This window comes from Vicia villosa, unplaced genomic scaffold (genome assembly GCF_029867415.1).
Source record: "Vicia villosa cultivar HV-30 ecotype Madison, WI unplaced genomic scaffold, Vvil1.0 ctg.000352F_1_1_1, whole genome shotgun sequence".
In the NCBI taxonomy this organism is placed as follows: Eukaryota; Viridiplantae; Streptophyta; class Magnoliopsida; order Fabales; family Fabaceae; genus Vicia; species Vicia villosa.
The window spans coordinates 120,775-192,863 of record NW_026705158.1 but is presented as its reverse complement, the minus strand read 5'-3'; the positions used below and the strand labels follow the sequence as shown (position 1 = coordinate 192,863).

General features: G+C 35.0%; 4 protein-coding genes and 1 long non-coding RNA gene across 8 annotated transcripts; 2 read left to right on the top strand and 3 right to left on the bottom strand.

The window, feature by feature from the left end:
- Positions 1 to 18,024: 18,024 nt before the first annotated feature.
- Positions 18,025 to 20,488, bottom strand: LOC131627203 (subtilisin-like protease SBT4.3). The gene is made up of 2 exons (XM_058898042.1): positions 20,125 to 20,488; positions 18,025 to 19,718 (listed from the first exon to the last, which is right to left on the bottom strand). Exons 1-2 carry the CDS (start codon positions 20,474 to 20,476, stop codon positions 18,025 to 18,027), a joined length of 2,046 nt encoding a protein of 681 aa, XP_058754025.1. The 5' UTR covers positions 20,477 to 20,488.
- Positions 20,489 to 31,641: 11,153 nt separating this feature from the next.
- LOC131627236 (DCD domain-containing protein NRP-A-like) lies at positions 31,642 to 34,450 on the bottom strand. Its single transcript, XM_058898077.1, has 5 exons — positions 33,647 to 34,450; positions 32,616 to 32,716; positions 32,401 to 32,484; positions 32,091 to 32,201; positions 31,642 to 31,989 (listed from the first exon to the last, which is right to left on the bottom strand). The coding sequence occupies exons 1-5, from the start codon at positions 34,299 to 34,301 to the stop codon at positions 31,918 to 31,920; spliced, it is 1,023 nt and encodes a 340-aa protein (XP_058754060.1). The 5' UTR covers positions 34,302 to 34,450; the 3' UTR covers positions 31,642 to 31,917.
- A 22,782-nt stretch (positions 34,451 to 57,232) lies between these two features.
- LOC131627202 (uncharacterized) lies at positions 57,233 to 60,404 on the bottom strand. 4 transcript variants are annotated; one of them, XR_009291406.1, is made up of 4 exons: positions 60,008 to 60,404; positions 59,573 to 59,763; positions 58,115 to 59,348; positions 57,234 to 58,044 (listed from the first exon to the last, which is right to left on the bottom strand). It is a non-coding gene; the product is annotated as an uncharacterized LOC131627202 (long non-coding RNA). The 4 variants fall into 4 exon arrangements; XR_009291405.1 differs by having other exon boundaries at positions 57,234 to 58,776; positions 58,858 to 59,348; positions 60,008 to 60,403; XR_009291407.1 differs by having other exon boundaries at positions 57,234 to 58,776; positions 58,867 to 59,348; positions 60,008 to 60,403.
- A 254-nt stretch (positions 60,405 to 60,658) lies between these two features.
- On the top strand, positions 60,659 to 62,863 carry LOC131627201 (triacylglycerol lipase 2-like). Its single transcript, XM_058898041.1, has 9 exons — positions 60,659 to 60,918; positions 61,004 to 61,111; positions 61,205 to 61,345; positions 61,431 to 61,541; positions 61,618 to 61,761; positions 61,890 to 61,930; positions 62,032 to 62,111; positions 62,232 to 62,318; positions 62,411 to 62,863. The coding sequence occupies exons 1-9, from the start codon at positions 60,736 to 60,738 to the stop codon at positions 62,728 to 62,730; spliced, it is 1,215 nt and encodes a 404-aa protein (XP_058754024.1). The 5' UTR covers positions 60,659 to 60,735; the 3' UTR covers positions 62,731 to 62,863.
- A 3,848-nt stretch (positions 62,864 to 66,711) lies between these two features.
- Positions 66,712 to 68,780, top strand: LOC131627200 (triacylglycerol lipase 2-like). Its single transcript, XM_058898040.1, has 7 exons — positions 66,712 to 66,993; positions 67,089 to 67,229; positions 67,330 to 67,440; positions 67,538 to 67,731; positions 67,916 to 67,995; positions 68,121 to 68,216; positions 68,467 to 68,780. The coding sequence occupies exons 1-7, from the start codon at positions 66,712 to 66,714 to the stop codon at positions 68,778 to 68,780; spliced, it is 1,218 nt and encodes a 405-aa protein (XP_058754023.1).
- The last annotated feature ends 3,309 nt before the right edge of the window (positions 68,781 to 72,089 follow it).

Sequence of the window (72,089 nt, the reverse complement as noted above, 5' to 3'; positions counted from 1 at the left end):
GAAATTATATTGATCAATGATGTATGGTATGTTCCTGGCATGAATAGAAATCTGATGAGTGTAAGTCAGTTACTTGAAAAAGGGTTTTCAGTATCTATGAAAGACAATCTCTTGAAGTTGTATGTCAGTGGCAAGAAGTTAATTATGCAGTATGAACTACGAAGAAACAGGACATTCAAGGTAAATGTTGAAACAACAGACACTCAATGCCTTAGTGCAACATGTGTTAAAGGGAGAGTAAGTTGTGGTACAAGAGATTGGGACATCTGAAATTCAAAAGTTTAGGGAATCTGAGTTCAAATAATATGGTACATGGAATTCCAAAGATTTTGGAACCAAAGAAATCATGTGATGGGTGTAGTGCATTATGATGTATGTGGGCCATTTAAAGTACCTTTACCGGGGGGAAACAAGTGTTTTGTGTCATTTGTGGATGAGTTCACAAGAATGGCATGGGTAACACTAATAAAGTTCCAATATGAGGTGTTTGATGAGTTCAAGAAGTTTAAAGTGAAGGTTGAAAATCAAAGTGGACAAAGGTTGAAGATCTTTAGAACTGCTGGTGGAGGTGAGTTCAATTCAACAAATTTCAAGAAGTTTTGTGAGGAGCTTGGAATTGAGCATGAGGTGACTGCTCCATATACTCCACAAAATAATGGTCTTGTTGAAAGAAGAAATAGAACTCTGCTTGACATGACAAGGATCTTGTTGAAGGAAAAGGATCCACGTCACACATTGTGGGGTGAATCCATTGCCACATCAGCATATGTGCTCAACAAATGTCCGACAAAGAAGTTATAGGAAGTAGCTCCTATGAGAAGTGGACTGAAAAAAAAGCAAAGTGTGAGCCATTTCAAGGTGTTTGGTTCTGTTTTGTTACAAACATGTACCCGATGCTACTAGAAGGTGCTTATAAGCTTTATTGCCCAATCACCAACATAATAGCTATCAGTAGAGATGTCATAGTGAAAGAATCAGAAGCATGAGATTATAACAAGTCTGAATACAACTCTAGTGCAAGAATGCTTATGGGTTTCCCTAGTAAGTAACTTCTCCGCATAATCTTTTTGAAAGTTTTCCCCAGCAAGCTTGCTTCCCAGTAAGTCCTTTATAGAATCTCCCCCAGTAGATGGTCATCTTAAATGATCTATACTGACTCGTGAGTAGGCGTTGACCTCTCATATCCCCAGAGAATCTCCTAACCTTGATCTAAGCATCGACCTTTAGTTGGCGACGATCTTGTTTGTTGATCTAAGAACCAACCTTTGAAGGCGACAATCTCTTTATGTTTCAATCTAAGCACCGACCCTCGAGAAGGCGATGATCTCTTTATATTTTGAACCAAGTATCATCCCTCGGGAAGGCGAAAATATCTATATGTTCAATCTAAGCACCGACCTTTAGTTGGCGATGATCTCTTTATGTTCGATCTAAGCACCGACCCTCGGAAATGCGATAATATCTTAATATTCGACCTAAACACTGACTCTCGGGAAGGAGACGATCTCTTAATGTTCGATCTAAGCACCGACCCTCAGGAAGGTGGAAATATCTTTATTTTTTTATATAAGCACCGACCATCAGGAAGGAGACAATCTCTTTATGTTCGATCTAAGCACCGACCATCAAGTTGACGACGATCTTTTTATCCAATTCTATCTAGATGTTTGCTTTCATACTTGTTTATCTCTTCGACGAGCAAAATTAGGGTCCTTCTATATTTAATTATATTCTATCATGAGAATATGGAGACTAACAGTCGCCATCTTCTCTGATTAAAGATATTTAAATAAGGGAATTTGTCGTACTCTAAATTTTGTCCACCATTTTTATCTGATCATCCTATGTCATTAAGTCAGTTATCTTGTCTGAGTCATTGTATTTTGTCCACCTTTTTGATTTTTGTCCATTATTCCCTTTTTATTTTTTATTTTTATTTATTATTATTTACATTGGTTACTTAATATTATTATTATTATTATTATTACTATTATTATTGTTATTATTATGTATATTATTATCATTATTATTATAACATTATTATTATTATCATGATTATTTAGTATTATTATTACTTATATTATTATTATTATATACATTATTAATATTATTATTAGTTACTTATTCTTATTTTTATTAGTTACTTGTTATTATTATTATTTTACTATTAATTTTGTTTATGTGTATGTGTCTCCAAAAATATCAAAAAACACCAAATCACATCCAAAATCAAATCAAAGCTAAAATCAAATCAAATCGCAAGAAATCAAATCTTTCATTCATTGATAGTTAATGACAAAGAAGATCAGAATTATAGATTCAAAGCCCAACAATCATTCCTAATTCGTACCAAGTTGTTCCCTAAGTTACAATCATTCCCAATCATTCCTAATTGATGTTAATCAAACTAATTCTAAACCTAATTCTTAACCTATGCAAACCCTAAGAAATTCAGAGGAAAAGGAGAAAAAATTTACAAAAAAAAGAAAGAGACACTTCCAAACCCTAATCCAAGAGCTTGTCTTCATATCGAAGATAACTTTGATGACCAAAAAAACCTCCAGCAATCAAGCAATCCAGAGCAAAACCTTGCAACCATAAATAAATAAAATAGGTTAGAAGGAGAATAAAGCCAAACAAATAAAAAGAAAAGGAAAAAAATAAAGAAGAGAGGGAAACAACTTACGTGGTCACGACATCTCAAGTAGGAGCCCTCCTTTCAAACTCTTGATGTGACTCTAAGCATGTGTTGTTCTTTGTCATTGATGTTGAATATGTTTAGGTTGTTCTGTTTGATTCAAATGATATACCTAGGTTACTTAGGGTTTTGATTTGATGTTGTTTGTTGGTTTATCTTTGCTGAAGCTATGATCGAAATAAGTTTGGTTTGGGTACGACCAGAATTTGGTTTAGTTTAGACAGAGGGGAATTCAATTTTATTGGGTTTGAATTTTTGTTGGTGTTTTGTTGATCGAAGGTTGGATTGTTGTTCAAAAGCCTATGATTTGTGGAGTAAGGTTAGTTTGGTAGGATTTGTGTGAGTTTAAGTGGGTTTCTGGAAAAATTAGGGTTAGGGTTGAAGGTTAGGGATGAACACGTTGAGTGTTCATTGTTTTTTTGGGTTTGGACATGGTATTTGAGGGTGGACTATGGTGGTTTTAGGTCTAGACCTCTCAGGGTTCTTAGGTCTTAGGGTTAGGGTTCTTAGGGGGTTGAAGGTGGTGGCCGACATGTTGCCTAGCCCTACGGTCGTAGGGATGACTAAGGTTATGGGTGGTGGTCTGAAGTAGAGAGGGGGCAGAGAAGAAGAGAAAAGAGAAAGGTTTTGAGAGAGAAGGTAGCGAAGAGAGAGAAAGACAAGTGAAAATGAGAGAAGAAAGAGGGGATTAAGGATTTAAATATTCCCTTGATCAACGCTCTGATGGGAGGCACATAGCTCCATCATGTGCATTTAAATCAACCTGGGAAATCCAATGCCAACACCTCCATTGTAACCTTTTGATTTGGACCCTTTCTTATATAACCAATGGCTGAGCATTTTTCCCTAGATCAAATTGAGACCATCAGATCAATCTGATTGCCACATGTTCCCCTTTTTATTTTTTTTATTTATTTATTTGTTTTTCCGAGTGGGCTTTATAAGTATAGGATCTTGATTTCTTTTCCTTTCAACACCATATAATTCCTTGATGCACCCCTGGTCTCATTTTAATTGATCTTATTCATTTAGTTTATTTCATTTAGTTTATTTATTTATTTAATTTAGTTTATTCATTTATTTAATTTATTTTATTCTATTTACTTAGTTTAATTTTTTAATTAATTTTATTGAATTATTTAGTTTTATTAGTTAATTTAATTATGTTTAGTTAATTAGAAATAATAAAAAAAAAAACAAAATGAGTTAATTAATTTAATTAGGAAAAAACAAAAAAACAAAAAAAATAAAGCTTACTTTTTTCACAATTTAAAACTAACATCCACTCATCAAATCATCTTTTTGTCCCCGTGCAACCAAAATTCTTTTTCATACAAAAAATAGTTTTATTCATTTCAACGCAAAATACAAACAAACGTGTCAGCCTCCATCGTGCGAGCATACAAGCAAATGTTTAAATGCTCAAATGCAATATAATGATATTCTATAAAAACAACCAACAAACAAGTATTTTCTACTATGAATTACGAGACTCTAATTTTCTCTTTGCACTTGGGAACAAGTAGGAGTAGGTTTTTGAAATCTTTTCGAGCGCAATAAATAAAAAACTAAAACCTCACTTTATCTCATGAATTTTCCTTAACAATCAGAAAACCTCGAACAACCTTTAAAACTCCCTTTACCCTAAAACTAGTTAGAAGGTTCCCGTTGAGTATAACAGATGTGAGGGGTGCTAATACCTTCCTCTTGCATAATCGACTCCCGAACTCGATTTGGTTGCGATGATCATTTCTTCCTTAAGGGTCTGTTTGGTTCAAATGAGAGGGAGGGGAGGGGAGAAATTTTAATGGACGGAAGGGGAGGGGAGGGGAGGGGAGAGATTTTTTGTAATTATATATATGTTTGGTTCAAACGAGGGGAGGGGAGGGGAGGGAAGAGATTTCGTTTAAAAATATGTTTGGTTCACGAGAGGAGGGGAGGGATTTTAATAATAATTTACAATTTTATCCTTGTAATTTTATATAAGTGATATGATATTCAATTGTAATAATTTCATAAATATTTTCTTGGAAATAATATTTGTATAACTGAGTGATTAAAAAGTCATAACTTATCGCATAATATTAAAAAAATTGAGTACACTTGATTCGTATTATAACTCTCAACACAAAATAAACTATGCGTTGATACTTTTGAATACATAAAATAAATTATAATAAAAAAAAATTACAGTAGTTATAATTTTTATTAAATAAAAAAATAAAAAAAATTTGAAGGTGAAGAATAATAAATTGATGGAAGCAATAGAGAAAAAATCACAAAAAGAAAAGTAGGAACATAAAAGAAAATAACATTTTTAAAATAATAGAATAAAATTGAGGATATTTTAGTAAATATATTAATTTAATTAATATTAAAACTCAGATCCTCTCCCCTCCGATTCGGGGGAACGCAAAAAGTGTCATTTGGAGGGATTTTGCTCCTCTCCCCTCCTCTCTCCTCCTAAAAATTGAACCAAACACATTTCATTTTAAAGATTTCCTCCCCTCCCCTCCCCTCCCCTCGCTCTACCTCGAACCAAACACACCCTAAAAGGATTTTATCGATGTTTCCCTTTAAAAATAAAACTTCGGTGGCGACTTTGTAGTTTTTTCGGGCGCTAGTAGGCTCAAGAAGTTTTTGCGCCGTGACAGGAAATCTTAAGACTAGGTTATCTTGTTGTATATGGTTGCAGTTTCTTTCTTCATAATTACATTTGTGAGGGAGGTAGGTGCTCTCCTTTGTTCAAAAAGGTTGACTTCCTCCCTGATTTCCTAGGTATTTTCTTCTCTCGGCAAGGGGTGCGTTTTAAAGGAATGCCTCCTTCAGTCTGTAGGTGAGTCAAAAGAGTGTTCCACGCATTTTCGAGTGGGTGTAGTCTAGTATGTCCAAAGGACATGTGAAAGCTCATATGCTCAATTTTCCTTAGTAACCTCTAGTCTTCCTTTCAATCTTGATAACAAAACTCAATTTGCTGCTTTGGTCAGCCAATTCGTTTGAGGATGCTCCACTGAAATGAAGTGTTGAATGGTCTTCAAGTCCTCCACTGAAATGGATTGGAGAGGCTATGGCGTCCAGTGTTGTTAGGAATCATCTTTCAAAAATTATGTTTTAGACGCTTTCACGGGAAATTGTGAAGAAAACAACGTTTAGAGTCCTCCTATCCTTCCCTCTATCGAAAGAGACTGGTAGATTTGTTGTTTCACATGGTTGAGTTGAGGATTCGTTGAATACTAGTAGCCTATTGCCTTCATATGACTTTGAAGGTGAGAAACTTCAAATCTTGTATATGTAACCCCAACTTCCTAAATATTTTGAGATACATGAGATCACAATTTTTTTTGTCATCAATGGGGATCCCCGCCACCGAATGATGGGCTATAGAAGTCGTTACAACCATCATTAGAAGTGTTATGTTAGGAGTTCTGTCCGCCTTCTCTTGGTCTCTAAACCCTAACAATGGCCTATCTTTTTATCGTTTCTCGGAATGTTTCGGATATACACTTCCGAAAGAATTCAATAATTATTAAAAAATTAAAATCAAGGTGAATCAATACAATTAATAGGTATAAAATCAAGGTGAATCAATAAAATGAAGGTGAATCAATAAAATCAAGGTGAATCAAAATTTCCTAAACAATTTTAAAGTTAAAAATTATTTTACTAACTTATATAAATCAAAAATATTTTAATTTCATAAGTAAATTTTGAATTATATATAATTAAATATAAAATTTATTCCTTAAATAAAATTAAAACAAAATCTTTTTTTAATTTTTTAAACTAAATAAAAAATTATAACTCATTTTTAATTATGAATCAAAATATAAATATATAATAATAATTATTAATTTTGTAAGTGAAATATATAAATATATAATATATAAATATATAATAATTATTATATAAATATATAAATATATAATAATAATTATAAATTAAAACACTCATTTTTTTAATTTTTATAATTATTATATAAATATATAAATATATTTATAATTAATATATAATAATTATTATATAAATATATAAATATATAATAATTTTAATAAATATATAATAATTATTATAATTATTATATAAATATATAAATATATAAATATATAAATTAAAACACTCATTTTTTTAAATTTTTTTGTAAATATATAAATATATAAATAAAAAAATTATAACTCATTTTGTAGGTGAGATTATTTTAATTATTTTAATTAAAATTATTTTAAATTTTAAAATATGAATCAGAATAGAAATATATAATAATTATTATTCATAACTCATAAATTATGTCAAAATATATAATTATTATTATTCATTACTCATAAATTATATCAAATTTATGATATCTGAATTAATTAATATCCTAAAATTTTTAATTTTTGGGATTTTTAAATTTCTTTTTTGTTTTTTCGGAGATGCATCTCTGAATTAATCAAAATCCTAATTTTTGGGATTTTTTCGGAACTGCACTTCCGAAATCTGGAAAAATTTAGAAAAAAAAATATTTAGGAAATACATTTCCGAAGCAGGGGTAAAGTGGGGTTTTCGCGGAGGTGACCCCTATAAGGAGGTGGGTAAAGAAAAAACCATAAAAAAAACCGGCAAAATTTAACACTCCAACGTCCAAGTCAGTAAAAATTTAAATCATACCTTGCACTGGATTTGGTTGGAGAAAAGGACTACCACGAGTATTAGGAGATAAAAACCAATGTAAGGTTTTATCTCCTAATATTAGGAGATAAAACCTTACATTGGTTTTTATCTCACATTCCTTTTTATATGTATTCTCTACTGTATTGTACAATAAGTGATTAGTATAGTACAATAGGTAGTTAGTTATACTTCCAGTTTACAAAGTGTACTATATAAAGGTAGCTATAGGTCTTTGTAACAGAATAATGAGAATATACACAAAGTGTATTTTGAAATGAATGCAAAGCATTTTTTCTAACTCAAACATGGTATCAATCGCCTGCGATCTTTTTCTCTTCCGCTAACCTTCGTTTTCACCATCTCCATCGTTTCTTGAACTCTGAGCTTCAGAGAAGCTCCTTCTCTTGATTTCGCATCTTCTTCCTTCTTTCATCCATGGTGACTCCACCTGAACCAAGCTCTGCTCTTGGCTCGTTTTCCAATTCCACCAATCATAGCGTCTTTGGACCGAAACTATCCATCAAACTTCAAGAAAACAACTTTCTGCTGTGGAATCAACAAGTTGAAGGTATTATCCTCTCCCACAAACTCCACAAATTCGTTGCAAATCCACAGATTCCGCCGATCTACAAAACCGATGAAGATCGTCTTGCAAACAAAGTTTCAGACGAATATGAGACTTGGATCGTGCAAGATCAAGCTCTCTTTTCTTGGCTTCTTTCCACAATTTCCGAATCGGTGTTACCACGAGTGCTTTCTTGCAAACACTCGTATCAAATCTGGGACCAGATCCACAAGCATTTCAATGCAGTAATGAAAGCTAGGGTTCACCAACTCAGGGCTGAACTGAAGACAACGAAGAAAGCCAATCGATCAATCTCTGAGTATGTGCTACGCATTCGTGCGATTGCTGATGCGCTTCTTGCAATTGGCGATCCTATCTCAGATCGAGATCAAATTGATGCGATTCTCCAAGGTCTTCCTGAAGAATACAATCCCTTTGTGATGATGACCTATGGCAAAGGTGAACTCTCCTCCATCTATGATATCGAAGCTCTTCTTTATGTTCAAGAGGCACAGTTAGACAAATATCGTCAAGAACTTGCCATCACTACTGCTACGGCAAACATTGCTCACACTGAAGAAAACTCGAGCAACAAAACCACCAGAGGTGGCTTTCAACAAGTGCGTGGAAGAAGCAGCTATTCCAGAGGACGTGGCCGTGGCAGAGCTCGTGGCACATACACTCCTGGCAATCGTCCTACATGTCAGCTATGCGGCAAGTATGGACATTCCGTGATTGATTGTTGGCACAGGTATGATGAGAATTTTGAGCCTGTGCCACCCAAAACACATCAACAATCCACTTCTACTGAGGATCAGAAAGACAAAGCAACAAACTCCACTCACGCATCAGCTCTATTGGCTCACCAAGACAATCTCTCCGTCCCAAACAATCTTGAATCTCAGGCCTGGTTCGCTGACTCAGGTGCCTCTCATCACATTACTCCTCATAATTTTCACACTAGGCACATACAACCATACACTGGCTCCAATAAAGTATTGGTTGGGAATGGACAATCTTTACACATTGCTTCTGTAGGCACAGCCAATATTAAAACTCACACTGCACCTTATCCTGTGTTAGCCTTATCTGAGCTGTTACATGTTCCTAGCATTACTCGCAATTTACTATCTGTTTCCAAATTTGCTAAGGATAATAGAGTCTTCTTTGAATTTCATGCTAACCGTTGCTTTGTCAAATCTCAGGCATCTAAGGAGGTACTCCTAGAAGGATCTCTTGATGCCAATGGCCTCTATTGTTTTCCCAATTTGTCTTTGGAATCAACTCTGCAACCTGCTGCAAACACTGCTAGTTTGTCTAATTCTACACAGGTGCAACATACCTTAGACTCTGCTTTTAATAAATTTTCTCTATGGCATAATAGGCTAGGCCATGCCAATTCTGTAGCAGTTAAAACTGTCCTCAAACTGTGTAATCTTTCTTTAAGCAATAAAGATACTATTGATTTTTGCAATTCTTGTTGCTTAGGTAAATCTCAGACATTATGCTCCTTTATCATCAACTATATATTCTGCTCCTTTTGAACTACTTTATACTGATTTATGGGGTCCCTCCCCTAATCCATCTAGTCAAGGCTTTTCTTACTATATAGCTTTTGTTGATGCTTATACTAAGTACACCTGGGTGTACTTTCTAAAACACAAATCTGAGGCCCTAGGAGCATTCAAGCAGTTCTTTACCTATGTGAAAACACAGTTTGACACCACACTCAAATCCATCCAATCTGACTTTGGTGGAGAATATAGACCCTTTTCAAAATACCTTAATGAGCTAGGTATTATACATAGACTCACTTGCCCTCACACATCTCACCAAAATGGCACAGTAGAGAGAAAACATAGAACAATAGTGGAAATGGGGCTCACTCTTTTGGCTCATGCCAATCTCCCTATGGAATATTGGGATCATAGCTTCACTGCAGCAGTTCACTTGCTTAATAGACTCCCAACACCTACTCTACCTCAGTTCACATCACCTTTTCATGCCCTGTTCAAGAAACTCCCAGACTACTCCACAATCAGAACCTTTGGATGTTCTAGCTTTCCTCACTTGAGACCATACAACAAAAACAAATTACAACTAAGAAGCTCTCAGTGTGTGTATTTGGGAATTTCACCCCTTCACAAGGGATACAAATGCCTTAGTCAAGAAGGCAGAATTTATGTTTCTAAGGATGTGACCTTTGATGAGAGGACTTTTCCCTATCAAACCATGTTCCCAACCACTGCAGTAAAAAGTACATCTGGTACAGCAGGCCCCTGCAAGTCCATTCCTCTCTCCATAACTCAGCAGAGTGTACCTCTTGATGGTGACCATACACAGACAAACAACAACAACACTGCTCAGTCCACTGTGCCCTATTCTGAACCCGTCAACCTCACTGACAACTCCCCAGCTCATACACCCACCAAGTCCCTATCTACAAGTCTGGAGGTACAGAACAGCTCAGATAATACACAAAGGTCTGTTCCACAAGAGGCACAAAGTGCTTCTTTAAATCCTACAACTAATGCTACTAATAACACACACAGTCCCTCAGCTCACACTCAACAGGTTCATGATGTTGCCATCATCTCTCCACAAACCAGTGAGTCCTCTCTTCACATACCTACTGCACCTGTTAATACACATTCTATGCTCACAAGAGGAAAGACAGGGCACCTCAAACCAAAAACATTTCTTGCTCACTGTGAACCAACAAACATTAAACATGCCCTAGCTCAGCCAGAATGGTTCAAAGCTATGCAACAAGAGTATGATGCTCTTGTATCCAAAAACACTTGGACACTCACTACTCTTCCTTCCCATAGAAAAGCCATAGGCTGCAAATGGGTGTTCAAGTTGAAGGAAAATTCAGATGGTACACTGAACAAACATAAGGCCAGGTTAGTAGCCAAGGGTTTCAATCAGCAATATGGATTTGATTTTCATGAAACCTTCAGCCCTGTTATAAAGCCTGCCACCATCAAGGTCATCCTAACCTTAGCCTTGACATACAAGTGGGAGATTCAACAGGTAGACATTAACAATGCCTTCCTCAATGGCAACTTACAAGAGGAAATCTACATGCAGCAGCCACCAGGGTTTGAAGCAGATAACAAGGGTCTTGTTTGCAAACTAAATAGAGCCCTATATGGCCTAAAACAGGCCCCAAGGTCCTGGTATGAGAAGCTGCATCAAACACTATTTCACTTTGGGTTTGTAGCTAGTAGGTGTGATCACTCTCTCTTCACTTACAATCATCAAAGTATAGTTATTTATGTCCTGGTATATGTAGATGATATCTTGGTTACAGGTTCTTCCTCACATCTCATTCATAAACTGATCAATCAACTGCATAATCAGTTTGCTCTAAAGAAACTAGGGAAACCTGAGTATTTTTTGGGCCTGGAAGTCAAATACCAAACCAATGGTTCTCTTATCCTCACTCAAACTAAATATATCAGGGACCTCTTGGCCAGAGTTAACATGGAGGATGCCAATGGTGTTCCTTCTCCTATGCTCAGCAACTGCAAACCCAGCAAATTTGGAAGTGATGTCATGCAAGAACCTCTTATGTATAGATCTGTGGTGGGGGCTCTTCAATACATCACCCTCACACGGCCAGACATAGCATACTGTGTGAATAAAGCCTGCCAATACATGGCCAACCCATTGGACAGCCACTGGAGTATGGTAAAACGCATTCTGAGATACTTAAGTGGTACATCTTCCCTTGGCTTACTACTGTCTCCTGCTATTGCTAACCAATCTCTCTCTTTAAGGGCATACAGTGACTCTGACTGGGCTAATGACCCAGATGACAGAAGATCCACCTCTGGTACCTGCATCTTTATTGGTCCTAATCTGATTTCATGGAGTTCTAAGAAATAGACCCTAGTAGCAAGGTCTAGTGCAGAAGCTGAATATAGAGCCTTGGCTCACACTACATCAGAGGTTCTTTGGTTAGAATCACTGTTAGCTGAACTAAAAGTGAAGTTTTTCTCTCCTATACTTCTGTGTGATAACCTCAGTGCTGTGCTACTCTCACACAATCCAATCCTCCATGCAAGAACTAAACACATAGAGCTGGACATTCACTTTGTGAGAGAAAGAGTCATGGCAAACAAATTGAAGATACAACATGTACCTGCCTCAGCTCAGTTAGCTGACATCATGACTAAACCACTCTCAACAGCAACATTTCATGAACTAAGGAACAAGCTCAAAGTGGTTCCACTGCCACCACACTGATCTTGTGGGGGAGTATTAGGAGATAAAACCTTACATTGGTTTTTATCTCACATTCCTTTTTATATGTATTCTCTACTGTATTGTACAATAAGTGATTAGTATAGTACAATAGGTAGTTAGTTATACTTCCAGTTTACAAAGTGTACTATATAAAGGTAGCTATATGTCTTTGTAACAGAATAATGAGAATATACACAAAGTGTATTTTGAAATGAATGCAAAGCATTTTTTCTAACTCAAACAACGAGTAACACACGGTCTATTTCCAAATCCAAACAGTCCCTTGTAAATGTAATCGTCATTAATTAATCACTAATTTGTTCCACAGTTGCCGCCCCTGTGCACTCATCTTTGAGCATTCATTTACTTTGTGTGCCGTCCAACTTTGTTTGTTTGTTTCCAATTCCACTGCCTTCCAAGTAACATAATTTAATCTCCTAATTAACTTCTTGTTATCTTCGCTTCTATCTTCTCTATATAGTCAACACATTCTTCATTCTTTTACTTCAACATATCTCATTTCAAGGCTTTTTTTTTGGCATATCCAATTATTTGATTAGTTTTTGAAGATGAATTCAGGCCAGTCCACAGGTAAATTAAATCTCCGACTCTATGCATGCTTGAAATTTTTCATGGCTATATTAATATGATGTCTCAATTATTTTTTTACTACAGCGTATCCTCCACCTTCAACTGCACCTCCCCCTCCTCTTGGTTATCCTACCAAACAAGACAATCAACAAAATCATGCAGTGGAAACAAAGTCCAAGGGTGATGGATTCTGGAAGGGATGGTAATTAATTATGTTAATTTTTTTTTTTATGAAATTGTCTATGACTTAGTACAATCTAGTAATTTTTCTGCCAATTTATTTCATGCAGTTGTGCTGCAATATGTTGCTGCTGTGTCTTGGATGCATGCTTCTAATGGCATGGAGATGGCATAATAGGATTTTTTTTTTCATCATATATGGCATAATTTGGATGTGTTTTCATTAATAATGCTTAGTTTTTGAAGTACATTTTATGTAAGTATATTTCTTCAATGTAATAAGTTGAAATACTATATAATATGGATAGATAGAGATGGTCTTGTTTTTAATGATCATATGTTGATATCTCATATATTGGTGATGTTGATATGATGTCAAATTGGTAATACAATTTGATTGTGTCATGACACTAACATATACAATAGTTAAACAAACAAAATATAATCATACATAGACATGATCAGTGTCATCTATGTATTTTGTTGAAAGCTGCAACAACAATACTTGGGAAGGGATGCCATAAAAGACACACAACTTAAGGAGTTCCTCAGATAGAGAAACTATTGAGGAAAAATAACGAGTATTTTAGGAATATCAAAATTTTGGAGAATATAGGTCTAAAATGAGATATGAGATATGAAGTGTCTTGTTTTTGAATTTCAAAAAGGTTTGAAAATCAATTTATGCAAGTGAAGAAATTATTGGCAAAGTTGTGTGCTAGGCTGTTGCTTTAAAAATTCCGCGACATTGCTCAAATTTGTATAAGTAGATATGAACCATTATGTTCGCAGGATAAACAGCTCAATCAAATTGTATGATATTGTACACTGGAGGCACCGTTCTAGAATACACCCTTAAATAATGGTTGTTAGACCATCTTAAATAATTTATCGCTTGAGGAGAAATAGAATAATTTTTTGAAGATAATTCAATAAATACTTGAAAAATTCAATGTGTAAAAAAAGAGAGAACAAGTTGACACTTCAACAACTCAAGAATACATAGAGAAAAGAGCGAGAGAGGAAAAACTCATATTTTTTGATGTGATTTGAAAAGAAACGTGAACATTCCTTTATATAATATTGAAAACTAAACAATACGAGACTTATAAATTTTTTCTAATATAATATTAAAAATTAACTAAGATATGCAAACTAAACAATGTGAGACTAATAATTTTTTCATTCACACACAAAAACAAATAGACAATGTCAGACTTATAATTTTTTTATTTACTTTATTTATACATAAAAACAAATAGCATTTCAACAACGTGGAATTTAAGAAGTTTTTCCAAATCCATCACCACATTGAAACTTTGACTCTTCCTTTGATAAAAGTTCAAACATTAATGATATTCTAAAAAAAGCGCGTGCTATTATGACCATGCATTTCTATCTCAATTTAGTGAACACTAGAAAATTATGTTTGAGATTTCATATGAACATGAGATTTCTATTATCTCAACCTCTAATCACTTTTTAAATCATGATCACTAGCATTGTCTATTATGATATCACTTCACAACTTGTTATTATTCATTGAACCGAATTATTTGAATCTCCATTCTTTTGGACATGCTAACCATTTTGAGTGATTCATTCATCTATTTGCATTAATCACATGTTTTGGATGTTTTTTGAAATTTATCCTGATCTAACTCTTTTGCCATAGAGTCGGCTAAGTTTTTATTAGTGCGCACATGATTCACTCTAAAACTCATTTAGAGAGAAATTTTCTAATAATATAACGCTTAAAGATTTCTCGTCCCTTACTGTTGTAGTAACAATTATCAATTTTTTGAAATAGTCGCTATACTAACATAGTGGATCAAGACAACATGCACTATTTTTCTCACATGAGAATCTCCACTAGCAAGCATCTCAACCAACTTTCTTCTTCACTAGTGGAGAGCTACCATTTTTGATTCTGTAGTTGATTGAGCGAGAATCGTCTGTTTCTTATACCTCTAAGAAACTTCTCCTCCATCTATACTAAATATGTTACTACTACTCGATTTGAATCATCTAACAAGGTGTTCCTATCAGCATTATTGTACCCCTCTAGGACAATGAGAAAATTTTGGTAATTTAACTTTAGGTTCATAGTCCTTTTAAATTACCTTATAACACTTTTAATAGCGTGACAATACTCAGTACTAGGTCTACTGATAAAATTTCACAACATTCCTACAACATGGGAAATATTGGGTCTCGTGTAATCATTGTATTTCTAAGGTTACCAACGTTATTCGCATATTTAGATTGTCTTATGCTATCACTAGTGTTCTTTGAAGATCTTAACATTTATATATATATGGTGAGTGTAGGTTTACAATCAAAATAATTATATTATTTTAAGTTCTTCTCAATGTAGTGATACAAATCCTAAGCAATTCCCTTATATGACCTAGTAATTTTAATACCAAAGATGACACTCGCTTTTTCAAGTCCTTTCATATCAAAGTTATTACACAATAATGATTTCACATTATTAACATCATAAATGTTTGGATCAAATATGAGCAATTCTTCTACATAGAGACATATGATAATACAAATACAACATGCATATTTGTAATATATAAATTTGTCACTTTAATTTTGGATTTTCAAACTTTCATGTCATTGTTTAAATTGTTTAAGAACTTGTTTTAGATCAAACATGGATTTTCTAACTTAGAGACCTTAGTCTCTTTTCCATGAACCACAAATCCTTCAGGCTGTTTTTCCTTTTAAATCACCATTAAAAAACAACTATAACGTCCATTTGATATATATATATATATATATATATATATATATATATATATATATATATATATATATATATATATATATATATATATATATATATATATATATATATATATATATATATATATATATATATATATATATATATATATATATATATATGTGTGTGTGTAATTTTAAATTTATTTCGATAAGTAATGGAATCAAGACATGAAACTAATTAATATAAATTTTACATTAATTAAATTTTCTTTTATTAAATTGTCAATATTATTTTTTATAATTATTGATATTTTTTTCTCTTTTAAATAATTATATTAATTTTCCATTTAAATAATATATTTTCCCCCACTTTTCCAGCAGAGACAAATGTATATCACTAGTTATAGTAAATTATATTTATCATAAATTTTATGTCATTTCACAATATTAATAAAAATTAATGTTTTATTTAGAAGTATGTCTTTTACTATTTACTATTATATTTTTTATTAATAAATGATAATTTTGTAGAGTAATTTAGAACTTTTTTTTATACACCATAAATCATATTTTTTAATTTATGTGAAATTGTTATAGTGTTTTATAATTTAGGAATCAGAGAGTATAGACTATTTTGAAAGATTATGTTCCAAAAATTTGTATTTTGTAATTTTTTCTTTTAAAATTGGTTAAATTATAATTTCAGTCTCTCAATTCTATTTAATTTACGAAATTGATCTTCTTATTTTAAATTCAAATAGTTTTGGTCCACTTCTCATGAATTTTCATAGAAAATCAAAGAGATATTTTTTTAACTTAAATTTTTATTTATAAATTCTCACAATAGATTTATATACAATGATTTGTCATGTTTCACAAGAAACTTGTCATTTGAAAAATGAAAAATTATTAAATTTAAATACAAAAATAAGAGGGAGACCAAAACTGTTTAAATTTAAAATAAGAGATCAATTTTATGAATCAAGTAAAATAGGGAATCAAAATTATAACTAAGCCTTTGAAAGTTTAGTAAATTATTTATCTTACCCTTCATGAAATTTTTTTATCCCACTCTAAGTGTATGTTTGTTTAAGTTTTTGGAAGAGTCGAAAATCAATTTTAGAAGTGTAGAAATGATTTTTGAATGATTTTAAAGTTTTTGATTCTTCTAAAATATAATTAATTTGCCTTTAGAATTGATTATATTTGCAACTAAAATTTATAGCTTTTGAGTTAAACCTAATTTTTACATTAAAATTTACTATTTTATTTACTTCTACATAAATTTGTCCAAATATAAATCACTTTACTTTTAACTACAATCAATTTTATAAAATAAATTTATTCAAAAATAAATTTAATTCACCACAAATTAAATGCATGCTAAAGAACCGAACCACTCGGGTGGAGCATTGCCAACGTGGGGAATCATTTATTAGTATTTTTTCTCTGTATTTTTCTACCCAATTTTAAACTATGTGGAGGTTTTGTAGATATTTTCAATCACACGTAGGGTGGCAAAACGGGCTGTCCGCCCCGCCCTGTACCCGCCAAAAAGCGAGCAGGACGGGCAAGCCCGCCAACTAAAATGGGCATAAAAATCATGCCCGCCCCGCCAAGGTGGCGTGTTGGCGGGCGGTGGGCGTGCCCGCCTATTTTATTTATTTATTTTTATTTTATTTTTTAATAGATTAATAGATTTTTTTTACCTTTCAATTAAATTTTTCACTTATTTAATTTTTAAAACAATTTTTTATAAAGCATCTTTTAAATAAATTTTACCTAAAAAAGTATTGCATATATTTACAAATAAATGTATAAAATAAAACCATTAAAAATTTGAATTACTAGAATTAACTAAATAAGGGCGAGCTTAAGGCGAAACGAGCTTAACAAATAGGTGAGGCGGGCTTTAGCGGGCGGCGGGGTTTGGCGGGGCGAGCTTAGGCGGGCGGAGGGTTTTGGCGGGGCGGGCTTTGGTAGGCCGCGGACCCAAAATCTCAACCCAACCCGTAATTTATAGGCGGGTGCGCGGGCTGGCCCAACGGGCCACCGCCCGTTTTGCCACCCCTATGTAGTCTTAGGAGTGTTTTTTCTACCATATAAATTTTATACTTTTCAAGAATTAGCGTTCTACCGTTGATGTTTTTTCTACAAGTAAAACTATATGTCCTTCAACAATCTTTGTTTTTTGTTTTATGCAGATTGAGCTTTTGAATATTTAAAAAATCAACATGAACATGAAAACTTTAAAGATACATTATCATGAATTATCGGAGACTCGTGAACAACTTATTTTTCGGACAAAAGAATCAAATATTTATTTTTTCCATAACAATAACATGATTTAGGATTTTATATGCACGATGATTGGGCTCTTGACATTGTGGGTGCCATCTGACCAAATAAGCGACGACGAAAACTCAGTTTGACTTGATCCTATTCTTCCAACAGCGGTGACAACAAATGATTGGATCTCTAGTAATGATTTGAACGAGAGAATATTTGGCTTTGCCGTAATCTTTACATTTGGAATTGGGGTGATAATAGCCTTGTAGGTTGCGTTGTGTGAGCCAACATTTGTAACTATTCTAGAAAACTTGATATTGAAAGGTTTATGAGGAAACACTGAAATCACTAGTGCAGGATAATTTAGATTTTTTACCAAAGATGGGTTAGAAGCTCCATGACAGCTTGAGTTTTCTCCACTAATTTGTTTAATTTTTCCATTATCGTAACCATAATTACAAAGCATTTGCACATAATCGTCCTTTGTAATATTATAAATAAGTCCCGGTTGAATAGCTAGTTGTGGATTAACATTCCCTGATCCATACGAAAACTCACCAGCCATATTATTATAAGTACCATTCATTGATTTTGCTGTAGTCATGATGGCAGATTTAATAGCTGCAGGTGACCAATCTGGATGAAAAGATTTCACATATGCAGCAATTCCAGCAATGTGGGGACATGCCATAGAGGTTCCAGAATCTATGTTGTAGTTAACCTTTCTCTTGTCACCGACATTTCCAGAGGGAGGGGATAGAGGTGAAAATGCAGCCAAGATACCCACTCCTGGAGCACTTATATCAGGTTTCATAATGTCTGGAACCACTGAGTTTGGGCCACAAGAAGAGAACGATGCAATTCTAGGAGCAGTTGAGTCATGGAAGATCTCACTCTTCAAAATTTTAGCTATAGGGGATTTAGTTGAATTTGTGTAAGATTGAACAATACCATAGTCTTTTGAATCTAGGTTAACTGAAGGAATTTGAGATACAAAAGAAACATCGTTTAGTTCAACATTTGAGACTATGCCAAATGCGCCACTTTCAAAAGCCGATTCTTCATGCCAAGGTGATCTACACAAAACAATTTTACCTTTGACCATTGTTTTCTCAAAGCCCTCCAAGCAAGAAGCCTCAACTATTGGCATTTTTGTGCCATTTGAAGTGAAAGTATTAACTGACCTACCAACGAGAATATTTCCATTTCCAAGAATGAGTTTATCAATGAATTGACGATCTATGGTAGTTGCCGCAACACTAAATAACCAAGGTGCTACACTTTCAGTAGAACCCGGGTCAGGACCAGAATTTCCTGCAGAATGCGATGTGAGTATTCCTTTCTCCATGGCATGAAAAGAACCAATAGCTATAGGATCTTGTAGAAATTCAAGGCCACGTGAGAACCCAATTGAAATTGTGATGATGTCCACTCCATCAGCAATGGCATCATCAAATGCAGCTAAGATATCACTACTACTGCATGAACCATCTAGACTACAGATTTTGTACATAGCAATCCTTGAAGATGGAACTCCACCTCTAGCGGTACCTTTTGCAAGATCATAAAAGCTCACACCTTGCACCTCTCTTCCACCTGCAGTGGATGATGTGTGTGTTCCATGACCTTCTTTATCTCTTGCATTATCCACTCCATCACCGTAAAATCGTGCTCCAATAATTTTTTTGTTGCAAGTAAAGTTAAATCCGCCTTTACAAACTCCCATCCATTTATTTGGAATGGGACCAAGACCTAACCAATCATAAAAGATTAATTGCTTTAGCAACTTAATACACTTAACTTATATAGGTATTCTAAGATACTAACCACTGACACCATTTATAAATACTAGATGTTAAAAAGAATGATATAGTGGTTAATGATTTAATCTCCATTCAAATTATGTTACTATATTTTTTTACAGCAATCATACTACTAATTAGTAATTACTAACTTTTCATTTTACAAAATAATAATCGTATAAACAAATTTGGGTAAAATAAGAAATTAATTAAGTCTCACAATCACAAACTATTATGTGCAATTAATTATGTATCAATTCAAAGTAGGGTCAATATTTTGTACATATGAGCAAATTTTAAAAACAAATTAATATAGTTACGCCAAGATATTTTAATTTAACTAATAAAATGCATACCTTTATCATTGAAACTTTCAGACTCTGGCCATATTCCTGTATCCATAACTCCAATTATCAATTCACTCTCAATAGTTTTATCCCTTTTGATTGATTGAGAAAATCCAAGAAAATCCCACGATCTTGTAGTTTGTATGTGAAAATTTTCGCTTGGAAAAACTGAAACTACTTCATTCATGTTGAGAAGTTTTTCCTTTTGTTGGTTATTAAGAATGGCAGAAAAACCATTAAAACTTCTCTTATAACTTTGTACCAAGAGATTTTCTACACCACTATCCCCACTGATTTGTTCCAACATACTGAGATGATGCAATGTTGGAGAGTATGATACTCTATTAGGAAGTGAGCCCATGTAAACAATGTGAAGTTTATTGCTTTCATCACCACTTTCAGTTGCACAAGACCTCAAAAATGTTATTGATGACAAAACAATATAGACAAAGAAGAATAAAATAACACTATATTTAACCATTGTTTATTTTTGAGATAGTGAATAGTTAACTAAAGCCCAAATGCATGTGTATATATACAGACAAGAAAGACCAAATTATATAATATATATTTAATGAAAGTATATATACATGAAAGTATATAAAAGAAAGACCAAATTATATGATGTAGGATCAAGTTAATTAACTATAATAATTATTAAAAGTTCTTAAATATAATTTAGTAATTTACTAGAAATGAATTAAAAAATAATATTTTAATGGCTTATAATTTTAAAATTAAAATTAAGTATTCCTTAATATTAAATTTATTTTGACATCAAATCTTGTTACTTCATTTTTAATCTAAATGTCCATGTTATTCGTTTGACTTTGACTATATTCTTATTAATCATTATAATATATTTCCTTTTTTAAAATTAAATTCAAATAACTTCCTAAAATGAGATTTTATTTTGGAAAAATATCTCTCTTTTATTTTTCTTTTTTTGATATTAAAAGCTGTAAATTACATTATGATTTTACTTATTTTATAATTATAAGTTTATTTTTGAAAACAAAAGTCAATATAATTTTCAATTTGAAGAGAATATCATCCTACTTAATCAACGTGCCTATAATAATGATCAAAAGACTAAAAATAAAATTTAGTAATAAAAAAATGTACTTGTACAATAAATAATATTTGACCATTCTCTTGATAAAATTACACATCAATGAACTTATAATAATAATAATGATAATAATAATAATAATAATAATAATAACAAATAATAATAAAATAATAATAATAAAGGATGACTATTTTATTTTATTTTTTAATTGAACATAATATAATATTAGAACTTTTTTTTATGAGTTTAAATAATATACATTGAAAGTGTAAAATAATTTTATACAGTCAACCAATAGAAAATTATCAATTCGTCATATTATAACAATATTTTAAAAATGTACGCGTGGTGTGGTAGGATACACGTCGTTCAGTTTTTATGGCAAAATATCCTTTTCGTCCCTTAACTTTACCTCAGAGTCCTATTTGATCCCTTATCTTTAAAAAGTGTCATGTTGGTCCTTTAACTTTCAAAATAGCGTCACGTTTGTGCTTCCATCTGTGGTCGTTAGTCAAAGCTAGTAAATACATTCTAGGTGGCATTTTTCGTGGTGACATGGATATAACATATAATATATGATGAAAAGTGTATTGTGTTGTTCATAAACCCAACAAACCCAATTGAAGTAGTCCTAAAACGTCTGCTGAAGCAAAGGCGCATATAAAGGAGGAATCGAAGTGAAATCAACGACTGGACACATTTTTTAAGGCGCTTAGGCTTGCTATATCAAAGAAGCGGCAGATTGAGGACATGTTTATTAGAAGGTTAGTAATTTTTTTTATCTATTTTAGGTCAAATGTTTTAGGGGAAATCGTTGTTAAGTAAATGTTTTAGTCATTTTAATGTTTTAGGGAAAATATTTGTTTTATTTTAGGGAAAACGTTAAGGGATTGTGTTTGTGTTTTGAAATTTTAGGGATTAGGGAAAATTTTTGTTCAAGTTAGGGGTTACGATTGTGTTAGGGTAATGTGTGTTTTTGTTACCTTCTATTTTAGTGCAAACTCTAATTACGAAAGTGATATGAATACATATAATGGATGAATACTTAAAACTCAGAATTCATTGATGGAGGACTAGTAGATGATTTGAGAGTGGATGTTGACAAATAGAGCTATTTTGAGTTAGTTGGTGTATTGAAGGAGATAGGTTATTGGGAGTTTGAGATAATATATTACAAGGACCTTACATTTGGGATGAATGCACTTATTGATGACCAATGAGCTTTAGAAATTGCATATCTTTACAGGGTGCATCAAAGTGTTAATATCTACATTCAACACACCTTGTCTGAACCTGATTATTGTGATGGCCGTGTTGATAATGTTGATGAGGGACCTGATGAGATCCTAGATGAGGTGGAAGAGTTTCTTAATAAACTACATGATGAGATTGTAGATGAGGTGGAAAAGTTTCTTAATAAATTGCATGATGACATTCAACTATCTCAAACATTTAAGGGAAAAGGCTACTCCGAATACTCAACCATCTCAGACATTTAAGGAAAATGCTACACATAATACTCAACCATTTCTACTTCATGGACCTGTTATGGGCAAGGCATAAAAGCTAAGTGTTATAAGGGCATTAAGACCTTTTTGTCCCCCCTGGGGCCTACAACTAGATTGACTGCAACCAAGAATGTTGTTGGGGTCCAACAACAAGGAGGACTACTCCAACTAAGAGAACCACACCAAAGAAGAACCTCTAGTTTTCATTAGGATATCAGTTTATGTATTTTGTGTATTTTGGAGTTTTTGTACCATCTCAGTTTATGTATTGCTGTCATGTGTATTTTGGAACATATTGTCTTCCTGGCTTGTTATGTATTTTGGAACATATGGTCTTGGTTGTTATGTATTTTGGAATATATTGTCTTATGGAAATGATATCAGATTATGCTCTTATGTATTATGGTACATACTGTCTTATGTGTTATGAAGTATGTAACTGGTAATGCCAAAGATACATACAACAGTTCAATTGGTACAAACAAATAGGCCATGCCAAATGTTATGTAACTTTTCAGGCCAACTATTGCAAACAGGTCATGTCATAAATGATAACTTTTCTTAACATTCAACTGACACAAAGAAACGAGTCATGCCAAACTTTAAGTATACCAAACAAACTTTAACATCAATTGATACAAACTTTTACAGTCAATTGGTACAAACTAAAACAAATTTTACTACATATTCAAATGATACAAACTTTAACAACTTTAACAATCAATTGGCACAAACTTTAAGAGATCAGCTATTACATACAAATTTTAAGGCATCCATCATAATACCCTAATTCATTCTAAAAAATAATACAAAGATATTCATAAAACACATCCAATTCCAAAAAAAAAAATCGACTTATGGATATTCTTCATTTCACTTTCAAGTTTCATCAGCTGCTTCCCTAATTCTTCATTATGTTATGACTTTTTCAAACTCGTTTTTTCTTCAGCAATTTCCTTTGATACCTTTTCCAACCTATCCATCCAAAGTTGCTCCTTCTCATCTCCCACATCCTCATAAAACCAACCGAAGTAACCACACCCAGCTTGCAAAGATCCCTGAAATTTTCAAATACTAGAGTTCAAATATAGATACAAGATTCCAACTCAAACACAAATAAAACATAAATTATTTGCATACCTTATAATTCAGACAACCCCATAAATGTTTTCCGAAATTTTTAACTTTTGTTGCCCTTCGAAGAACAGCCATGTCTCCACAATGACAAATAGGTTTCCATTGTGAGCTGTTGTATACGTTTGAATAACCACTTTCTAAGTTTTTCTGTTTAAACATGGATGAACAACCACCTGCTTTCATGCTTGCATAAACCCTAATTCCTAATTCCAAGTATGAATCCCCAATTCCAATTTGCCCTAGGTCAAAATTTCAGTCTGTGTAATACGAACACTCTGTGTAAATAGAGAATATGAAGTTGCCTTTCCAACTCATTTGCCACATATTCACACATAAATGGACGGTTGAGGGTAATTGACGGAGAGAACTTACGTGACACCATTTTGAAAGTTAAAGGACCAACATGACACTTTTTGAAGTTAATGGATCAAACTGGACCTCCGAGATAAAGTTAAGGGACGAAAGAGAGTATTTTCCCTTTATTTTTGAAACAAAATATATATTAATTCAAAAATTAATATTTACAAGGCGATCTCTCACGATCCAACCCCAAAATCCACTAAATCAATAACCAACACACTTAAACCCACTACACCATAAGAGTAACTAAGTTTTCCTAATTTTCTAGTTGACCCAACCCCTATATATTATAGTATATATGATATCTCCTTCTATCTTGGTATTATTTACATCCTTCCCATATAAAATCTCATTTATATATCTCCATAAAATTTATATAGCTTCAGCAGTAGCACATTTAAGGACTTTAGATCTCCAACCCTTATCTTTACATCTGTTAACCAACCACTCTAACTCATCCTTCCAATTTTTTTGGGGTATGAGGAATTTGGATCCATTGGAAAATCTTTAGCCAAATACTACTGGTTTCCTGACAAGTAAATAACAGGTGGTGAATGGTTGCACCTTCATTACAAAAAACACATTTGCTCTCAAACATTAGGTTCTACATTCTTTAGAGAAAGGTATACATCCATCATTTTGAATTTAGTTTGAATATTAACCTGTACTTGCTGATAATAATTCCTCTGTTGCAGTATCTTTTTCATGATCCCGGAATATCTCTCTTCAAATTCATGTTCATCACATTGTCTTTTTTAATGTAATATGTATGAATCCATTTGATCACATGTCATCAGTTTTTTGACTCCATAACAGCTTCATCAAATTCACTCTATTTCAAACAATGACCTCAATAAGATTCATACCACTAGTATTTTTTTGGACGATAGACCTTCTGTCAAGCTATGGGTGACTTCTTTGATATTTCTTTGCCTCCAGTCGACAGGAAGCTCCTGCAAGTAGCGCCAATATTCTGGATAACAGCCTTAGGCAATGGAAAGCACTGCATCCAAAATTTAATTGTAGCAAAAACAACACTTTGGATAAGTTGGACTTTACCTGCATAGGTCAGAAGTTTGGAAATCCAGTGGCTAATTCTACCAATAATTATCTCAACAAGAACTTAGAAATGCTTAATACCTAACTTCTTACTTGTCAAAGGAATTCCTAGACATCTAATAGGAAGGGATCCCTCTTTGAACCCTGTGATATGCATAATCTCCTCTTTGATGCCCTCTTCCACAACACCAAAGTAAAAGTAGCATTTACCAGGATTAACTCTAAGTCCTATTGATCTGGAAAATTTATTAAAGGTATCAATCATAAGCTCAATATATTTACTATTCCCCCGAGCAAAAAGAAACAAATCATCTGCAAAACTCAGGCTTGTAAGTGTGATAGTGGAAGTTTGGTATCCTATCTAGTTGTTGTAAGTGTCTATTTAGATACTCCATTACCAAAGCAAATAGGAGGGGTGATATAGGATCACCCTGCCTAATACCTCTTTTGGCCTCCATAATAACAATATAATTTCCATTAACATTGAACCTGTAAGACACTGTTATGAAAATAGTCATTGTCCAATCAATACATCTCCTAGGGAAACCAGATTCCATTATAATGTGCTCTATAGAGTCCCATTCTACCATGTTATAAGATTTTGGTAAGTCAACCTAGATCATACATTTATGAGTAGTACTCTTTCTATCATATCCCTTCAACAGTTCATACGCCAATAGTACATGGTCATGCAAATGCTATCCATGAATAAAAGCACTGGTTCTTATTAACAATGCATCCTATCACTTTCCCAAGCCTATTAGTAAGGATTTTGGTTATTACCTTATAGATTGTAGTGCATAAGGAAATAAGTTTGTACTCCTTCAAAGCTTTGGCCTCAACAGTCTTTGAAATAAGTGTCACAACTCACAATAGTGCAACTAAGAGCTTTATAAATTCTCCTATGTAGGAAGAACTCTCTGAAAGTTGCACACACATCTTTTCTAATAATACTTCAGGAGGCTTTAAAAATCTAGCCCCATACCCATCAATGCCTGAAGTTTTTTTTATCACCAATACCATCAAAAGCAACCTTGATTTCTTCATTAGTAACAAGAATGATTAGAAAATCTCTTTGTTCATGACTCAACTGGGCACCACTTCTCATGACTGCAATGTTTATCCCCTCCATTCTTTCCTATTTCCTTGCCATTAAGGATCTATAGAATCTCAAGACTTTATCTTCAATCTCATCTTGATTCCATATGGCACTACCATCCTCCTTCAAAAGGCTCTTAATACTTTTCTGCTTGTTTTTGGATTTGGTAGATGCATGGAAATAGGCATTATTTCCATCACCTAATCATAACCATTCGATTTTTTCTTTTTGGCTAAGATCTATTTCCTCAAGCTCATTCAACTTCAGAGCTTCACGAGTCCACTTCTTGACTTGCATAATTTTATTCTTGTTCATTCTATCTTTGCTTAACTCAATTTGGGTTTTGTGTAATTCCTGTCTAAAATTTTCAATTTTGCCTCTCATCCCATTAAGGGTCTTATTCATCTTCTTTATCATAGGTTTGAGCCTGTGTAACTTCCTATCATAAGACTTCCTTGCATAGGTTCAACCCAAGTACTCTCAACATTTGTGTGGAAGTCATCCATCATTATAATTCAATTGTTGAATTTGAAATGAGTTATTCTATTAGGACTCTGATCCTTCTTTTTTAGGCACACAAGTGGATGACAGACACATTAGGTGTCATCTTGGTAAGAGTAGAATCAACATTCATCTGCAGCCAGTCAATGTTACCCAATATTCTATCTGTCCTATAAAATATAATGTCACCAGCTTGTTTATTTGTCCATGTGAAGTATTCACCCTACTGTCCATTTCATCCAGACCCACATTTTCCATCATATTCACCATATCCACATATTCTGCCTCACTAACAAGTCTCCCCCCAATACTACCTTGTGCTTTCAACAATTCGTTCATTGGTTGAATGCGTACAATTATTTTACAATTTACACTCCATTTTCCCTTCTTTTATTTATGTGTAGCAAAATATGTAACTTTTCTCTAAATATACCCAATAATTTTTTAACTTTTAATTAAATATTAGTTTTTTTTTTTAAAATTGTTCTACCAATAAATGCATATTTTTTAAATTAAAGAAAATTTTTCAATGTAGTATAATTATATTACCAAATTGTTTAAATATTTTAGAAAACTATATATAAACAACCTTGTTAGATTTTTGTTGTAATTGGTGTTGTGCTTTAATTTAGTGTAGTCAAGAGTTTGATTCATTTGTGAAATAATTTTGTAAAGTTGCGAGCTAATCCCGTATAAAAGTTTGGTTGTAGTTTCTTGAGCTTGACTTGTATAAAAGATGTTTTTGTATATTCTTTAGTTTTCCTTATGTAAAAGCTCTGTTTAAAGGTTCTTAAGAAAATCCCATGTAAAAGCTCCATATGTTGGTTCTTGAGCTTAGCCAGTTCAAAAGCTCTATTTGGTTGTTGTTGAAGGTTCGTGAGAAAATCTTGTAAATAGCTTAAGTGTGTTTAGTGGAACTCTCGAGAGGAAATTCTTGGGGACATGATTAAGTGAAGTGGTTAGGCTGAACTTGTATAAATATCTTGTGCACTCTATCAATTCTCTCTTTATTTTTCGTTGTTTATGTTATTTATGATGTGTATCTTTCTTCATATCTATCTAATTTTTTAATTCCTGTTGCCTTATCTCTGTGTGACTATTAAAATCAAAATATTTTTTTAAGTAACAAAGTTTTTTCCATTGATTTTAATTTTTAATCAACAAAATTCATCCCGCTCTTATGTTTAGAGTCACTTGGCTAATACGCCATGGTCTCCATTATCGACTAGGCAAAACATCGTTGGGGATTCCTCCTACTTTATCGATATATTGAAATCCTAGGATCGGTGTCTCTAGTTTCTCTTTGTATTTATTTCCATTAGCTTAGAAATTTTCCTCTTGATTGTCCCATTAAAAAGTATCTTTGGGCGGGAAAAACTTCTAATGATTAATTTAATGAATTCTCGCTTCCCTCTTTAATCATATTCCGTATGGTCACTTTTATATTTCTCTAATTTGGCCTTTATGACAAACTCAGTTGTCTTCGTAGGTAGGGACTTGTCCACGAGAGGGGACTACTTCCTTTATGGTGAGTTATCTCGTAACTTTTATCCTTTCTACCTAGAATATCTAAGATAGTTCATTATCTCATAACTTTTATCCTTTCTACCTTCCTTATAGGAGTAATGGAACAATATAAATTTCTTTATTAATTCCTCGATGGCGTCCTTTAAATGGACACATTCTTCTGTATTATGCTCATGGATTTTATGTAAACAAAAAAATCTTGACTTATTCGTCCTTCCTGACTCATTGACATGATGAGGGTATCTTACCTCGATTTCCTTAAAGTTGGTTTTACGCACTCTTGTAAAAGATTTTATCTATTTAGAGGGGTGTAAGATGAAAATATGGCCATGTACCTCTAGTGAGTATCCTGATCACCGTCATATCGTCCTCGGTGCACATCTCTTTCTCTAGAGAGGATATTCATTGAGTTCCTTGATCCTTTGTTCATTTCGACCTTCTATTCTAACAATTTTCTCTACAACTAATATAGGACTAAGCTCTAGTGAGAAGGAAAATCATGCTTCTAATTGCTTCGAGTCCTAACTTTTCTTAGAACTTAAAATATGTCCTTAATCCCTTTTTGAAAATTCAGCACCTTAATACGTCATTCGACAAGTCTACCTCTACGGTTACCTTTGTGAACCAGTTAAGTACTTCGACAAGTCTACCTCTACGGTTACCTTTGTGAACCAGTTAAGTACTCTCAAAGGGCTTCCTTCTTATTCTTCTTCTGATGGATACTTCCAAGAAAGATTATTGTCTTATGTTTCCCCATTTGTTTCATGACCTAAACCGTGAATTCATCACACATCTTCTTCCATGAGTTGATGGAGTCGCCAAGTAGGGGTTTAAACCATGTCATAATGGCTTTCTTAAGGGTGATGACAATAAGTTTTCATTTCACTGTGCTCCCAGTGTGGTGATATTTGAGCATGTTGTCCTTGTGTTCCATACGATCGTCTGGATATCCATTCCCTTCATAATTATCCAGATTTGGGATATTTTCGAGAGACTTAGGAATTTTGTTGTCAATAATATATTGAGAGAATAGAATCCTTCAGCGATGAAAATGGGCTTGATCTTTGGTGCATATTTAGTCCATATTTTGAAAGTGATGTAATGGACATCTCCAAAGAAGAGACCTTAGGAAGTATTTGGTTATTATCTTTTCCTTTATAACCATGAATAGGAGATTGGTGAGCCCAAGAATGATGATGTTTTGGTGATCTAGGAACCCTACAGTGTTGCAATACGACATCATCGAGGATTTCTTGGGTTGTGGTTTCGAGGTTATCGTGTTATTCTACTTCCCACTATATGAGACCTCTAGATGGAACTGTTTGCTTATTTCCTTATCATCTTAGGAACCAAATTGTATATGCTAGAAATTAGTTCATCCGCTCCTTGCATTCCAATGGAAATGTAAAGTTGTCGAAGGCTCTAAAACATTTCGAGCTTAGAAGCTTGCGCTTGTGGTTGGTGTTGCTTAGAAGTTTGACTTTAAAGTAATTGATAAAAATGCTGGAAGGACACCGAGATTTGGAAAGTGTTTCGGCCGATAGGTGGAAATGGATCATCTATCTAAGCGATTGGTGTTATAAGGACTGGATTGGCTCCAGGGCCGGCCCAACTTGTTTAGAGGCTTAAAACAAATTTTAAAGTGAGGCCTTTAAAATGTATTTTAAAATATTAATTTTGTTGTTGTTAAGAGTTGAACTCAAGACCAAAAAGAAAAGTGGTTTATATTTTACCAACTCAACTACAATAATACATGTAACTTAAGTGTCATTATATATTTCTATAATTAAATGAAAAAATTTGAGGCCTTTTTTAAGCCCAAAATTTTGAGGCCTAAAGCCCTAACTTGGGTAGCTTGGCCCTTGGGCCGGCCCTGATTGGCTCTTCCCTGAAGGAGAAGATGGAAATTCTTGCATGTAAGCGGGGACCGATGCAACGAATTCTATTTCAATGACATTGCAATGAGAGGATACACGATCTGACTTAGAGGTTACCATTATCGGTGAAAAGAGAGTTAACGAGAGTAGATCATGCATTAGTACGGTTGCGACGGTGCAACGTGGAGGATTTGGCGACTTTGACATGGAATATTTATGAGAATTAGAAGATGATTTCCATAGCCAGCGTCCATATTCTGGTGTGGAGCAAAAGATTGATGATGTTTCACTATGAACTCATATGATGCGATGGTGCATATTTTCGTACGATAGAACATGACGTGCTTGCAAGATTAACATTCCAACTCTTAAGTAAGTGAAGTCAAAGAGGTGTGATTGTCAAGACTAGATGGAATAATACTTGTCATGGCGCATGAAATAACTTATATAAGATAGATGGTTAAAATTGATGATGAGGAAATGATCTAGATCTTATGTGCGGCCTTCCGACGAGAGTCTACCGGTTCATCATTCTTTCCCCAAGGATATTTTAGATTGAGCCTTTGGCATTAGGTCATTTGACTGAGTCATTTGGACGGTCCGGAAGTGTCACAATATGTTACAATACGATGATGAATATTGTTTGAGTCACTTTTATGTGATATATATTATAACTATTAACAATGAAATATTAGTCAGACTATGAATATATGAATATGTCGTGTTTGAAATATGAGAGATGACTATAACAACTGATGAATGAGAAGTTGAAGTAAGATGAATGATTATGAATGTTTTGTTATGATTGATTGATGATGTTTAAATTAAGTTGAAAACTAGTAAGGTATTTAGGCAAACAAAATAAAGATCTAGAGGAATTTCTAAATTATGAACTATTTTGTCATCATCTGAGTAGGACTTACGTGCAGTTAGAGAGCACATAAGTATTATATTGAATATGGTGCAACAACATAAAGAAGCGACCACATGTGATGGTATGTAGAGAAACACAATATTTTATAAAATGTGACAATAACTTAAATCGTTGTTTTGAAAATTATTTTTTATTTAGAAAAATTACTTTTTATTTTAAACTAAAAGAAGAATGAGAATCTTTCATCTTGAAGTCGTAATGTTGTTATGCTATAAGTGTAAGTTGTGTTACTCTTGACTCAATGCGGATATTTTTCATGATGACTTAACAGTAATAATAAAATGGATGGTTAAAGTAAAGAATCGACTCCTTATATTTAAACAAATTTGTGCAAAATATGATTTGTACACATACACATACACTATCTTGACTATCATGAGTATAAAATTGGACAAAACACATGTGAATATATGCTTTTGGGCTTAGGATAATCAACAAACTAAGAAGCATAATTAGAGTACATAAGACAAATTAGTTTATTCTTATTGTATTCTTTTATGTGATGTTCATATACACTCGCAATAAAAAGGGGGGAATTAGGCATAACAGCCTCTATATACAAATAACATTAAAACTCATATACTTATACATATATAAGGCTGAATATTCAATCTTCCTCCACCATATTCATTGTCATATATTAGGACCTTCTTTACAAGTCCACACTATTCATTTTCTATTTTTCTTCATAACTTTATGTTTATGTGTTCTCTTTTACTTCTTCCATTTTATGCTGGTATAGCTTTGAAAATATCATTGAAACTATTCTGATCTGCAAAAATATCCAGAAGAGACAGTGCCTGAAATCAAAGTAGAAACACAGTTTTAATTCAGAGTTTAGAAAACAAAAACTATATCCTCATAGAAAAACCAATGTTGTGTATGTTGATGATGATGTTACCTCAGACACACTCAATTCGAGACGAAACTTAGGACCGTCATAGTGGTGAAGAATTGGTCTAAAGGAATCCTCTTCTAGTGGCTCACAAACTTTTCTAATGATCACTTGTACCTGCAAACATCATGTTTGAAAATTCATAAGTTTTGACTAAACAAAGCTCGGTATGGATTAGCCCAACACATAAAATTGTTTGCATTTAAAGAGATTCGAATCTGAGACCTTGAGAGAAGGTCAAATAAATGTTAATGTAAATAAGCTCAAATAAGTCAACCTAATCAAAATGATAATATAATTGGGTTGGTGATTATACCTGAGCAGGGAAACGAGATTCACCGGGGCATTTCTTATCCTCCCAAGCTGTAGGATCAATATTACTTCCTCCAAAACTTGCAGCCTAAAAATAAAAAACAAAACCAAATATTAGCATTATTACCCTTAATATGAGCACATACATGTAACAAGTGATGGATTAATCAAAAACTTGATATAATAGAAGATGTATGCACAAATAAACATGATACATACCTCAAAAATACCATGGAGTTGGTGGGTGGAATAGTTGTACAGAAAAAGGGGTAACCCTGGAGTTATTGTTCTCACTGAATCTCTGTATCTTGGAGGCAGACCTAAAATATTTACCAACAAAGCAAATAATTTAGAGACCAAATTACACAGTTCAATTTCATAAGAAAAAAAGGACAAGTACTACAAAAATTAAGTGTCTTCCGCTAATAATCAACACTAACACCAAAGACTATTGATGATTCAGTTAACTTGTTCCGCAAAATCTCAGTATCTTATGATACATGCGAGTCATACTTTGATTCAATACAAAGTTGAACCTAGTCCATACCAATCTTTAGTGTGTGTGTCTATATTGGACATGAATTTGTGAAAACTCCATATCCCATCTACGACCAGCTAATCTGTAGGAGATCATTCACACCGTCCACTTGCAAGGGTCTCATTTATAGTCAAAGAAAAGTTCTATATAGAACGACCAGGGCCTGACTAGGGCCCTCTTCGAGGCCGTACAAAGCGGGCTAACACACATGCCCAAAACTCATCACAATTAATTCGTAACTAAATAGAACCTCATAAAATATTTGTGTCACTGTAAAACCATAGTTATATAGGGTCTCTAGTTGTTGTGACGGTTGAACCGTGGTTAACCTATACAGAACCTCCAAAAACTTAAGACGGCTCAAAGACTAAGCCAACATAGAAATTGTTAGCACTGAACCTGAAACATGAATCTTATATTAAATAATGATTCATTATAATAAATCTTGATTCACTTCGATGAATCCTGATTCATTCTAATGAATCATCGCCTAAAACATCATGTATCATCTATTCATAATAAGATTCAATTTACAAATCAATAGACAGATCTTTCGAATCACAGTTTGAATCTTGATTTAATAATCATGCTCAACACCACAAATATGAAATTGAAAACAACAAAACCTACTGCAATAAAATTCCTAATCCCTATGGCTAAAAAGCAGATAAATAAAAATGAAAAATGATTATAAGGGATAGAAGGAACTCACCAAAGATCTGTCTCTTAAGATTCTCCGCCATAGTATCATTGTTACAAACAAAGATATACCCACCAATAGTTTCATTCCTAGGCAGTGACTCAGACGGTGGCAGAGTCTTGAATTTCTTGTCAACAGAAGTTTTGACAACATCAGTATTATCTCCATGCTTCTTGTTACTTCCGTTAGTATTGAGATTCTTCTTCACACCTTTGTTAGGTAGTTGAAACTCATCACCACCCTTAAAACCAGATTTGTAATTGTAACCACTAAGATTGATATTGTTAACGTTGTTGTTGTTGTGGTTAAGGTTGTTGTTGTTGTTGTTGTTGTTAAGATAAGGAGAAGAATAAACCCCTTTATTAAATCCAGCAACTGAATTATTATGTGGCATGGAAAAAAGTGATGACCCATTAGAACCATTCATCATCTTCCACCCATCATTGAAATCACTAGCCTTTGAGTTGAAATTAGTGAAGGAGTTATTAACATCAGAAACTCCATTAGTTTTGACATCAAAGTTTCTCCTTTGATCAGGTCTTTTGTTGTTGCTCCAAATTGAATCATTCAGTGACAAGTTTGCCAAGTTTGATGCTTGGTGTCTTAGTTGATCACTGAACTGCCAAAAGGATTGTTCATTGTTATTGTTGTTGAGGTTCATGTTCATGGTTGGTTACTCTAAGAAATTGTTTGAGAAAATTATAGTAGGTGATACAATTGTGGAAAAATGAGGCAAGTTAAATAAAGATTGGTAAAGATGAATGAAGGTTCGTGGAAGGTGAAGGGTATAGCGTGTGTAATTGTCAAAGGTTGAAATGGAATTTGTCATTCATATATATTAATGTATATTACTTTATCTTAGATATATTGGAATATAATTGTATACCATATGTGGATTGTGATTAATATTATGATTTAATGATTCAAAGATATTGTGCATTTGTGAGTGATTTTTTTTCTTGGAGTTAGGTAGAGAGGAATGGCAATTAGTGCAAAGCGCGTATAGAAAAGGTGAGGCCGACATGTGAAAGTAATTTGTGGGACCGATTGGGCAGTTGGTGGTAATTTTATGTTTATGGGTTTGATTTTGTGTCCTTTGCTAGTTCTTATAGTCATACATTCTAGAAGTGCTTGAGTCAGGTCAATATTACTTACAAGTTATTAATTTTATAAAGGAATTAGGAAAATTTTAATTTATTTAATATGGCATAATATTAACTTCTTTATTTAATATGGTATAATATTAACTTCTTTAGTCTTTTTAGAGTCAAAGAATATAACTTGTGATTTTGTTTTTATTTTGCACAATATTTTTATTGAAATAATTCTCTGAGAAGTACTTTCATAAGTGTTTCAAAATATGAAAAATGAAATTGTGAATTGTTTCATTATTAGCATTAATTCTCTTCGAAATATTAAATTATTTTTGAAATATAGTTCTTGAAAAAACATGTGTAATGATGGTTTGAAGGGATGGTACAATAGATCTTTAATTTTTAAAGGTGAAAATTATACTTATTTGAAGAATGATATGAATGTTCATTTAATTAATGTCATTAGACAAAATATTTTGGGTAGTTATCACGAACGAACCTTTTATCAGTAAAAGTGATGACGATGGCGCATCCATCTTAAAATTTCCAAAGGACCCGTCAGATTACAAAACTAAAAAGGTATCTTATGACTTGAATGCGAGAAACATACTCATATAAACAAATACCACTCAAGCACTCGGATAAGAATCTTAATAAGTTTAAGAAATTTTATCCATATAAGAAAGAAGAAAAGAAAAAGGAAGAGAAGGTTAGTTATTATGAATGTGGAAAATCTAGTTATTATCGTACTACATGTCAAGTCTTAGCAAGCATAACTATAATACCCCTAATTCAATTAAATTATTTAATTGAATTTATTTGCATTTTATTCTAAATATTTGGGTGATTTTGCATGCCTAATTATTTATTTCAATATAATATGTGATATGTGATTATTTCACATTGGTGGAAAATGGGATGATATTTGACATTGGTGGAAAATAGGGTAGAAAAAAAAGAGAATTATGGGGGTAACGGTTGATATGTGAAAAGTGAGTCGGCCAAGGTGTAATAATCAAAAGATTAAATTAGGTTTTTGATTAAAAAGAGATTAGTGGGAACCAAAACTTGTCAGCACGTAGAAGTTGAGTAATTTGGGAGAAAAAAGAGGCAAGGGAACTAGAAAGGCTCGAGGGATAAGAAGAACTACTATTGCTAAAAATAAAAGCTTTGCGAGATAATTAAGGCAAGGGGGAATTATTCTCTAATGGGTGTATGTAATTGTAAAGGGTATGAGGGATCCTAACCCTCTTCCTCCATTATTAAGAAGATTGAATTCATGAGATGGTGGTGTATACTATCTCTAAATTGTAGTGTCTTATTTTGTGTATGTCATGATTATGTGTTGAAATTTGTATGCCATATATGTATGGAAAAATCTGAATTGGTGTTATCTTGCGTTATACTTTGGTGATGATAAAAATTGTTGATGAAATTGCATGATTTAATTGATGGCGATGTATAATTGGTGTCGTTTTGATAAATTTTATGGTTAATGTGTTATGGGTGGTGCATTTCTGATTTATCTAGTGAGCTCGCCCGGCGAGAGCTTCCCCAACGAGTTGTTGTGTCGCCTGGCGAGGCTAACAACACAAATTTGATTTGTTTCGATTCTATTTCCTTGATAGAGCTCTATTTTTGTGATGGTTTGGTTCTGTTGAATATTGATCATCATTGTCTGATATTGTTCGATATGGATTGATGGTCATTGTCATGATGAAATAGTAATTGAGTTAATTATAAAAATTATATGGTTAGCGATGACATATGGTTGTATGTAAGTTATGAGTACAACATTGTTGATGGTGAATTTTATGGTGTTGTACTAGTGATGCGTCATGTGGTATTATATATGTATTGGCGAGTCATTATGTGGTGTGCATTATGGTGAAGTACTTAGTTCAAATAATAACTATTGGTGGTGATTTACATATTATATTGTTGTGACATTTTCATGCATCATGTATATTAGAGTTAGGTATTGGTGATGAATTTGTGACGCGATTGTTCAGTAATATAAACCTGACATCCAAATTAGTGAGTAGGATCGATACCACAAGCATATGTGATGAGATAAAGAGTACATTGCACAAGCATCTGCCTTGATAATCAGTGATGAATGTAATTATAATTGGTAGCTTATATGTTTGTATTTAGTGATGATTGTACTTGAGTTATGAACAGGTTGGAGATTGGTGATGAGGTGATTATAGTGAATACATGATATGTTATGTATATTTATCCTTTATCAATTTTATGCACCATTAACATTTGTATAAGGTATTCTTACCCCTATTTAATTGTTGTGGTGTCTATGCTCCTCTGGAGTACAGAAGATCAGGTTAACGAGTACCTGCTTGAGGTGGAGGATGATGTTGGTGCCTCTTTAGTTGCTTATCTCTTTTAGGTCTTCAGAGGAGTCTCTCTGATATGTAAAACTAGGGACATGTTCTATTTTCATTACTCCATATTTTATTTCACTTTGGTGATTTTGAACCATTTTGGTGATTTTTGAGTTTGATGAGACTTATGTCCAAACATTGTTGTTTTCCACTGCATAATTGAAAATATTGTTGGTTAGTTGTTTTTTATGGTTGGTAAACCAAGTGTGACATTCTAATTGTGTGAATTATTTATTGAATTATTTTACTTTATATCGAGTCAGGAATTAGGGTGTTGCATAGTGGTATCAGAGTAGGCCGGTCCATCCGACTAATTTTTGCAATTTTGTATGTTCCCTAGTATGTGACATGTGTGTGAAATACTATCGTGCTCATTTTTTCTAAACGCTTTCCAGCAAGCGGAATTGAAATAAGTGGGGGATAAGATTCTTCTTCTCTAAGATGTTTCAAGTGTGAAAGGTTGGTTCGGAGTGCCGTTAATTGCAAGAGTGCGTGTGTTGTTGAGGTTGTGTTGTTTCTCGAGCTCGAAGAGCGTACGAATTTGAGATTCATGTTCGACGATCAGGTAGAGATTTCCTTGAGGGGAGACGATCAGGTGCTCTTGATGTCCGCATCCTTAAGAGTGATGGGTGATGTTAGTGATATGCATGTGGTGTTTGAGTTTCCTGATGATTTTTCTAAAGGGTATCTGATCGGAAAATAGCAAGAGTACTACTTTTTACCGATGTAGTTATTAAAGTGGAGATTTATCCAAGTATCGATCACAAGGACTGCGGAGAAAATATAAGCCAGGACTCAATTTCAATTGAACAAAAAGCTATGGTTGGGTTTTTGATTGGTTTGATAAAAACTGAATAACTGATTATAATTAACAACGATAAGTAAATGATGATTTGGTACACAAATGAGAAGACGTGCTAGGTTGATGTATAAATCTTACGTAACCCCTTGAGAACACCGTTGTTCACGAAAAGATGTGACTACAATTGAGTATCAATTGTATAAAATAGTTTTCCCTAATTCCTTAGTGGAGAACTTTTTAATACTTAAAAGTCAATTTCAATTCCTCAATAATTGAATTTAGTATTAAAGCATTATGCATTGTAATCTAGAATGGATGATCACTGCAGTAAAATCCTTATTCCTAAGCGATTTATCGGTAGTGTTTCAATTCAAAATGCATTAGGAAGGTGTGTCACGCCTAGCCCTAACCGTAGATCAATAAAATATTTTCCAATATAATAAAGCATTAAAAACTTTGAATCATAAACTCAATTTATAAAAACATCAAATTCATCAACAACGGTTTTAACAAGTCATTACATGAAAAGATTTAGGGACATCACCCTAGCATAATAAGAGTTTAGCTACTCATAGTGTGTAAGAAAATAACAAGAGTAAACGTAGTCATTACAAGAAATTATCGGTCGATATGATCTCCAATCGCGAGTGCTCTTGAAGATCTCTTCCAAAACCCTTGATTGCTCTTTCTCTGTAATTCTCTATGCTCAATGATCCAAGATGCCTCCTTCCTTCTTCCCGTTAGGTTTTAGTAGTGTTGGCAGTCATCCCCCGTATCCGAAAGGTCCGAAATACCCTTAATGAGTTCAAGGCTTTCAAAATATCAAAAGTTGAATATCTGCCCGCGCCTAACAACACGGTCCGTGTGCCGGAACACGGGTGCCCGTGTTGTTCCTCAGATCAGCTCTCAAAATTGCCTTTCCCCGCATCTTTCCACACGGGCCGTGTGCAGGAACACGGGTGCCCGTGTGAAACCTCTGTTTTGCTTTCCAAAAACATCTTTCCAGCCATCTTTTGACACGGCCCGTGTGCATGCACACGGGTGCCCGTGTGAACCTTCCTCTTTGGCTCTTTCAGCTTCTTTTTTCGCCCAGGAGTGTCTTCAGATCCTATCTCTCTCCTGGATCAACCTGGCCAACAACAAACTAACAACCAACGCATAAAACGACACTTTTATAAACTTAAAATACACTAACATGCAAAAACTCAAACAACCGAAAAATTAAGAAACTTATATTAAAACCTATAACAATGCCACTTAGTATTACCAAGATAATGACTTTTGGTCGGAAAAAGGTGCGGAAACTTACTAGAAATGGTGACGGATCACAACCCCACACTTATCTCATTGCTTGTCCTCAAGTGATGTATCGAGTCAAAACAAAGGTCACCGACGAGACTCTTTTCTCCACAACACAACCAGGTTTTTCGCAAGATCCCTATACTTAGCAATCGAGTTTAAGGTTTCCTTCTTCAGACTATCAACGGCATTCCCACTTTCGAGCACGTTTTTCACCTGCAAGCTTTTCACACTCTCACAAAATCTCTCTGGGTTAAAGTGTCTACACTCATAGTATCAAGGCATGCATATTACTTTCAACTTTGAATAAATTCTCAAATCACTACACACAGAGATTACACACACTTTATGAGGTCTTAGGGTTGTAACGTGGCTTTGGTTTGGTGGGTAAACAAGGAACGGGGTAACAAATGGTTTAGGTGCTCGGCATTACATAGGATTCACTTCTCTACTCATTTTGATCTGAATCGTAAGAATGGGGTTTGAACCTTTTCCAGACTAAAAGTGGACCAGGGCAAATATCTTCTTCTGCTTTGACATTTAAACCTCTTTTTGTTGGTTTTCACAAGATCCATATTCATCTTTTTCTCTCTCTCTTTTTTTTTTCTATGAGATATTCTTTTCTTTTTTTTTTCATCTTCTTCTTGCCCCCCTTTTTCAATGGTTCAAAACCCCACACTTAGATCCTTTTAGTGTCTTTCAAGTGATTAATCATGAATGCCGAGCGATGACATGAACAATGAGAAAACGGGTGATAAAAAGACTAACACAGTGAACAATACAAACATTACGGCTCAAAGGGGGTTAACGATGGATAACATGCATACGGGATGGTTAGAAAGGCTCGAGGTTACGAAAAAAAAAACTTGCCTCAGTGTGCGCTTTCATAGTGTGCTTGTGTTATGAGAAAATACGCAAAATCAAAGTGAATAGTGCCATACCTGACTGGACTCTCATATGGATGTTATGAATTTGGCTCTGACATCTCACCGGGTAGGTTAAGCTTGCATGCTTCAAAGTGCTCTAGGTGTCCTGCAGTTTCCTTTCCTCTAAAGTTCACCATACTCTCTCTTGGTTCAGTGTTTCCTCATTGCGTCCTACCTTCTTTTCTTTGATTGTGTCAACTTCCGTGGTGCCTGTAGAGATCAAGTGTGAGATGTGTTGTTCAACCACTATCTATTCATTTGCCCCCCCTCCGACTTGTATCCAACCTGGTAACACCATGGCAGCACTACAAACTTGAAATAAACACAATAACAGAAAGACAAAAGACAATGGTTCCAATTAAACAAACTAAACTATGAATTCAAAAACGGAAAGCAAAACAATAAAATAAAACCTCCCCCACACTTGAACGAAACATTGTCCTCAAATGTTTTAATTCCAGTGTGACGGAGATTACCAGGCTCACTGATAAGGCGGTGGAGGAGGAGGATCCTGAGGAAAGTGCAACATGAGGCGTCGCATCATCTCTTGGACATCATCCACCACAGCTCCTTGTCTGAACAACTCAACACCCTGTCGCGTTTGCTCGGTGCGGAGAGCGCAAATCTCCGTTTGTACCCACCCCCATTGATCCTGAGTCATGGAAGATGATCCAACAGTGTGCTGGAAAAACTGCCGAGGAGGCGGGACAGGGTGATCTTGGGCGGGGAGGTCATCCTCCATGTCGTCACCTGCAAAATTATGGTCATGTGGAGGGCTTTCACCCCTAAACTCACCTGTAACTACATACAACCAGTTAGCACGATTTGCAATAGAAACAGTATCAGGTGCAGGTAGTGCCATAACATGCTGTCCATGGACAGTTAGTGAGAAGTACCCAGGCTTTACTACAATCATCCTCTGATTTACAAGAGTTTGCAAATTAATTTTCTTACCCGGTAATGAAGGTTCATCATTCAACAAGTGGCCATAATCCAAGTGCTCAGCCAATTGAGAGATCATTCCCCCAACTGAAATCTCTCCGCAAGAAGCATAACCAACCTGCTTCAGGTGGTTAGCAGCAAAGGCAGCGACATTCACCCGACTCACCTCAATCATGTTATGCAACAAAAATAGCTCTCTTTTCGCACAAACCCCTGTACTATCTCCCCTCCCAAACAAGGTGAAAGCCAAACCTTTCTGAGCATAACGGAAACAAGGGTTATGAATCCCCGAGGCCTTAGCCTTGCTTGGATTGTACCCAGCTGCACCTGTGATGGCTTCCCAGAATTCACAAGCAGGAAAAGTTTCAGGGGGGGCGCCCGGTCCAGAGGACGGTAATTTCAGTGCCTCCCCTACCTCTTCCACAGACAACAAGTGCTTATGTCCAAACATATAAAACTCTAGATCACCAAAATACTCCATTTCGGAGCCATTCCATTTGTGTCTCAATTTGAATTCTACAGTGCTCAGGAATTCCAGAGTTAGGCCCTCATAAGTCGGTGCCTCAAACAACATAAAAGGCAACATTCCGATGTTGTGAAACATCCGGTAGACTTCATCTTTGAGGCCTAACTTGGTAAGAGTGTCATCACAAATATATCTAGTCGGGAGCAATTTACGTTGCACTAAAATATCATACCTTGCTTTGTGCTTAGGGAGGGCAAACGTAATACCATGGGCATTTTCCTCTTGTGTCCCGCTACGAACGGTTGCGCGACTAGGAGCGCGACGGACCCGCTGCCTCGGTTGGGAGGGTTCGGCAAAATCATCCCGAACATTGCGGCGTTGGGTTGTCTTTCGGGGAGGCATTGTAATAGCTCTGCAAGAAAAAATTAACAAGAAAACACAAATACCACAAGCAAAAATTCGGAAAAATAAAATTGCACAAAATCAAAAACTAAACCGATAGAAGTGAAGAGGATGAAGAGTAGAACAACTTTTGTGAAGGCACTATAGTGTTTAGATGGGTGGTTGATGGTGGTAGAGTGAGTTTAGTGAAGGTGGAGGCTAGGGTTTAATGGAAGATGAGAAAGAAAAGTGGGAGAATGAGTGGAAAGAAGAAGAAGAATGTTATAATGTAGAAGGGGCCCACATGGGGTTTTAAAAAAAATTTTGAAAAATCTGGCCCGCATAGCCCACACGGTCCGTGTGGCTGCACACGGGTGGCCGTGTGAAAAGGCTATTTGGTTTCATAGAGGCGTGCTGAGGGGCAACACGGGCCGTGTTGCTGCACACGGGCGCCCGTGTTGCTGGTGCTGAAGCTCCTTTTCAATCTTTTTTTTCCTGCATTCTGTCTTCAACACGGGCCGTGTTTCTGCACACGGGTGCCCGTGTTGATGGTCTTCTATGCATCAAAAATGGACACTCTCCGTGCCTTTTTACTTGAGTTGCGTCTACCGGTCCAAACTCTACCACCTACAAAATAAACGAAATAAAACAAAGAAAACGAAAGTTAAATGAAACAAACGTGGGTTGCCTCCCACGGAGCGCTTCGTTTAACGTCGCATGGCTCGACGGTCCATCGTCCTACTAAGCAAGACGAATGACATCAACCTGTCCAACTGGTTGACCTTGGAAATATGGCTTTAATCTCTGCCCATTAACTTTAAAGATGTCTCCATTAGCTTGATTCTTGATTTCAACTGCACCGTAAGGGAACACCTTATGAACCACAAATGGTCCCGACCATTTGGACCTCAATTTTCCCGGAAATAGCTTCAAGCGGGAATTGTACAGAAGGACCAGCTGTCCTTCCCAAAACTCTTTTTTCTGGATCCTCCTATCGTGCCACTTCTTGGTCTGTTCCTTGTAAACCTTGGCATTTTCGTACGCACGATTCCGAAACTCTTATAACTCATGCAACTGTAGGATTCTAGAACTTCCTGCTAGAGACAAGTCCATGTTCAAGAATTTAGTTGCCCAAAATGCCTTGTGTTCAAGCTCTAAAGGCAGGTGACATGCTTTTCCGTAGACAAGTTGGTATGGTGACATCCCGATGGACGTTTTGAATGCCGTTTGGTAAGCCCATAACGCATCATCTAGCTTTGTTGCCCAATCCTTTCGTGACGAACTCACCGTCTTCTCTAGAATTTGTTTGAGCTGTCTATTAGACACCTCTACCTGACCACTAGTTTGAGGGTGGTAAGGAGTGGCTATCCGATGCTTCACATTGTACTTCTGAAGGAGTTTCTCCATGAGGTGATTGAGGAAGTGAGTTCCTTCATCACTTATTAGCGCTCTCGGCACTCCAAACCTTGAAAATATGTTTTCTCTTAAGAACTTGACTACCACCTTCGCATCATTAGTTGGTAAAGCTACCGCCTCCACCCATTTCGAGACATAGTCCACTGCAACTAATATGTAGTTCTTCCCGAATGACGGTGGAAACAGACCCATGAAGTCAATTCCCCACACATCGAATAACTCCACCTCTAACATGAAATTCTGGGGCATTTGATTTCTTTTTGATATGTTCCCAGTACGCTGACACTTATCACATTCCTTTACCATCTCTTGGGAGTCCTTGAACAATGATGGCCAGTATAATCCTGACTGCAAAACTTTGGATGCAGTACGATCCCCACTGAAATGCCCTCCATATTCAGAGTCATGACATGCTCTCAGCACGTCCCTTTGCTCCTCCTCAGGCACACATCGTCGTATCAACCCATCTACTCCTCTCTTGTACAGGTATGGGTCGTCCCATAGATAGAACCTGCAATCATGAACAAACTTTTTCTTGCGGTTAGAATCAAAATCGTCAGGTATTATACCGCCAACTAGGTAGTTTGCGTAATCAGCAAACCAAGGCACTCCAATAACAGCTAGGATGTGTTCATCAGCAAACTCATCCTTTATTGGACGCCGCTCTTCTGTCTCCTCAATGGGTGACATCCGCGAAAGGTGATCTGCAACAGTGTTCTCACACCCTTTCTTGTCGCGAATCTCTACATCGAACTCTTGGAGAAGTAAAATCCACCTCAGGAGTCTGGGTTTCGAATCCTGCTTGGCAAAGAGATATTTTAAAGCAGCATGGTCAGTGTAAACAATCACTTTCGAACCCAACAGATATTGCCTGAATTTATCAAAGGCATACACAACAGCTAGCAACTCCTTCTCGGTAGTTGCATAATTGATCTGTGCAGGGTTCAAAACGTGACTGGCATAATAAATAACATGAAGCAATTTTTCTCTCCGCTGTCCAAGTACAGCCCCCACTGCAATGTCGCTAGCATCGCACATGATCTCAAAGGGTAGAGACCAATCAGGGGAAATCACAATGGGTGCCGACACTAGTTTATTTTTCAGTGTCTCAAATGCATCGGCACACTCTTTATCGAATACAAAAGTCCTGTCTTTAACCAACAAAGTGGTCAGCGGTTTGGCTATCTTTGAAAAATCCCTTATGAACCTACGGTAGAATCCCGCATGGCCTAGGAAACTCCGAATACCTTTCTCATTCACAAGTGGTGGTAATTTTGAGATAACCTCCACCTTAGCTTGATCAACTTCAATTCCCCTGTGGGAGATCTTGTGACCAAGAACAATGCCTTCTCGTACCATAAAATGGCACTTCTCCCAGTTTAGGATCAGATTACTTTCTTGACATCGCTGCAAAACAAGTGAAAGGTTAGCCAGACAGTTATCAAAGGAGGAACCAAAAACAGAGAAGTCATCCATGAAGACTTCTATATGCTTTTCAAGCATATCAGCAAAAATAGAAGTCATGCATCTTTGGAATGTCGCTGGGGCATTACACAACCCGAACGGCATCCTTCTATAAGCGAAGATACCGTAGGGGCAAGTAAAGGTTGTCTTCTCTTGATCCTCCGGTGCAACCGCAATTTGGTTGTATCCAGAGTACCCATCCAGAAAACAATAATAGTCATGCCCGGCCAATCTTTCTAACATTTGGTCAATGAATGGCAATGGAAAGTGGTCTTTTCTTGTGGCCAAATTTAGTCTTCTGTAGTCTATACACACCCGCCACCCAGTGACCGTTCTGGTAGGAATCAACTCATTCTTTTCATTAGCTATCACCGTTGTACCTCCTTTTTTAGGTACCACATGAACAGGGCTCACCCATGAACTGTCTGATATCGGGTAAATAAGTCCTGCATCTAACAGCTTCACGACTTCCTTTCTCACTACCTCCTTCATAACTGGGTTCAATCTCCTTTGAGGCTGCACCACCGGTTTGTGATCTTCTTCCATGAGAATTTTGTGCATGCACATCGTAGGACTTATTCCCTTGAGGTCTTCAATTTTCCAACCAATAGCTCCCTTGAACTTTTTCAGAACTTCAATTAACTTGTCCTCTTGTATATTTTTCAAACTAGAGCTAATGATGGCGGGACATTTTTCTTCAGAATCAAGGAAAACATATTTAAGATTCTCCGGAAGCTGTTTCAATTCTGAACTTTTTGGCTTTTCTTCATTACAACCCAATGCTATTGGTTGCCTTAGATCTTCCCACCTATGTGCTCGGGAACCTTTAAAAATAGGTTGAGTCTCCAACATTGATACCACCTCTAATTCATTATCATTGGTTTCTTCATTTTCCCCAAAAATTGACATGCTCAAAACTCTTTCGAGAGGTAATTGCGATACACTCTCCACATGGTTACTTCCTACCACTTGTTCGAGCACTTGTATATTGCTACTGGTGCCAATATCCTCTTTATGCTTCATGGTATTATGAACATTGATTTTTAACTCTTCATCATAAACCTTCAAAGTAAGAGTACCCCCATCCATATCTATCATGACTCTCCCCGTTTCCAAGAATGGTCGTCCCAGAATTATCGGCATCTCTTCATCTTCTGGCATTTCAAGAATTACAAAATCTACCGGAAACACAAACTTATCCACTTTCACAAGGACGTCTTGGACTACTCCGTAAGGTCGCTTGACCGAATGATCTGCAAATTGGAGAGTCATCCGAGTGTCTTGGATTGCACCAATTCCCAACTTTTTGTAGATGGATAGAGGCATGAGACTGATACTTGCCCCCAGATCAATTAAAGCTCTCTTGAAAGATCTATCTCCAATAGTGCAAGGGATAGTAACTGCTCCTCTATCCTTCTTTTTCACTGGAATCTTCAGGCCCTGCAAAGTAGCACTACAAGTTTCTGTTAGAATAATGGGATGATCTGCAATGGTTCGCTTTTTAGCGATGATATCCTTCATGAATTTGGCATAGGTGGGCATTTGCTCAAGTGCCTCTAACAACTGAATATTCAGCTCCAGCTTTTTGAATAATTCCAGGAACTTCTCAAAATTCTTTTCTTGCTGCCCCTTTTTCTTGTTTCTTTGAGGGTAAGGCAGCTTGATTTCTGGTGTTGGTGTTAACACTTTTTCTTTCGTAACCGGTGCTGGTGTTACCACTTCTTCTTCCACTTCCTCATTCTCTCTTATGTCTAGCTCCACCTCAAGCAATTGATCCTCACTCTCCGAATCCTTTTCCACTACTTCACGTGGTTTCCCTCTCCGTGTAGTGACGGCATTGATTTTTTGATTGTCTTTAGGATTAGTAACAGTTGCGCTTGGGAGGGCTTCTGGTGCTTGCGGAATTGCAAGGTGTTGAGCAATTTGACTCATTTGCACTTCCAGGTTCTTGATTGAGGCTCCGGTGTTCCTTAAATTGCTTCGTGTCTCTTCTTGGAATTGGGAGCTTTGAGCGGCCATCTTTTCAATGGCAATTTCCCAATCCGCCTTTCTTGGACCCTGTGGTTGGTATTGTTGTTGAGGTTGCTGGTATGGTTGTTGTTGCGGACGATATTGTTGCCCATGTGGTTGGTATTGTTGAGTCTGAGGTTGATATGGTTGTTGGCCTTGAACCGGCTTCTGGACGTTTCCTTGCTGGTCTTTCCATGAGAAATTCGGATGATTTTTCCACCCCGGATTATATGTGTTGGCATAAGGATTATTCTGCCTCAACATATGAATCTGCTCAACCTGTTCTTGAGTTGCCACACAATGCATAGCAAAGTGCGGTCCACCACATATTTCACAAAGAACCGCTTTAACTGGTTCCACCTGTGCCACTGTCTGAGTTCCAATATTCATCTTTTTTAACCTTCTCTCTACCTCTGCAGCAATCTGATCCTCCATCTTAACAACCTGCTCTGGCAACTTCAAATCAATTTTGCCCTCCGGTTGGCTCATGGTTCGATCATACAACTCAAGGTGCTCATTAGCAGCAATTGCCTCTATGATCCTTTTCATAACAGTGGCTGTAGCAAAATTGGTTGAACCACCAGCAGCGGTATCAATAAGCTGCTTTGTCTTAAGTCGCAAACCATTCACGAAATTCTGCATCTGCTCGGTAGCGTCCATGTTATGAGTAGGACATGCAGTCAAACACCTTTTGAACCTCTTTTATGCATCCCCCAATGATTCCCCCTCTTTTTGTTTGAAATTTACAATATCGTATCTTTTTCGGATAAACACCGACGCAGGAAAATATTCATTGAGGAATGCTGTTTCCATCTCTTGCCATGTCGTGATACTTGCAGCCGGAAGTGAGTAAAACCACTCCTCTGCGTCATCAGTAAGTGTAAACGGGAACATAACAAGTCTCTTGGCCTCCTCTGAATGACCTTCGATCTTCAACGAAGTTGTCGTAGTGAGAAATCTCTGAAGATGCTTATTTGCATCCTCGTTTATTCTTCCAGAGAACGGCTTGCTCTCTAACTGGCGAATGGTGGATGGATGCAATTGAAAATGTGCCACATTCACGGGTTGATTAACAATAGTCATCCGGTTGGGGTGAGCATTTGCCCCTCCATAGTCCCCTAACAATCTCTCCGCAGGAGGTTGATTTCCAGCCATGTTAACTGGTTCCTGAACTACCTCCCTGTCAAAGTCAGAGTCGCTGTGCTCCGAATGCACAGACACTTCGTCGTCGCTTTCCTGATGTGGAACACTAAGACTTGCACTTGGTACTGCCAGTCTTTCAATTCTCGCCTTGCGGCGTCTCTCGTGCAGAGCTCTTTCTGGTTCTGTGTCAAAGGAAAATTTAGCTGAGGTCTGACCTCGCATAAACAGTTAGACAACAGTTAGAACAGATACAAAACTGCAATGAAATTAAAATAACGGATAAAAATAAAATTTTGGTCGCAGAGCAACAAAATTTCAATTGACTTAAAGTTCGGCTTATAGTTTGGCAGTCCCCGGCAACGGCGCCAAAAACTTGATCGGAAAATAGCAAGAGTACTACTTTTTACCGATGTAGTTATTAAAGTGGAGATTTATCCAAGTATCGATCACAAGGACTGCGGAGAAAATATAAGCCAGGACTCAATTTCAATTGAACAAAAAGCTATGGTTGGGTTTTTGATTGGTTTGATAAAAACTGAATAACTGATTATAATTAACAACGATAAGTAAATGATGATTTGGTACACAAATGAGAAGACGTGCTAGGTTGATGTATAAATCTTACGTAACCCCTTGAGAACACCGTTGTTCACGAAAAGATGTGACTACAATTGAGTATCAATTCTATAAAATAGTTTTCCCTAATTCCTTAGTGGAGAACTTTTTAATACTTAAAAGTCAATTTCAATTCCTCAATAATTGAATTTAGTATTAAAGCATTATGCATTGTAATCTAGAATGGATGATCAATGCAGTAAAATCCTTATTCCTAAGCGATTTATCGGTAGTGTTTCAATTCAAAATGCATTAGGAAGGTGTGTCATGCCTAGCCCTAACCGTAGATCAATAAAATATTTTCCAATATAATAAAGCATTAAAAACTTTGAATCATAAACTCAATTTATAAAAACATCAAATTCATCAACAACGGTTTTAACAAGTCATTACATGAAAAGATTTAGGGACATCACCCTAGCATAATAAGAGTTTAGCTACTCATAGTGTGTAAGAAAATAACAAGAGTAAACGTAGTCATTACAAGAAATTATCGGTCGATATGATCTCCAATCGCGAGTGCTCTTGAAGATCTCTTCCAAAACCCTTGATTGCTCTTTCTCTGTAATTCTCTATGCTCAATGATCCAAGATGCCTCCTTCCTTCTTCCCGTTAGGTTTTAGTAGTGTTGGCAGTCATCCCCCGTATCCGAAAGGTCCGAAATACCCTTAATGAGTTCAAGGCTTTCAAAATATCAAAAGTTGAATATCTGCCCGCGCCTAACAACACGGTCCGTGTGCCGGAACACGGGTGCCCGTGTTGTTCCTCAGATCAGCTCTCAAAATTGCCTTTCCCCGCATCTTTCCACACGGGCCGTGTGCAGGAACACGGGTGCCCGTGTGAAACCTCTGTTTTGCTTTCCAAAAACATCTTTCCAGCCATCTTTTGACACGGCCCGTGTGCATGCACACGGGTGCCCGTGTGAACCTTCCTCTTTGGCTCTTTCAGCTTCTTTTTTCGCCCAGGAGTGTCTTCAGATCCTATCTCTCTCCTGGATCAACCTGGCCAACAACAAACTAACAACCAACGCATAAAACGGCACTTTTATAAACTTAAAACACACTAACATGCAAAAACTCAAACAACCGAAAAATTAAGAAACTTATATTAAAACCTATAACAATGCCACTTAGTATTACCAAGATAATGACTTTTGGTCGGAAAAAGGTGCGGAAACTTACTAGAAATGGTGACCGATCAGTATCAGTGACTTTCCATTGGAACAAAGAGTTGATTTTTCCATAGATTTAGTACCTGATACTAGGCATGTGTCAATGGCTCCAAAAAAATAAAGTAATTATGTGAAACTTTTATCCGACCATGCATTTTTTGCCTTTAGATTAAACAACTTTAACACCGCCTACAATCGTGTAAAACTTGTGCATCCCTTATATAAAGGGGGTGTCTTTATCACTACATAAAGTATCATAAATATGAACATTCTTAAAAGAAGATTCTCCAATATCACGAAACATGTCCTATAGTTGATTATCCATATATTCATCTTCATCCACATTTTTACGTTGTGACGCCCGACTTCCATCTTTATCCACCTCACCATGCCACATCCATATTGTATAATTTTAACATATACCATCACAATATAGGTGATGGAATATTTCATCCTTTGTACCTTTATTTATATTCACGCAATCATCACAAGGAAAATAAAAGACACCATTGTTATCGAAAAGATATTGATCAACGCATTCAAGGAGTTCAAAAACTCCTTTCTCATAAACTGAACCTAATCTATCAGATTTCATCCAACTTTGATCCCTAACAACTTCTAAAATTCATTCACGAATAATAATATGAATGGCACACTAAAATCTAAACCAAAACCATATCTAAAAACTAAAGCATATTCATAACAAAAATATAACTCTAAAACTTAAGCATATGCATATCCATCACAACAATATAATATTTTTGTTCACTTCTATATCCAACAGAAAAACCAAACGGTTAATATGAACAATATACAACATTCAACAAAATATGAAGCAAGCAACATGTACCCAAAAAAAGGAATGAAAATCAAAGATAACGAGTACCGTACTTCGAAGACGAGGACGAGAACAAGAATGAAGATGTTGAAGATTTAAAATCCAAATGAACGAAGAGGGTGAAGATTTGAGTTCCAAAGAATGGATATGATAAATATACCGACTGCGTTTCCGCTGTCCTATCTGGTTCTCTTGTTCGCCTAGGGCATCTTATGAAAGAGATGTAGAATAAGTTTTTTTTTAATTTATCAGTAAAACCTTTAACCTCGATTGAAAAATTCAACCGCAGTGGAGATTTAAATAATCTAACAACGGTTGAGTCAAACCACCGTTGTTAAATCATTTTCAATTTATGTTTTCAATAACGAAATTAAGTGACACAAGCTTCTTGTACTCGAAAAAAAAGAAAAAAAAATGTAGTTGCTAGAAATTAAAGATGAGGACGCATAATTTATCACCACGGTTTTCAAGCCCAATCGTCATTAAATTACTTTTCGTAATCATCGAGCGTTTCAACTTTAACATACTACAATGGTTTATATGATACCGTTGTAACTTTGGTGTCGTTGTATATACTTTTGTGTAGTAGTGTAAAGTCCTTGAATGGTCTTACGTTACAAATTATGTGGGAGTTGTTTCTAGGAGAATTGTTCAATATTTAATGATAAGGTAATGTGTTAGATTTGTGGAAATTTTTTACCTTTTGTCACTTTACGCTGTTCTTGACATTATGTGGTTATAAAAAGGAAATTTATTTTGATGTATAAGAAATTTTTTTTCACTAATTTAGTTATATTATAAAATTAAAACCATTAGTTTGGTAAAGAAGAAATTGAGTCATCTAGAGAAAACTTGCAACCCGAAAAAAGGTTAATCGTAAGAATTTGAAAAGGAAATACAATATTATGTTGAGGGAACACCACTTGGAAACATAAAGTTGTGTTGCCTAAATACAACATGATGTTTTCTATTCAAATTTTAATGGTTAATTGTAATAATTTAAAAGAAAACATCTTGTTGTATTGAGGCAACACAACTTTATATTTAAGTTGTATTCTCTCAATACAACATGGTGGTTCTTTTTTTACGATTAATCATATTATTTTTTAGTTTCAAATTTTCTCTAGACGATCCAATTTCTTCTTTGTTAAAGAATATTTATGTTTTTAGAATATTCCTCTATTAATAAATAAAACAAATATTATGATTTGAAATAATTTTTGTTTAGACCAACAGTTAAGACATAGTTAAAGTGATAGAAGATATAATACATTTTTTCACAGTTAAAGTAAAAAAAATTGTGGTGAAAAGTTATCCTAAACTCCTATCACATCAGCTAATGGAAAAATCATGGTGGAAAGTATAGTTTTTCATCTCGGTTATTATTCCAATTGTGGTGAAAAGCACTATTTTGAAAATTGCAAAATGTTTTTACTAGAATCTGAACCTATTTTCTCAAACCTGTTGCACACAATTTCCTTAGGACTTTTTTGAGTTTAATCTTTTAAGTGAGCGAAAAACTTGTGATTTGATTTACTAAAAAAACACCAATAAACAAATTGGCACATCTAGTGGGATCCTTTTGTCCAAAAAATTTAAACTTTTGTAGAAAAGTGTTTGCGCTTTTATTGTTTGTTTTTGTTCTTCATACAAACAATGTTTGCAATGCCTGAGTGTTCAAGTGTAAGAGGAATGATAAAATTCTTATAATGGCACATCCAAAAAATCTTCCCTTCTCTAGTACGATGCTCCAAATATAGAAGAATAACCCATCAAAGCAACTGTTGATGTTGCAGGTACTTCAATGTCTGTTGGAGTAACCACTCCTTTTGTGAGTCAAATGTTAGTTTCGACAAAATTACCAGAAGTCGTGGTTTCCCCGCCATAAGTAACAAGTATTCCAACTACTCCTAGGGTTACACAAACTACTATAGGAGATCCTAGACCTTTTTTCTTCCTAAGTTTTACGTTACCCCTGGTTGTAGGGAATATCCATATGGCATACCAACTGCAATGATGGTATTGTGTTTAATCCTCTAATCCAAAACACAAACCATACTTACCAACAATTGGCGCATCAAATGAGTTGAATTGATGGTTTATTTGGTGTTCCTCAAGCGCCTGTTCAGTAAATTCCTAATAACCAAGTTCCACAACAAGTTATGCCTTAACCCGTTGAATAGCTCATACAAAAAATAATCGAAGATGACGTAGGTCGCCCAGAGGTAATATTGGTCAATAGGAACTAGGATGCAGACCAAGTTGTTAGGAGAGTCCAACAAAAAAATTTTGGAGGGTAAAATAACATAGCCAATATGGTTGAACAAATCTTAGTCCAAAGTGGTCTTAACATTGGACTCCATAGACCAAATTTCATTTCTTCCTTATTTGAGTACGTATTGCAGTTTGAACTCCCAAGGGGTAGGAAAATCCCTAAATTTACTAAGTTTTCAGGTGATACAAGTGAATCTACTGTTGAGCATGATGCTCAATATCAATCAGAGGTAGGTAATTTGGCCAATAATGAAAACTTAAAGATGAAATATTTCCCTAACTCCTTAACTAAGAGTGCTTTCACATGGTTCACTACCATTTCTCCAAATTTCATATACAATTGGAATCAACTAGAAAGAGTGTTCCTTGAACAATTCTATATCGGTCAGTAAAAAATTAGCCTAAAAGAATTAGCCAACGGGGAGAGAAAGTTGTATAAATCAATAGAAGATTATCTCAATAGGTTTATGTTGATGAAGGCGTGTTGTTTTAGACCTTTGTCAATAATGATGTTTAATAGAGATACACAAAGATATTTGTTGCAAATATCATCCACTCTAAAAGAAGATTCAACTTTGATTTGGAAGAAGAGGATATGGGCTTTACTGATGAAGTCGGGTGCAACATAATTGGCTATAGATGGAAAAGGTTCTCCAAACACTCTTTCAACTACAAAACTTAATTGGTAAAGGAATTTTAAATTAACAGTTCTCTAAATAAGATAGATGTTGAGAAGGAAGAAAAAGAAGGATCAAGTGAGGGTGAAATTTTGGCTAAGAAGGCGGATGAACCTGCTAAAACTAGGGGTGGCAAAACGGGCCCGGCCCGCGGGGAAAGCCTGTTTAACCCGCATTTTTTTGCGGGGCGGGGCAAGGTTTTAGGCCCGCTCTCTTTAATGTGCCCGCCCCGCCCCGTTTTTTTGTGGGCTTTTACGGGCATTTGTTTTTATAGAATTTTACTATTTTTAGGCCTAAAAAGCCGAATGCCCGCGGGCTTTCCTTGCTCCGCCCTCACTTTTTTGCGGGGCGGGGAAAGGTTTTAGACCCGCACTCTTAAAAAAGCCCGCCCCGCCCTGCCCCGTTTTTTCGTGGGCTTTTGCGGGGCGGGCCTAAACGGGGCGGGCATGCCCGTTTGCCACCCCTAGCTAAAACTGAGCCAACCCAAAATAAATGGGGGGACATATGTTGATAAATCGGTTGTTTTGTAGGATTAAGAAATAGATGAAGAAGAAGACAAAGTAAGTGTCCAAGGGAATGAAGAAAGGAACAAGTCAAATGTTAATGATGAGGAGGAATGGACAATGCCTCATTATTTTAAAACACATGAGGCTGAAGTATAATACAAGATGGGTGAATTAATGAATAAAGTTGACCCTACCATGCTAGGAATTGGAATGCTGGCAAGCTACAAAGAAGCTGAAAAAAGTGCTATAACAACAAAGAGTTATGGCATGCCAAAAATCCTCACAAAGACAAAGAGCCCAGAAAAATTTAAAAGCCCATCCAATGTAAAATACCTTGAGAAAAAAAAACAAAATAAATTTGAAAAGAAACACTTCCCTCTTGATGCGATAGAAAATGTCATTGAGCCCTAACCTACAAAGCAATATAGGACCGCTGAGTCTTTTCCAAAAATTAAGAACAAAAAGAAGAACATGATGTTTTTGTTGATGGAAATGATGAGTCAGAGGGCATGGGAAACAAGGTCATGAAGGAAGATGTGAAAAAAAAAAGAACTGAAAAAGCTCAAGGGACAAGGAAATGCAACAGGCTTTAGGCCTAGCTGGTATAAAAAAATTCCAACATATCACCCTACTTTAGTTTAAGTTGATTTTTAGTTCTGTTGTGCCATAACGTTTTAGGTTTTACATTGAAGACAATGTCATTACTTTAGTGTTGGGGTATAACACCTTTATTAAGTGTTTCTTTAATTTTTACTTATTTTGATTAATGAAATGCTAAAGTCTTTATGTTTTAATGAATGCTTTGATTTTTTAAATTTAACTAATTTTATCTCTTATCAAGAGAATTTCTAAATTTTAACAAAAAATATATAAATTAAAGAACTGTTGAAAAATGTTGGAAACAAAATCTGAGACCATCAAAAAATAAATATGCACAAATTGTAACTTGGGAAGTGATGAAACACTATCATGCTAGACGAATTCAGAAAAGTAATTAGTCTTTTAAATAGTTTATATTGTTTTCAAATATGAAATACGCTCAACTGTTGTTTATAGTTTAGGGGGGGGGAAACACTAGCAATTTGGCTAGCTAAGGAGACCACTGCAAGAATTTTGAGTTAATGGAAATGTGCTGATGTTAGATTTCTTTACTTATATTTCTTCTGATTATCGGTTGCATCACTTAAGGACATGTAATGATTCAAGTTTGGGGTGTGATAACTCATTATTTGTGATTTTAGTAGAAATGTTGAGGTTAGTTAGAGGCAATTTTTTAGCTTAGTTTTAGTTAATCACACCAGGTGCTTCCTTTTGTGCATTTTATGTGTTTTGTGCATGCGTAGGAGTACTCTAGTGACAAGCCCTGGCGCTTCAAGAACATCATACCTCAAGTTAGTAGGCTCTTGAGCAAGAAGAGGCCAAAATGAGTGGTTAATCTCATAGTTAGAGACAACGTGACAAACTTGTGATGATTGAGGCAAAGACTGGCCTAGAATGTTAAAAGGATAAGGATGAGCACTACATGACAATACTCTACAAAAAGTTGAATGGCATTGCAATTGTGCGCCTCCTATAACTCTGGCCGACAAGCCTGCCAAAAGACGGGTTGTTTCATTCATGTGTTGTATCCTGCTCTCAATACTAGTACGAAAGCATAAAAAAGGAATTATTATGAATTTTATGGGCCAAATCAAATGATAATCAAGAGACCCATGATCCAATTTTGAGGAAAAACCTAAACGCAAGGAGGCTATAAAGGTATCATCTTGGAGAAGAAGGGGAGGTTCATAAGTTGAAAAATGTACATTATAAAAACACTTAGAAAAATACAAAGAAGAAGGATGAATCCAAACTTTGAGGAAAATACCTCGATTACCTCTCTTGAAGAATGCAGTGCACTCAGGCCTGACAAAACTCGTCTCTTTCTGATTGAAGATTGCAAGAAGTAATGGTGTTACTCTTAGGTTTATATTTTCTTTTCATTATTGTTTATAAATGTAGGCTTGAAAACTTGTTTTGGTGCATTTGCCATGCTCACCATGAGGTAAGCTTGTTATGTTGAACAATATGAAGTTTAATGCAATGTAATCTTTTGCGTGAAATGATGTGATTTTTTGTTATACTTTTTATCATGTGATTTATTGCTTTATATTAATTTCTTTGGCTAATCATCATAGAAATAGGTAAAAGTTTGATTGTTTTCAAGAATCATTTGACAAGTAGAACTCATGAAAAATATGGTTGAAAAAAGTAGAATATGATTATTTGCTAATTAGTTACTTTAGGAATAAAGAACTACAACACAGGAATAAAACTTTTGAAAAACGTGCACTAATGTTAACGTGACACGAAGAAATTTGTTCCTTACTTTAGTTGCATTTATTTGGGGAAATCTACATGCCACCCTTATTTTTATAAATGGCACCCCCTTTTCTTTTATTCCAACTTTGCCACCTGGTGAGTTACAAGCAATTTTCGTACAAAATTTCTGGTAGACCCTACTAAATTTCTGGTACAAGATATCAGATTTTTCAGTTATACTGAAATTTCCGGTGAAACATACCGGAAATTTTAGTTATAATGAAAATTCCGGTATACCGTAAATTTCAAATTTCTGGGTAGTACAGGAAATTTCATTATAACTGAAATTTCCGGTATGTTTCAATATTAGGTTTTTTCAATGATTGAGATTTTGCCAACACTTTTGGAGGGCCCTGGTTGCACCAACACATATGTGTGGTCTAGAATGCATCACTATTTGTATAAATAAGGGTCTTAGGGTTATTGGATAGCACATCATTTCAACAAAATGCCTCTTACTCTGTATTTGATTAATGTAGAAGTGTATTTCAATGACCGCAATCCTGTTGTTCAAACCAAGATTCCAGATGGGCCAGAATCCTTTGCCACCTTGAAAGAAACATTGAAAAATTTGCTGCGTGATTCTGATAATAGAAGGGTGACAAAGATCGAGTTTTGGAAGGACTGGATTGATATAAATGGAAGGGTGAAATACAACTTAATCGAGTTGAATAATGATGAAGATGTGAAGGCCATGTGGAAATCATTTTTCCGTAGGATAACTAAAGGTCTGATCGAATTGGATGTGCAAATCCAAAGATCCTTGGAAGACATACTGAAGTGTTAGAAATGTCCAGATTCATCTGTTAGTGCCTAAATTTTCATTTTTCAGAGTACTGTTTATGTTTGTTGTTTGTCATTTGATGTTTGTTAACTATGTTTGTTTGTTATTGATGTTATTTTCTGTATCTATGCGAAACATGTACAAGCAAAAAATATTATGCAATAAAAAAGATGTTCATACAAAATATACAAATAATACAATTATAAAAAAATAAATCTACATAGGTCCTCCACAGGAAACATCGACCAACCTAGCTAAAATACTGTGAACCTCACCATCAGGGTTCACCAAACCCATGAGGCTATCTAAGTGAATAGCGATGAACTACAGGCAGCTGTCCTGGTCACTTGCGGGAGATAGAGGAGGTGGTGGTGGATCGGAAGAAACTCTGGTAGGTGAAGGCCCTAAAACATCAGATGCTGTGACCCTAGGGTGTGAGACACTGAGGAACCACTCCAGGTATCCATCCTGACACTGTCCAGACTGCTGAACCGTAACGGCTGTATCCATGATCTCACGGGGGGAGCTAAGTTTATGACTCTGAAACCATCGATCAATGCCACAAACTGAAGCCTCTAGGACCCGACGTGGGATGCTCTGTATATAACCATACTGGCGTATACACCTCTCAGGAAAGTGTCTAGCCACATGGCTCTCCCATCTAGCATACCCTGAATATAAGGAAGATACCTCAAAAGGAAGATGAGTGCGGTGAGTTGTATACGGTGTCCAGATGACATCATCCAAGGTCAGAGCATCCAGCCTCCGCCTTTACTCCATCAACCCTCCTTGAATGGGTTGTTTGGCCTTCCACCTATAACAAGCTCGTAGATCCAACACTGCATAAACAAAAATCATCTAGCTCATGTAAATTATAATAAAACATAAAAAACCATGTAAAAATTATACCTATAACAAGCTCTAGTAACCAACAAACTGTCTGGTATCAGGACGAGATGCAGCATCAAGCGCCATGTACAACATCGTCAATGCTGCCAATCCCTAAGCCTAACATGGGGTGTCTAGGTCGCTAAATAGAGAAAGATAGCAGACATCAATATATACTCCAGACTTGTCCGCAAAGAGAATACATGCCACCAGATGTAGCATGTACGCCCTAGCGGCAGCCTGGTACCTCCCTGCATCGGTAAGCTGCTGATAAATCCTCCTCAACCAAGACATCCTAAGTGAAAGACCCGAGTCTCACCAAACTCAATAAGGACAACCACCTCATCAATCTTAAAAGCATCTACCACCATGCGCTCCGCCGTCGCCTAGTCCCTATGAACTGGTGTGAAAAACGTACCAATAATCAAAAGGTAAAATAGGGAATCCACATCATCCAAAGTCACTGTCATCTTCCCAAATAGAAGATGGAAAGATGATGTCTCCGGGTGCCACCTCTCAACAAAATCTGATAACAGGGGGGCGTTGAGCATCGTCAGGGAACATCCAACAAAGTCCATCAGGCGGAAGTCCCGAACTATCCTCGTCACTTGCTTAAGCATCAGTCTCTCGGGGAAGATCTTCAATTTCGACCCGTGAGAAGTGACCTTCAGAACTGGACGCTCCTGTAACAAAAAAAATACAATTAAAACATATTAGTATAAATCAAGTTGCGTAATAAAAATTAAGCACTTAAGCAATGTTACATGCATCACCCTGCCATATCGTATAAGAGACATGGTCAGCGTATTCTGTCAACACAAAATTTTCAGAAGGTCCTCAGGGGAAAGCTCCATTAGTGTGTATTGATGGCTCCGTAGATGCACCAGTGGAGGTGTCTGTCTCCTGCACCACCCGCTCCTGATCCTCAGCAACCCCTCCTCAACCACAGCCACCGGCTCCTCAACTCTAGGCACTGGATCCTATACAACAGGCACTGGCTCCTCAACCTCCGCCACCTCAACCTGAACCACCTACTCCTCCACAGCAGCAGTGGATACTCTACTAGTCCGGCGGCGAGGTGCGCGGAACGCCCTCACCGTCTGCTGCCCCGCCATCTGTTTCCGGTTGGAACCGATTGAAGGAAGACGTCCAGCTCGTAACTCTGAGGTTTGCGCCTCATCAGCAGCTCGAGCAAGAGCAGCTGCTCTATCTTTGGCCCTTCCAGCAACAGTTCCATTCCTACCTCTGGTTCTCACTGCAAAATTTAAAAACATTAGGAAAATAGCATTTTTCTAAAAAAAATTCCAGAAATACCAGAAATTTTGAAATTTACGGTATACCAGAAATTTCAAAATTCCGGTATAATAATAAGTAAATGAAAATACCTGAAATTTCTAAATTTCCGTTAGAATATACCGTAAAATTCTGAAATTACCGGTAGAATATACTGTAAATTCTGAAATTTTTGGTAGAGAATACCTGAAATTTAACTAAAAATGCATGAAACTTGATTTCACAAAATATCCGGTATGTCCTCGAAATTTTTGGTATCGGCCGGTAGGGACATACTTCTAATATGCACCGCGAGTATTGGTTCCTTCAGTCAAACCATTCACGGATTCTAATTCAAAAATTTAGCAGTTCAGTGAACAAGTGGTCAATTTAATACCCTGCCCAACAACAAAAACAGCACTTATCAATTACACTCTCAAAACATATCCATTACGAACACTAATAGTTTTGCCATAAATAAACATGGCCATTAAGTTAAATTGAAAAGACTCCATAAAAAGCACGATAACCAGTTAAACTTAAACTGAAATTTTATGTCACTTAGACATGATGACCAGTTAATCAAATTAAAAAGATTCAATCAAAAACACTATAACCTGTTAAACCAACATTAAGACTCACTTGTTCAGCTCAATGATGTCCTGGACGAAGAAGTAACTTCTACAAAGGGCGAGGAGCGACGAATACCCCGGAAACCATCTTCTCGACTAACTCTTCATGCTTTTTTAGCTGCCAGCCTTCCTCAGTTGCTCCAAAACTGTTTCATAAATTGACAGATTTAGGCTTTTCAACTCCAGAACCCCTCTGTTTCGACTTTCCATTCTTATCTGTCCCCTTACCCTGCAATTTTATGCATTTCATTTTTAGTGTATCCATAATATTATCTTAATGGATAGAAATTTGCGGTCTTTGGACTATAAAGAATCACAACTTTTGCAATTGGTTGAAAATATCAAAATATTTCTATAGTGATGGTTGACTAACCCTAATGTAGTGTATTCCATCGTGTAATTAAGTTTGTTATTTATGTTTTCTTTGTTTTTGTCTTTAGTAAATATCTGTTTTGAACCTTATTTGAGCACACCATTTAAAATATATATATATATATATTTATTTGGTCTTATACAAAAAACATTAAGTGGACCATTCTGTTCTTGATTAAAAATATCCCAGAAGAATCCAACCATAGATAATTATCTTAAAATGTCCCAAAATTTCATTACAACCATGCATTAAAGTTCAATATGTTATCTTAAACTTTGTCTTTTCTCCCAAAAATCCTATGAAACTCCACTATTTTATTTTTCTATGGAGACGCATAAACGAAGCATACTAACCACATTCTCAAAATGTCCATCAAAGTAGGGATTGCTCTTATCTCAATACTCTTGCTATGCACTACTACAGCATCAGCACAGGGAAGAAAATTACTTCACACAACCAATGAATTTTCAGCATATTCTCCAATAACCAATGATGGTATTTGCAAGACTTTGGTAGAGACACAAGGTTACAGATGTGAAGAACATACGGTAAATAAATATTACTCCTACCATCTTGCATTCCACATGTCATTTTATCATCAACAAACTCGTAAAATGATCATTAATGATTAAGGTAACAACAAATGATGGCTACATCTTGAGTCTGCAAAGAATCCCCACAGGGCGGTCCGGTAAGAAAGCTGACAAGCCACCCGTGCTATTACAACATGGTCTTTTTTGTGTAAGTTTTATATGCTAAAAATACATACACAAACAACAACTTTGTATAGATGCAAAATTCAACATGTTAATTCAAGTATATGATATATTTCAGAATGCTGTAGTATGGCTGTTCAATTCTCCTGAAGAATCATTGGGATTTATTTTAGCAGACAATGGATTCGACGTGTGGCTTGCCAATGGCCGCGGCACAAAATACAGCACCGGACACACATCACTAACTCCTAATGACATGGTTCTTATGATTTCGGTTTTCAAACACTGAATTGATATAGAAATTTTAATTGATTATTGATTAATTTCATTATATGTATTCTTAGGCTTATTGGGATTGGTCATGGGATGAATTAGCTAGTTATGATCTTCCTGCATCAGTAGAATATGTGTTCAAGCTTACTGGTCAAAAATTACATTATGCAGGTCATTCTCAGGTGAATTAAGTTAACCCTAATTGATTAACATTTTGAATTAGTTTGTAAAAAATAATTAATGATCTAATCATTTCAGGGAACTTTAGTTGCTTTTGTTGCTTTATCTCAAGGGAAGCTTCTCAATATGTTGAGATCAGCTGCATTACTTAGTCCAATTGCTCATTTGAATATGATTTCTTCAGAGCTAACAAAAGTTATTGCTGAACTCTTTTTAGCTAATGTGAGTCACATAAAAAAAAATAGATTAGTAAATATTTGTCTCTAAAATATCTCTATAAATATTTACATTATGAGATTTATTTGAGTACATTTATTAAGATACTTACCTTTTTTCCCACAATATAATAGGATGTGTACTGGTTAGGTGTTCGTGAAATCGATCCTAATGCGTAAGAGAATAAATAATTCTTTGCAATATTTTTTTTATAATTTTTTTAGTGTTACTAAAAAAAGTAGAAATCATTTAGCATATGTTTTTCTAATGATTCAGGAATGGTGTAACAAAATTTGTTGATGGAATATGCTTCATTTCAAACTTAAACTGCGGAGACGTAGTCACATTGTTGACAGGTACTTTGTTATTTTAATGGAATGATGAGAAAAATTTACTTTACCTTTTATGTATATAGTAAGATTTATCAACACAATTATTGATATTATTTATGTATTCCTTAACTGTAAATATTATAGGTCCAAATTGCTGCATAAATTCTTCTAGGGTAGATTTCTATATTGATCAACCAACAGCAACAAAGAATTTCATCCATCTATCTCAAAGTAAGTTTAATATTAAACAATTTTTGAAATTTTTTTCCCAAGTTTTGTGTATAGGATAGGACTAATATTCTTTTAATATGAAATTTGAGTAGTGATCAGAACAGGACAAATAGCAAAGTATGATTATGTTTATGAAGCCCAGAATATGCTACACTATGGACAAGGGGTTCCTCCAACTTATGACATGACCAAAATCCCAAAAGAATTCCCACTTTTTATTAGCTATGGAGGGAAAGATTATCTATCTGATGTACAAGATGTGAAGGTTTTGCTCAATGATCTCAATAATCATGATGCTGACAAGTTTGTGGTATTGTATAAAGATGAATATGCACATCTTGATTTTATTGGAGCTTTCGATGCTAAGCAAGTCGTTTATGATTCCATGATAACTTTTTATAACTCTAATTGATTTTACAATTAGATTAGTATTAATATGCTTCTAGTGTTTTCATTAGTTTTTTTTTACAGTGTCGATGATAAATTATTCACTTTTAACAAATAAATATGAAAGATTGTTCTAGAATTCAAGATTCATAATATAAGTGCTTTTTATTTATATATTTATTGTTCTAAATTATGATTATGATTCGAGTAATTTATTATTTTTTTAATAGCAAAGCACGAATCATATTTTAATATAAATAAAAGTAAAAATTATTAGAAAACAAAAGAAATAAAGAGCGACTGCGTGCGCAAAAAATAAAAACAAAGCTAAAAGTCAAAGAAGAAACTTCAATCAAAAGAAAGTTATTATGACGTCGTTTGGAACATTAAGGTGTTGGTTTGGAGCTGGTCTTATATTGGGAAAATTACTCGCACCAATTATAACTTCTATGAATTTAGCAAATTTCATTTGTTTCATTTATCTTAAGTCATTTTTGGCGTGTAATCTTTTTTTTTCGAACTCGTTTTTTTTATCCGAGTTCGAGAAATTTTGGTTCTTTTTAATATATCTTACTTAAAAAAAATCAAAAGAAGAAAACAACTAAGCAAAAGGAGAGAGAACAAGTCAACCAAATCAAACAAATGTAAGGTCTTTTGTGTTTTAGGCAGAAAAATTCTTTATGGAAGAGAGAACTTTGTATTATAGTACTTTAAGAAGAACTTTAGACTCATTAATTCTAGAGAGTTCTCAATCCTAAAAACCGCTAGAGTATTCTAGAGAATATTACAACCATAAGAAATATTTAGACACTCCAAACACTAAAAAAATTTTCTAGAAACATTATCCAAAAATACCTACATCTAAAATAACTAAGCTAAAAAAACCAAATAATAAAGTTAGAAACAAATCAAATTTAATATTCCAACATTCCCCTTAAGCTTGATTTGTGACTCCAAGCATACTCCTTAGCTTCATGAAAGTTTTCAACTTGAGTGGTTTGGTGAAAATGTCGACAGCTTGGTCTCATTCAGTGTTTCGAGTAGAGGAAGAGGTGGTGGATGAAAGCCTGACAAAAGTCACATTCAGTGTTTCAAATGTCAAAAGTATGGTCACTACTATACTGATTGTCCTGAAAAACGAAAGAATTAAGAAAGTGATGCAAAGTTTGTAAAACATGAAGAAGAAGGGATGAGGCTGATGGTCACAACAAGAGATGAAGAGAGATTCATTGACCAATGGTACTTGGACTCATGATGCTTATCACACATGTCTGGAAGGAAAGATTGGTTTGCCAACATAAAGCCCTCTATGAAGAACATGGTGAAATTTACAAATGACAATATTCTAGCAGTTGAAGATATTGGTGAAGTTCTAATTATGAGGAAAGATGGCAAAAGGTCAGGAATCTCCAATGTGTTATACATACCACGCATGTAGAGCAATTTGCTCAATATAGGGAAGTTGGTCGAAAAGAACAACAAGGTTTCAATCAAAGACAAGATGATGAGAGTAGTTGACTCAAGTGGAAAGTTAATCTTGAAGGCTCCCATGTCTCATAATAGAACCTTCAAGATTGAACTTAATGTGATGGAGCACAAGTGGCTTGCAACTGCAGCTAGAAGCGATTAATGGATATGACACTATCAACTAGGTCATCTCAACTTCAATGACATAAAAGAGTTGAAAAGAAGAAATATGGTTTCATGGTTACCAGATATCGACATTCCAAGAGAAGTGTGTGAGGAATGTGTACAGGCGAAGCAGCACAAGAACAACTTCAGCAAGGATGCAAGAAGCAAGTCGAAGGAAATCCTTGAAGTCATATATTCTGATGTATGTGGTCCAACCCAGGTAGATTCGAATGGAGGTAACAAATACTTTGTCACATTCATAGATGACTTAAGTCAAAATTTATGGACTTACCTGATCAAGAAGAAAAGTGAAATGATCGAGGTATTTGCCAAGTTCAAATCTATGGTCAAAAGGAAAAGTGGGTGAAAGCTCAATATTTTGAGGACTGATGTTGGTGGAGAATATGCGTCGAAAGACTTTGACATGTTATGTGAAAAAGGAAGGATTGTGCATGAGGTGGTGACACCCTATAATCCACAGCATAATGGAACTGCAGAAAGGAAGAATTGAACCATCATGAATATGGTGAGAAGTATGTTGAAAGGAAAGCATTTACCCAAAGATTTTTGGGGTGAAGTTGTGTCAACTGCAACATACATATTAAACAGATGTCCAACAAAGAAGCTAGAAGAAATCACGCCAAAAGAATGTTATTTTAGTGTCAAACCTAGCTTGAGTCATCTAAAGGTATTTGGATCTATAGCACATAGACATGTTCCAGATCAATTGAGAAGGAAACTTGATGACAAGTCGAGTCAGGTGGTCTTAATAGGATATCATTCGACTGGATGACACAAGTTGTTCCACCGAGTGAACAAGCAAGTAGTGATCAGCAGGGACGTGATCATAGATGAGCTTAAGGAATGTGATTGGACTGAGAATGTCAAGAAGGATTCAGTGAGAATCTTATGTGAAGAACTAACCACTAAAATCGAAAAGAAGAAGTTTGACAAAAAGAAGTCAGAGGTGATGCAGGTCAAAGCAGACCTCAGAGAACAAACCACATGCCTGCAAGGCTGCAATAATGTGTGATTACATTAGATGATGTGGTTGATGATGATGGTGAGTTGGTACATTACAATTTCTACGCATATGAAGAACCTGTCAATGCAGTTGAGGGATTGGAGGATTCGAAGTGAATGAAAACTATGAAAGAAGAATTGAAATCCATCAAAGATAACAACACTGGGTCACTTGTCGAATTCCCTCAAGGCAAGAAGGAAATTAATGTGAAGTGGGTATACAATACAAGGTGAAATGTAATCCTAAAGGTGAAGTAACTCAACACAAGGCTAGACTTGTGGCGAAAGGATTTCTTCATAAAGAATGATATTTGCGGTGAATTTTTCTTTTGTTTTGAAAGAATAATTCGAGACTAAAGGTGTGAGTGGAAGAATCCTTTCGAACATTGTTCAAAATTGAATTTTTTTGCGAGGCCTTGAAAAATAGATAAGGGGAATTGAAAATTTGAAATTTTCTCATCTTAAGAAAATTCAGACTATTAATCTTTTAAAAAATATTATACCAATATTAATACATCTAAATTAAATTAATAATTTTATTACTTAATCAATTTCCATTTAAAGCTTGTTAACTGTTACCTTTATTTATTTATTTATTTTACATTTATAGTTATTTTTTAAAATTAGAAAAAACTTTAAAAAATATTCTACACTCAAAGGGATTAGAGGTAATAATTTAGAATTAATTTTAATAAAATCACTATATTCCCTAATCGAGTAACTTTTATTTTGGAAGTTTGTTGATAACAATAATGCAGAAGGCCTGCTTTTATTTTAGGACATGAAAATGTATTTTTTTTGCAACTTTTAGTTATATGGAAAAAGTCTAGTATACTTCTGATTTCATAGTATATCTAATTGAGGAATTTTAATAAAATATTATATTTTCTAATTATTTTGTTTAATTATACATTTATAATTTTAATAAAATATTATATTTTCTAATTATTTTGTTTAATTATACATTTATATTTTATATATCCAACAAAGAAATACACTTATTTATTATTTTTAAGAAAATATATTAAATCGACATTAATATTGGGATTTCAATTATTTTTTCCCGGATAAGCAAATGTTTGAACTATCCAATCTAAATCACAAATATACCAACTATAATGAAATAGGATAAGAACCTGGCTGGCAGTTATGTCAACCCAAGTTGTCAAAATTAATATATATTAATTTTTTGCAATAAACTCAAATTAGTAATTAACTTATCAATTCAAATTCCTTTTGAACGCTCACAATAGTATCATAAAGTTTGTTATTACATTCCATAAAGTCTATAAAACACCACTATTATATTTCCCAATGATGAAGCGTAACTAAGCATAACCACATTCTCAAAATGGCCAGTAGAGTAAGAATTAGCTTTTTCTCAATACTCTTGATTTGCATTACAGCAGCAGCACAAGGAAGAAAATCACTTTACACAACAAATGAATTTTTGGCACCCTCTCCGGTTAATGGTATCTGCAAGACATTAGTAGAAACACAAGGTTACAAATGTGAAGAACATACGGTGACAACAAATGATGGCTACATCTTGAGTCTGCTAAGAATCCCGACTGGGCTTTCCGGTAAGAAAGCCGATAAACCGCCTGTACTACTACAACACGGTCTCTTTTGTGTAAGTATTGTTAACCGCGGATTCATATAGAAATTAAAATTTTGTATAGATAAAGAAAATTAACATGTTAATTTAACTTTTATGATTTATTTCAGGATGCTGCAATATGGTTGTTCGATTCTCCCGAACAATCATTAGGGTTTATTTTAGCAGACAGCGGATTCGATGTGTGGCTTGTTAACGGTCGTGGCACAAAATATAGCACCGGACACACATCACTAACTACTTATGACAAGGTTGTTATGAATTATACCAATACTTTTGGCTTTCAAAATTTTTAAATAATTGATATAAAATTTATCATTGATTATTGATTAAGTTCATTATATGTGTTAGGCTTATTGGGATTGGTCATGGGAAGAATTAGCTAATTATGATCTTCCTGCATCAGTAGAATATGTGTTTGATCTTACTGGTCAAAAAATACACTATGCAGGTCATTCTCAGGTAAATTAAGTTAAACCTAATTGATTATTTATTTCTAATATTTTTAATTAGTTTTTTCTATGTATGTAAAAATTAATTAATGTTCTAATCATTTCAGGGTACTTTAGTGGCTTTTGTTAATTTATCTCAAGGGAAGCTTCTGAATATGTTGAGATCAGCTGCATTACTAAGTCCAATTGCTCATATGAATCAACTTGCTTCACCAGCAACAAAACTTGCTGCACAATTCTTTTTAGCCAATGTGAGTTACATGCAAAATAATAGATTAATTTTTATGCTTGTATTTTTACAGTTATGATAATATCTTTTTTTTTGGTTCAATATTACAGGATGTGTACTGGTTAGGTCTCCGCGAATTCATTCCTCAAGCGTAAGAGAATAAATTATTCTATGTTTGTTTTATCATATGTGAAAAAATTAAAAAAGGTTAGAAAAAAATATATAATTAATATATCATATGTTTTCTAATGATCAGAAATAATGTAGCAAAATTTGTGGGTGGAATATGCTCCACTCTAAACCAGCCCTGCATAAACTTAATCACATTTTTCACAGGTATTTTTGTTACTGATGGAATGGATTGATGAGAAAATTTCACTTTAAAATTTATGTATATATGAAGACTTATAAATAATAGTTATTGATATTAATTTTGTATTTCACAACTTTAAATTTTATAGGTCCAAATTGCTGCTTAAATTCTTCTAGAATTGATGTCTATGTTGACCATGAACCACAACCAACAGCAACAAAGAACTTGATCCATCTATCCCAAAGTAAGTCTAATAAGAAGCAATTTTTTTTTCATTTTTATTTTTGCTTGTAGTGACTATAAGGATTTTTTTCAGTTTTGTTTTTTTATAAAAAATTCTATATTTTTAAATAAATAATTATTTTAAAAGTTTACATCAAATTTATATATATGTTAAAAAAATTATTAATTAATGCATATAAATTAATCTCTATATAATTTGATTTTTATGCATTTGCAATTAGGACTAATAGATTTTCATTATGGAATTTTAGTGATCCGAACAGGAAAAATATCAAAGTATGATTATGGAATTCTAAATATACTACACTATGGACAATTGGTTCCTCCAAGTTATGACATGACAAAAATCCCAAAAGACTTCCCTCTTTTTATCGGCTACGGAGGGAAAGATTATCTGTCTGATATAAAAGATGTGAAAGTTTTACTCAATGATCTCAGTAATCATGATGCTGACAAGCTTGTGGTATTGTACAAAGATGAGTATGCACATGTTGATTTTATTATGGCTATTGATGCTAAACAAGTCCTCTATGATCCCATGATAGCTTTTTATAACTCTAACTGATTTTTCAACTGGTAGTTTTGTGCTCGGGGAGTGTTTGTGGTATCGGTAATTCTCTTGAGTGGCCTCTGATCTGTTGATGGTGATTCGGGAGACTTGAAATCTAGCTTGTTTCTTTTCCGGGTGGAGTTTTTCCAGTTGTTGGGTTTATCATCTGGTTTAGTCAGTGTTGTGTTTTGTGTAAATCTTTTAGTTGTTTGTTTTTGTTTGTATGCTGCTTGCTGTGTCTTCTTTTTGGTACATCTTATGTAAATTGATTATAAATGTACTTTGATGGGCAAATAAATGGATGTTGTATTCTTCTCTATATGTAGTCACAAATTTGTTGTGTTATGTTCTCCATATTTCAGGTGCTTTATGGGCCTGTTTTGGTTCCAACTTGTATTGTTGTGTCCTATAAAATATCTCTCATGTAACATTGGTCAAAATTAATGCCATTTGTTATAATTTTCCTCAATTACTCTCTCATTCAATATCTCATTATTCTCCATCTTCTCAAATTCTCCATTATTCTCTCCATTGATTCACCAACAAACTTTGTGCTTGTTCCAACAAATAATATATTAAAAAGCAGGAAAAAAGTTATACAGATAAAAAGAGCCCCATAAGTGCATGTAATAACCACTACTACGGAAAAGACATTTAACAACCGTTGGAAAAGATATATAATCACGCAGGACCAAACATTGTTTTTTGGCGTATAGTAGTATATGCGACACTTTCAATCACGGTCCAGTGATCGTCGTAGTAAACAAGAAAGCGCTCGCTCTTTAACAACGATTATTACTAATAACCGTTGTGATATTATATGTGAATAAATGTCAATCATATCATACCAGAATCAACACTACACCATTTTTGAATTGTTATCAAAACTTGTGTTATAAGTACACAATAAATTTGAATAGCTCAAGGTATGCGATCTTTCCAACTTCCAAAGAGAATAGAAGCGTATAAAATTAAAGAAACAATAATGAGCATCTTTGGTTTTTAAACTTCCAAGAGAAGAAGATGAAGAATCAGAAGGAACAATAATAAAGCGGAAGAACCAAAACACAAAAACAACTTCATTCAAAAGAATTAACATGTGTTATCCTGCTCAAGCTACCAACAATGATGAGAATCCAAATGTTGTTGTAGAGGATGTTGTGGTGCAAAACCAGTCTGGGCCTCAAGGTGTTGTGGAGCAAAACCAGCATCAGATTCAAGATGTTGCTGAAGAGGGTGATGTGTTTAGGAAAACAAGAGCTCTCAGGGCGAGGAGAAGAAGAATAAGAAGAACGTTGAGGAAAATAATTAATTTCTTCGATTCTAATGATGATGATGATGATGAGGCCCAGTATGATTGGTCTAATTTTATCTCAGCGAGAGGGTTTAGATATGATTATGGTTTTTGATTATGTAATAAAAATTTATGTAATGAAGTTTTAATCTTTCTATTTAATTGTCTTATTAAACTATTAGCTTAAACTATCAACTTAAACTATCAACTTAAACTACAAATTGGATAAACTAACAAACAGATAATTGTAATTGAAAATTCAACAGTTTGGGATGAACTTACTCGTAAGAAACAATCTTTTAGTTACATTCCTGTCAAGTTCATCGCATCTTCAACTACTACATTTCATAACAAAGTAAATATTAAACATAAAGCAGATAAGAATCAGTGGAAAATTTTCAAATTTCAAACCCTACTTCATAACAAAGTAAATATTAAACGTGAAAGAGGTAAGAGAACACAACAACTTCAAATTTCCAAAAAAAATCTCTAAATTCAGTTTGTTCTTCAAATTTTTGTTCTTCTTTTTTTAATCTTCATACATAACCTTCAAATAGCCCACAACTTCCAACTCTGACTTCATATTACTCTCATCTTTATTTCCCAAATTTTTTCTCATGTCTTCATCCCATATGAACAAATTACATGTTTCATCACTCCTCCAAAATAGACATCTCCAAAAAAGTCTTCCTTTATTATGTCTCTTTTTGCATTGGTATGAAACCATACGACTATCACAACCATAGAAATTTTCAGATCTAGATTTTACAATGGAAGAAGACATAGTAAAACCTTTGGATGAGTTTTTCTTCAAATTCGACATTTGAAACGAAGATGAACAACAACAATGAGTATGGGTGTTCTTGTCTTCTTCTCGACGATGTCAACGACATTGGTGTTAGGGTTTGTTTCTTTTTTCAATGGTAAAATGGATACTTAGTGTTTAACATATATAAAGAAGCGTCAGTGTGTAACAACGGTTTTATAAATGAGCTGTAGTGATATGCCTATTATTTTTTAATTAAAAATAAATAAAATTGAATAGGCGCACATTAACGTAAAATGGATTAACTATTTGAGGAACTTGAGGATCGAACCCATGAAAGTTGGGTAATATTACCACGGTTTGGTAATTAACTGTAATTAAAATCTTAAAATTTTTAATAAAAAATTAAAAACAATTGTTAGTACAAGAGTTTAACTGTGTCACTACGATTTTGGGGCGAACCGTGGTGACTTTAGCATTGTTGCTTACGCGTTTTATAGTAGTGAACTCAATACACATAAGGACACAAAATATCAGTACTATCCGATAAAATCAATGAGTTGAGAGATACTACTTTGAGTTTGTCTCTTAAATCTAGAAAAAACACATATTAAGATATCAAAATGAACATGGTAATGATTGAATTCTCATTGAAAGAAAAAAGTTACAAGTTAGTTTCTTATATACACACATGGTGACTTGCACCATAAGAAAGCTATACCCTAGCACCCCATATTAGAACTTTTGGTATGTGTTTTGAACTAACTGGCCCAATGGCCAGACATGGCCCAATCCGCACATGTCCTAGGGTGGTCAATAACATTGACCTAACCCCCCCGAGGGAAGTAGGGGCGTCGTCTCCCCTTCCCAACAACGGACACTCTCACCTTCTTTACCGAGGACAGCACAGCCCGCTGGCATTGACCACTTCAACCTGCTCGCCAACGACAAGGCAGGCGCCCTGCTCCCCGCTGACCAGTCGAGCATCCTCGACTTACCAAGCCTTCCTGTCGACCAGGAACACCTCTCTGGCCGCCCGACGGCTAGTGTCGGGCAGCCTCCCAGGATACCTCAACATGCTCCGAGAATCCTGGAAGTCACGCATTTTGGGCCTAAATCCACGATCTGACCCAAAATGTGGACCAATGGCCAAGGCTGGAAGACAATATAAAAACCCTCTCATTTGTGGGTCAGGTAACATAATTTTTAACCCTTGAGACACTCTCACGTATCTCTGATCCTACTAACTTGCTCGTCAAATTAA

Coding starts and splice junctions, on each gene's coding strand:
- LOC131627236 (XM_058898077.1), bottom strand. CDS start 34,301: ATGAACATGAACCTCAACAACAATAACAATGAACAATCCTTTTGGCAG. Junction 32,717..33,646: donor TCTTAAGAGACAGATCTTTG/GTGAGTTCCTTC, acceptor TAAATATTTTAG/GTCTGCCTCCAAGATACAGA. Junction 32,202..32,400: donor AATCTCGTTTCCCTGCTCAG/GTATAATCACCA, acceptor TGATGTTTGCAG/GTACAAGTGATCATTAGAAA.
- LOC131627200 (XM_058898040.1), top strand. CDS start 66,712: ATGGCCAGTAGAGTAAGAATTAGCTTTTTCTCAATACTCTTGATTTGC. Junction 66,994..67,088: donor TACAACACGGTCTCTTTTGT/GTAAGTATTGTT, acceptor GATTTATTTCAG/GATGCTGCAATATGGTTGTT. Junction 68,217..68,466: donor CTTGATCCATCTATCCCAAA/GTAAGTCTAATA, acceptor ATGGAATTTTAG/TGATCCGAACAGGAAAAATA.
- LOC131627203 (XM_058898042.1), bottom strand. CDS start 20,476: ATGGGCTCACTTCCTAATAGAGTATCATACTCTCCAACATTGCATCAT. Junction 19,719..20,124: donor TGAAAGTTTCAATGATAAAG/GTATGCATTTTA, acceptor ATGATTGGTTAG/GTCTTGGTCCCATTCCAAAT.
- LOC131627201 (XM_058898041.1), top strand. CDS start 60,736: ATGTCCATCAAAGTAGGGATTGCTCTTATCTCAATACTCTTGCTATGC. Junction 61,112..61,204: donor TACAACATGGTCTTTTTTGT/GTAAGTTTTATA, acceptor GATATATTTCAG/AATGCTGTAGTATGGCTGTT. Junction 61,762..61,889: donor CTGAACTCTTTTTAGCTAAT/GTGAGTCACATA, acceptor ACAATATAATAG/GATGTGTACTGGTTAGGTGT.